The 72,089-nt window shown below is 35.2% G+C and overlaps 12 non-coding genes across 12 annotated transcripts; 8 read left to right on the top strand and 4 right to left on the bottom strand.

Moving 5' to 3' along the window:
- Positions 1-20,521: 20,521 nt before the first annotated feature.
- LOC131032256 (U6 spliceosomal RNA) lies at positions 20,522-20,624 on the bottom strand. Its single transcript, XR_009103416.1, has one exon. It is a non-coding gene; the product is annotated as a U6 spliceosomal RNA (small nuclear RNA).
- Positions 20,625-21,018: 394 nt separating this feature from the next.
- Positions 21,019-21,091, top strand: TRNAA-UGC (transfer RNA alanine (anticodon UGC)). Its single transcript has one exon. It is a non-coding gene; the product is annotated as a tRNA-Ala (tRNA).
- Positions 21,092-21,173: 82 nt separating this feature from the next.
- TRNAG-GCC (transfer RNA glycine (anticodon GCC)) lies at positions 21,174-21,244 on the top strand. Its single transcript has one exon. It is a non-coding gene; the product is annotated as a tRNA-Gly (tRNA).
- Positions 21,245-31,018: 9,774 nt separating this feature from the next.
- Positions 31,019-31,121, bottom strand: LOC131032261 (U6 spliceosomal RNA). The gene has a single exon (XR_009103421.1). It is a non-coding gene; the product is annotated as a U6 spliceosomal RNA (small nuclear RNA).
- Positions 31,122-31,528: 407 nt separating this feature from the next.
- TRNAA-UGC (transfer RNA alanine (anticodon UGC)) lies at positions 31,529-31,601 on the top strand. The gene has a single exon. It is a non-coding gene; the product is annotated as a tRNA-Ala (tRNA).
- Positions 31,602-31,687: 86 nt separating this feature from the next.
- Positions 31,688-31,758, top strand: TRNAG-GCC (transfer RNA glycine (anticodon GCC)). Its single transcript has one exon. It is a non-coding gene; the product is annotated as a tRNA-Gly (tRNA).
- A 2,529-nt stretch (positions 31,759-34,287) lies between these two features.
- TRNAA-UGC (transfer RNA alanine (anticodon UGC)) lies at positions 34,288-34,360 on the top strand. The gene has a single exon. It is a non-coding gene; the product is annotated as a tRNA-Ala (tRNA).
- A 96-nt stretch (positions 34,361-34,456) lies between these two features.
- Positions 34,457-34,527, top strand: TRNAG-GCC (transfer RNA glycine (anticodon GCC)). The gene has a single exon. It is a non-coding gene; the product is annotated as a tRNA-Gly (tRNA).
- A 27,159-nt stretch (positions 34,528-61,686) lies between these two features.
- LOC131032259 (U6 spliceosomal RNA) lies at positions 61,687-61,789 on the bottom strand. The gene has a single exon (XR_009103419.2). It is a non-coding gene; the product is annotated as a U6 spliceosomal RNA (small nuclear RNA).
- Positions 61,790-62,197: 408 nt separating this feature from the next.
- TRNAA-UGC (transfer RNA alanine (anticodon UGC)) lies at positions 62,198-62,270 on the top strand. The gene has a single exon. It is a non-coding gene; the product is annotated as a tRNA-Ala (tRNA).
- Positions 62,271-62,357: 87 nt separating this feature from the next.
- TRNAG-GCC (transfer RNA glycine (anticodon GCC)) lies at positions 62,358-62,428 on the top strand. Its single transcript has one exon. It is a non-coding gene; the product is annotated as a tRNA-Gly (tRNA).
- Positions 62,429-70,701: 8,273 nt separating this feature from the next.
- Positions 70,702-70,806, bottom strand: LOC131032257 (U6 spliceosomal RNA). The gene has a single exon (XR_009103417.2). It is a non-coding gene; the product is annotated as a U6 spliceosomal RNA (small nuclear RNA).
- Positions 70,807-72,089: the final 1,283 nt, after the last annotated feature.

Below are 72,089 nucleotides of genomic sequence, written 5' to 3'. Positions count from 1 at the left end.
GAATAAAACTTAATATGTGAAAATATTATAGAATACTAGTCCACACACACACACAGAACTTCTTGATGCAAGCTATGGAGTAACGTAGTGTTACTCAGCTTCCCAAGGAGGGTCCCATGGTTCTCTATCTCACAATGTCCCTCAAACCAATCTTTTTGCTCTCAGATCACTGAGCAAAATGGTTTAGGGATGGCAAATATGAGAATGAGAGATGCTTTGATAGATTTTAGTATGAGATGTGTTGTAAGCTATGTATGATGCTAAAAATGCAATAAACTAAATGTTAAGATGACAAGATTAGTATGAATACTATCCTAGCATACTATATTTAGTCTATGATTGAACTAAAATGATAAAGAAAGTAATCTAAGCATGCATATTAGTCTAATTTCTGATCTAAAAGAGGCTAAATGATGAGCATATATGAAATGAAAAAGCTTGAAAGTATTTGAGCATAAGTATAATGCTTCAAATTTGAAAGATGATTGTTAAAAATAGAGAAATGAGAGCTCTATTTATAGCACAAACAGGGCAATGGATGGTCAAGATTGAAAGGTTTAATCAAGGGCCAAGCTTGAAAGTTGGGGATCCATGTGCACAATTGGCACCAATGAAATGGTGACAAGTGTCCACACAAGATTGGGTTGAAAGAAGAGGTTGGAGGCATTAAAGGCCTGAGAAGACCTCATGGTTATCTAAAGGCTAAGGGTCAAGTCTAAGTTAGGCTTATCCACTAGTTTAAGAGTTAATCCAAAGATAAACCTTTGTGCAAATGATTAAGAGATAATCATGGTCAAAGCATTAATGGCCTGATGAGACCCTTGGGTTGGATAGAGGTTGAGTCAAAAAAAATGTTTTAACCATGTGGGAAGGTTTGAATTAACCATTAATGGTTATTGGAGACTTTAGGGATTAAGTGGTTGAAGGTTGGAAGCCTTTAATGGTTTTCAAAGACTTTAAGGGTTTTAGTGGTTGAAGGTTGAAAACCTTCAATGGTTATCAAAGACTTTAAGGTTTTTGAGAAGTGACTTCCCTTTGCTTAGGGATGTGACAAAGTTTAGGGGAGGGTTAGGTTAATTAGAAGCGATTAGAAGATTCTAGAAGGGATTAGAAAGGGGTTTGGGATTTTGCAAGTGGATGGGGAGATAATAGGATTTAATTAAATGATTTAATTCATTCAATTTGGTTATAATTAAATAAATTTGATTTATTCAATTTGGGATAACTATTTAATTAAATTTGAATTTAATTAAAAGTGGATAGGAGGATTTATTTGAATAAAATGATTTATTCATTAAATGGTATAGTGAATTTAATTTAAATAAATTGAGTAATTTACTTAATTAAATAGAAGAATGTGGATAATTTAATTAAATTGGATTTAATCAAATAGAGAAATGAACATAAAATATTCATTTAGGAATATGGTCATTTTTATACGTCTACACCTATTATGCATTAAGTGCATTATAGTTTGGAGAGATAAGAATGAAGAGGTAAAGGCAATCACTTGAAGGATCACATCGGATCTACCGGTGAATTGAAGGAATGCCCTAAGTTCTTGAGATCAAGGTTATGCACTAAACCATAAAGAGAAGGCATGATTGAGATGCTAGTACAGAGGAAGTGTGAAGTGTTTGTCACCTTGACAAACCGGTAAAGGAAGGAACAACATTGATCAGGAAGAAAGGCTGAGTAGATGTAAACATAGGAATCTGACCTCACTGAAAGAAGATAGGAGTTTTGTGAAGGTTGATGACATGGTGTCATCAAGAGTGGTAACCGATATATGAGTCCACCAGTTATATAAGTAAGGTGTAGTTGTAGAAGATTTCCCATTTGTGGAAATGAGCATACTTTGGATTTACCTATCTCGAGACCGGTTTGAGAGTTCCATCGATAGTTCAAGATGAGGGTAGATATGATAAGGTAACCGGTAGAATGGTTGAGAACAGAAGGGTTAGCAAACCGACAAAAGTAAGAAATTGGTAGAGTGGTTGTTCGGTGATCCTACTTGGACCGACTCGAAGTGCCAAGCTGGCAGATAGTCAATATGGATGCCATAAGGAGTCAATGTGACAAACCTGCATTTGGATAAAGATGGAATGTGCATCGACATGTTTGTTGCAAGGTTGGTCAGCTTTAATGAAAGGTCACACAAATCACGGGACTTGCTGCAGAGCGATTGCAGGGGTCTGAGGCTTGAGGTCTAGAAGACAACTACGAGTCAACCTAGAGTGATTGAGAAGATTGAGGTGACAGAGAAAACAACACAACAGATCTTTCGTGAGTCACCAAGGGATCAGCTATTAGGGTAAAAAGTAAGTTGCCGGAGATGGAAGGCGTGATCTAGGAGATGCGAATATGGCAGAATTGTGCATTCAGATGTCAGAAAGATTAGATCGTGCAAGATCTGATTGGATTTGGTTTGCCTTGAGGATGGTGAGGAAACCCTAACCGCCTAGTTTTTGAATTGGTTTTTGGAGGGAAAAACAATCTATAAGTATATGGCAGAAGATGAAGAATAGTGTTGCTGAAGGATAGACAATCGAGGCATTGAGAAGTTGAAGGTCTCTGCAAGAAAGAAGAAATTAGCCCAGTGCTCAGCGAGCATCTGTGAGAAGAGTGAGAGAAAGGGAGAATCTGGTTGAAGCTTTGAACCGGTTGGAGTGAAGAACCAATAGTGTTTATACCGGTCAAGAAGAAGAGAATGAGGCTGCAGAGAATGTAAATAGAGAATCGACAGAGAGTAGAGAAGGTAAAGAACAACAAGAAGAGTGAGTTGGTGTAGCAGAGAGGATATCTCACCGACAAAGCAAAATATTTGAAATGGTTGCAAGATTCACTTGTAACATGATAACCACTTATGTATTTGACGTTTACTTTGTGAACACTGAGTTGTAGCTTAGTGCAGGGGTTGTAGCTCCTTGGGTTGGTGCCCTAAAGTCAAGGGTTGGTGCTCCTTTGGGTTGTAGCCCATAAATCAGGTAGGGGTTGGTGCCCTAAACTTTGTAACTTTGATTTACTATGATTGCTCACCGAGGTTTTTCCCATCCTGGGTTTTCATCATATATGTTGGTGTTATGAGATATCTTCTTGTGTGTGTGTGTATTTGACTTAGTGTCATCACTAACCGGTAAGTTTGCATTGTGTTTGATTCATAAACTAGTATGCTCACAAAGAAGAGCTAAAAGGAAAAGTTTAGAGAACCACTGATTCACCCCCTCCCCCTATCAGTGGTGCATTGTGTCTAACATGGGGTTTGATAGAACCCTAGGGAGTTCAATAGAACCCCTTTTGTTAGAACATATGTTCTATCAAACCAACCTACTAGAGATCTACCCCCCAAACTCTCCTAGTTTCTACAAATTTTTGGCCTTTGAAGCTCAAATGGATGAATTTTGACAAACCCAAATGCATGATAGTAGTACTCGAAGCGAGCTTTCCAATGATTATTATTTTAATATATATTGAGTTTATTAAGATTTTTTTTAGGTTAACTAAACATAGGTTTCACACCAAACATCAACTTCTTAGTTCAACAATTATGGAAAAAGAGTAAACAAGTGAAAAAAATTCTGAAAAATATCTACGCACTAGGTATTAAACTCCTCTTTCCAACAAAAAAATTGACATATGTCAAAATTATTGTTAACTCGACTTCAAAACTCAATATATTATGAAATATTGAAGATAATGTTGTGAAACCAATTGAAAACATTAGATATGGATGTTACAAAACTAAATTTGAAAGAATCACATTCATATCTATTTTTAAAAATGGAAGCAAATTGATTCCAAAAAATTTCAAATAAATATTTTTAGAATCTACACACAAAATGATACAAATCACTAGTTTGCGTCATCTACAAATTACTTACTGTTTAGCATTAATAGGTGTCTGAATGTGAAGTTTTTTCTAAAAATAAAATTACAGTGTCAAAGCTGGAAAATAAGTGTAACTCACTATTGTGGGTTCACCCTCCTAGATTGGAATATACCATTTCATGTACATGTTGATGCTTTCAAAATAGCCATACGGATAGCCCTAGTCCAACCCAAGGGAAATAAGGATCATCCAATAGCATTTGCCAATTGGAAGTTATTTGTAGTGGAGAAGAATTATACAACCACATAGAAGGACGCATTGGCTATGGTTTATGCATTATAAAAGTATAGGAACTACCTTTTGTCTACACCATTTGTATTTTTTGCTTATAACAAACCACTAAAGTATTTTCTAAACAAACTAGTCACACACAACAAAATATGCAAATGGCTACTATTGTTTCAGGATTTTGATTTTAAGATCATGGTAATGCCAGGGAAGAACAACAAGGTCTAGACTATTTATTTCAAAGAGAGATAGGGGAGGAAGCAGGAGCCCGAGGAGAAGATTTGTTGAGAGCCCATATTTTCATACTAAGACAATACTTGATGAGCTACAAGACATTGTGCTACTACTTGCTATAGGGGAATTTACCAAAGATGCTTCACTTAAGGATAGACAATTACTTGTGTGAAGGGTGACACCATACACACTAGTTGTAGGAGAATTACACCTCTTGGGGAGAGATGATCTTTTGAGGAGAGTTGTTTACAAGCATGAAAAGCAATCCATCTTGCAGGAGGCTCATGTAGGCATTGTCAGAGGACATAATGGCAGCGAAACAACAACTAGGAGAATATTACTTGGAACCAATTGTTTATGGATTAAATTGTGTTAAAAAAAATTCATCGATGTTTTAGTTCACACTTTGTGATTCATCTTTAGGATGTTAGAAAGCAAGGATGAAAAATGGTTAAGTAGCAGACCTGAAGAATTAATAAGAGGGAGGGAGGAGGAACAAGGAATGGAGATGGAAGGATGACAAGATAAGGAAATAAGCAATTAAAAAAGGAGGAAAAATGTTCAAAATAAAACAAGAAAAAGAAACAAAAAACCTAAGAGATGAAAAAGAAATTAGCAAGCAAAAAAAATTTGAAGGAAAGAAAAAGAACAAAAAAATGATAATAATAATAAATGAACATATATATTTAACAATATGTCATTTTCATAGTGTTAAATATATATTTATATAAATATCTATTTAACACTATATATATAGTTTAACAAATATAACTAACAAAGGGTTAAAAAACAATAAGAGAAAAAATAACATAGATAAAATAACAAAAAAATAGATAATAATTAGGAAATAAAGCGAGCATAAGCAAATAATGACAAACTAGAAAGAGTAAGCACTATCTAAATATATATTTAACAATATGCCAGTTTCATATTGTTAAGTGTGTGTATAACAAAGGGTAAAAAAGCACTAAGAGAAAAATCAAATAGAAAAAAATTAAAAAAAAAGAAATTAATAAGGAAATAAAATGAGCACAAGAAAATGATAATAAACTTGAAAGAGAAATCTGTGTGTGTGTGTGTGTGTGTGTGTGTACACACACACACACACACACACACACACACACACACATACATATATATACACATACATACATACATACATACACATATATACACATACATACATACATGCATACACATACATATGTACATACATACATACATATGTATGTATGTACATACATACATACATACATATGTATGTATGTACATACATACATACATATGTGTATGTATGTATGTATGTGTATGTGTATGTATGTATGTATGTATGTATGTGTATAGATATGTATGTTTGTATGTATGTATGTATATATGCACACACATATAATGCAAGAATGAAAATAGATCCACCAGAGCAAAGAAAAGAAGAATAATCAGAGAGGATAGAAAAGGAAAGAAAATGAAAAAACACCAATGACAAAGGAAGGGAGGAGAACAAATAACAAGGAACAAGAGAAGACCCCACCCTCCCTTCCTTTGTTGTTGGTGTTTTTTTATTTTCTTTCCTTTTGTATCCTCTCTAGTTCTTCTTCTTTTCTATTGTTTGGTGGTTTTATTTTCATTCGTGCATTCGCTTTCTTTTTTTGTTCTTGTTTTGATCTTTGTGTGTGTGTGTGTTTTACTTGATGTTCTTTATTTTGTTCTTATTCCTTTGTCATATATATATATAGCTTTCTCTTTCAAGTTTATTATTATTTGTTTGTGCTCATTTTATTTTCTTATTATTTTTCATTGTTTTGGTTATTTTTTTTTATTTTTTTTTTTAATTAATGTTTTTTCTCATACGTACATATACATATACATATATATATGAAATTGATATATTGTTAAATATGTATTTAGATAGTGCTTTCTCTTTCTAGTTTATTATTATTTGCTTGTGCTCATTTTATTTCCTAATTATTATCCAGTTTTTGGTTATTTTATCCATTTTATCTTATCATCCTTCAATCATCATTCCTTGTGTCTCCTCCCTCCCTCTTTTTAACCTTTAAGGTCTTCTACTTGACCATTTTTCATCCTTGCTTTCTCTCTAACATTTTCATGATAAATCACAAAGTGTGATTTGAAATTTTGATGGAATTTTTTTTTACACAATATAATCTAGAAACAATTGGTTCCAATCATATAGATTGCAGAAACTTAATGTGTATTATAGAATATTACTTGTTAGATTATGGTGGTCAACATTGAACAAGGATGCTAAGGAGTATGCAAAGGGAGGTGACATTTGTCAAAGAGCCAGAAGACCTATAGCAAGGAAAGGAATGCCATTAAGGCCAGTATTAGCACAAAACCCATTTGAGAAACGGACAATAGATTTCGTCAAACCAATTGATCCACCGACAAGATGTTCAAATGCTAGATTTATCATTATCGAAGTAGAGTATCTGACAAAGTGGGTAGAAGCAAAACCAACAAGGGATTGCACAACAAATACTATTAGATTCCTATATGAAAACATCATCACAAGGTATACTTGTCCCTTAAGTATTGTCAATGATCAAGAGAAGAAGCATTTCATTAACAACATGATAAAGGAGTTACCTTAAGAATTTCATGATTATACCATTCTATACGATTCCATTCCACTCATAACCACACTCCACCATGGCCACCCCTAGAGTCAGTCATGTTGCAAACAAATCCCAACCCATTTATTAGAAATATCCCTTCAAAGATATGTTGTGGGATAAAAGTGCAACATTTTCATTTGTTTTGATCATATATTGTGTACCTAGATGATATTTGAAAATATATCTATGAGCAAATAACAAAAACTGATCATATGAGACTTGAGAAGCTAAGCTAAGGCAAGATATCCTCAAAGAAGATGTACTTTGATACAAGCCAAAATACCACAACATCCCAGCCGATAAACTTGATTGTTGGAAGGACATGTTGGACTTGGAGGATAAACATGAATGGATAAGGATAGCTCTCAATAGGATACATAACGAATTCATCTATTTGGATCAGCCCTACTGAATAACAAAGAGGCAATTCACATAATAATGGGTCTACCAATGATGGGAGTTATATCAACAAAGAAGGTCATCACAAATAATAAGGTCAAGGAGCTGATGGGAGCTACTAAAACAAAACAAAAAATTGACCATTAATATATTTGAAAAAAATTGACTATTAATATGTTCAATTTTTTTTAATTTTCTAACTACTTGTTTCATAGCTTTCATCTAAGTTGTGGGTCCTACTCTAGATACAAAAAGAGAAATATTAATAGCGGGTTGAATTCTTGCATTGAATAGATCAATTGATCTGAATCTATTTGTCTGTCGGTAATGAAAATTACGTTAGTGGATAAAAAAAAGCTAAGACATCTCTAGTATTAGTCTCTACTATTGGTAAAGAAGTCAAACTCCCTCCACCTAGCTAACAAATTAATTTAGCTACTCTTTCTAATAAATGAGAATGTAAATAGAAAACATGTCCTATATAAGCTTCCCGACTAAGTGGTCTTCTTAATAGAAGAGAAATTTGTCGATAAGCTTATGCTTGTTTGAAAAGATCATCATAAATGATTAATGTATGTTTTTGCAGGAGAATCCACATATATCTGTAGCTATGTAGCTACTACTGTCTTATTGATCTGTGTGTCCCCAATAATCAATTCTCTAATTGCGTTCGATTGGAATTTAGAATCATAGAATCAATAACAATAAGAGTTGTTTGAAGAGGTTCATATACATAATGAATAGTTCTCTGATTTGTTTATCCCCAATAATCAATTCTCTGACTGTGTCCTATAATGATCATAGAATCAATAGTAATAAAATACGTTTGAAGAGGTTCATATAGAATGTAAGGCACGTTTGAAGAGGTTCATATAGAACGTATACCTAGCCTATAGATGAGGATCAAAATATTTGATCTGTCTCTCCCCGATAGATTGATCAAAATCATGATCGGATGATGAAATCTTACCCTAACAAGGTAAAAAAATTTTTTTTGAAGACGTTCATATAGAACGTATACCTGACCTATAGGGGAAGAGTACCAATAGCTGAAATAGTTCCAATAACCATCACCTTAATACCATGTTGACCCCCCAAAACATTAAAAAAAATTGTCAGTACATAAATAAAAAAATACCAGTAAATATTTATTTTAACACCAATACATGTTCACAAATGAATTAGTAGTTGAAAACCAAAAAGTAAAAAAAATAAACAACCACTGGTACATTTCCTATTTTAATACAAAACATCTTGCACAAATAATAAACACTTTTTATTTTTTAAAAAACTTAATGTTTACATTTGCCACTTTATGCAAGTGGCTTAAGAGTACAAATGTACTCCAATTACAAATACATATGCACAACTATTGGTGCATTACATCACATAAAAACAATCAATTGTAAACTTCTTAGACACTCAAGTGTACATCCTTCCAAATATCACTTCACAGTGTCATGCATTAAATGGATCTGCATTTGGTACCTACATTTGCAACAACTAGTGTAAGGCTCCCCAATATCCAAGAATTTGCATAAAATCCAATTTAAAAAACTAAGTTTCATTCAAAGCAGGGAAGAAAATTGAACATTTCGAAGCAATGGAGGACTGCATATTTAATATGACATGACCGGCTGTTTCCCACAAAAATTCAAATTTGAAAATAGCTAGCTACCACAATCGAATGCATTGCACATTCGAATTATATTATAAGACAGAATTTTCCATGTCACTTTCACTACAATCCAATTCATTGCATATTCCTGAGCTCTGCAAATACCCTTTGCACATTCCTTACTGGAGGGCACACATTCAGGTTGGTACACAGAAATTAACTAAATTCCCTACGTTCTAAATGCTATAAATCTTTCAATTCAAATTATATTGTTTTCAATACACCAACATTTCTTTCAATATAGTCACTGTAAATAATATAAACTAGCATTTCTTTCAATATCGTCACTGTAAATAATATTAACAGACATATTGGATGTCCAATGATGGTTTACCTCCTTCGTAGCTGCATTATGCTTTGTCTATTGATGATTTCTTTGTATGCGGTTTACAATTTCATTTCAAACCAACTGAATAGCTTTTCGTTTTCTTCGAAACCCCTTCATTATTTATCATTACAACAATGTGTATGCCTGATACTATTACTTACAATGACTATATACTGGCTATATATATATATATATATATATATATATACCCATAACATCCTTCCCATGGACACATTATGGGCCCATGTTGCACAAACTCCTGCTATCTTTTTTGCACTCAAAACATAGGGAAATGAAGATTTTTTGTGGCATTTTCATTGTTTGCTCTGCCTTCAATTTGTTAATATACTCACTGTAAATAATATTGTCAGGCATATCATGTAGTTCTTCCATTAAATTTCATATGAGAAATACAACAACATCATTGAACCATTTACTCATTTGAGAAATGAATCTGCATCTTCGTACTATATCAACAATAACCACTTTTTAATCACATCACAGTTACATCTTCCACTCATGCATCTCGTGCGTGTGGTTTTTCTCCTTGTTATATAAGGTTTCAAGTTCTGTACCTATGTCTGTGTGTGTCTATATATATACACAGACACATCACAGTTACATACTGAACTCCTACATGGCTTTTTTGAGTTCTCTGGCTATATGGTTATTGTGTATATTTTCATGCATACAGAAATAGAGACACAATACCATTTTTTTTTTGTTTCCCTTGATGTTCAATGATGAGTTATAGAAATAGATTTGTTTTCTATCATTTATCTCAATGGTATTGAGGGTTTCATTTCAATGATCTGTCTCTCTATATATATTTATACGGTAGCATTTTTTTTGTTGTTGAAAGATGTTCAATGATGAGTTAAAGAAATAGATTTTTTTTCCATCATTTATTTCAATGGCATTGAGGGTTTCATTTCAATGATCTGTCTCTCTATATATATTTATACGGTAGCATTTTTTTTGTTGTTGAAAGATGTTCAATGATGAGTTACAGAAATAGATTTTTTTTTCATCATTTATCTCAATGGCATTGATGGTTTCATTTCAATGATATGTCTATCTATATGGTAGCATTTTTTTTGTTGTTGAAGATGTTCAATGATGAGTTACAGAAATAGATTTGTTTTTCATCATTTATCTCAATGGCATTGAGGCTTTCGTTTCAATGATCTCTCTATGTATATATATTTATACTGTACCATTTTATTTTGTTGAAAGATGTTCAATGATGAGTTACAGAAATAGATTTGTTTTTCATCATTTATCTCAATGGCATTGAGGGTTTCATTTCAATGTTCTGTCTCTCTCTATATATTTATGCGGTAGCATTTTTTTGTTGTTGTTGAAAGATGTTCAATGATGAGTTATAGAAATAGATTTGTTTTTCATAATTTATCTCAATGGCATTGATGGTTTCATTTCAATGTTCTGTCTCTCCATATATATTTATACGGTAGCATTTTTTTTGTTGTTGAAAGATGTTCAATGATGAGTTACAGAAATAGATTTGTTTTTCATCATTTATCTCAATGGCATTGAGGGTTTCATTTTAATGATCTCTCTCTGTATATATATTTATACTGTACCATTTTTCTTTTGTTGAAATATGTTCAATGATGTAATTGTTCACTATCTAATACAATATCAACAATATCCAATTTTCAATCACATCGCAGTTACATACTGAACTCTTGCATGGATTTTTTGAGTTATCTGGCTATATGGTTATTGTCTATATTTTCATGCATACAGAAATAGAGATAGTACCATTTTATTTTGTTCAATGATGAGTTACACAAATAGATTTGTTTTTCATCATTTATTTCAATGGCATTAAGGGTTTCATGGAAATGATCTGTTGCAGGTTCACTGAACATAATGGCATGAGGTAGAAAGGGAAACAGGTCTGTTAGACATCGAATAGTTAGAGTCACTCGTGGGGTGCACTTCCCTACTGAAGATAATTTTGTCCAAAATGAAGACCCACTTACTCCTGCTGTAGATGACCACTCACCTAACAATGCAACTGATGTGGATACTACTGCTGTACATGACCATCCTACTGCAGATTCTAATTGTATTCCATAAACACCACAAGTAGAGGTGGCCTCAAAGGATCCTTAACCAAAATGGAGCATATCTGACATGAAAGAGGCAATTTCATGCATAGAAGACAGGTACATACCTCTTAGAGGCACATCAATCAAATATGGTATCCCCATTGCTTCTTTGAGGGCATGGCTGATGGGAACCACAACTACGACTGTGAGGGGTCCACGCACCATTTTATCAGCAGAGGAGGAGGATGCAGTTGTTCAATGGTGCAAAGACATGGTTGAAATTGGTCACGGTCTCCAAATCAGTCAATTTCAATCAACTGTTGTACAAATTACCGAGAATAGGCCTACTCCATTCAAAAACGAGATGCCAGGGAGGTCATGGTGGGCAGGTTTTAGACGAAGGCACCCTGATCTGACGATGAGAACAACAGAAGGAGTGGATTCTGATAGGGCTATTATGCTTCAACCGTCTATTGTTGCCTCTTTCTATGACAACTTGGAGTTAATGTACAACCTCAATCACTATGGTAGTAGTCAGATTTGGACTTGTGATGAGACTGGTGTGCAAGCTGGGAGGAATTGTGGAATGAGAGTGATAGCCAAATTGGGGCAGAGGTGTGTACCGCACCTAATTTCAAAGAGTAGAGAGTGGATCACTATTTTGGCATGTATTAGTGCATGTGGTTTCAGGATTCCTGGATTTTATTTATTCAAATCTAAGAGGCATATCCGAAACTACATAGCAAACTGTGAGCCAGGAGCATGCATGGCAGTCCAAGAACATGCATGGATGACGAAGGAGTTGTTCTTAAATTGGTTGGAACATTTTGCACGTTCAGCCCCTGGTGGAGTTTCACCCTCACATAGGGCCTTCGGTCATGGCAGCCATGTAGCCTTCAAGACAATTGAAGAAGCAAGGCAAATAGGTATTGATTTGGTGACCCTTCTGGCTCATATAAGCCACAAACTGCAGCCACTTGATGTCTCTGTATTCTCACCTTTCAAAAATTATTTCAAACAACAAAGGAGCATATGGATGTCTAAGTTCCCACAAATTGAAATTGGAAGGGAAGAGTTGGCAACTCTTGCGAGCAAGGCCTTTGCCCAAGCATTGACACCAGCCAATATAATCAGTGGCTTCCGTAGGACAGGGATTTGACCACTTAACCGAAATGCATTACAGAATGATATGAGACCAAGTGAAGCATTTGAGGTTAGAACAGAACATGATGTTGCTTCAAGGGATGAAGAACCAGAGTATATGGTAGTGGAAGCGTGCTTGCGATTGGCAGGTTTTAATGAGGAACAGATTCAAGATTTTGTAGAGCTCCATAGCGGAACACAAGCAACGGTTGAGGGTACAAGTTTGACACTAGAAACTGTCGAAGCAGGTCTGCCCCCACAAACCAGCCAGCCAAATGAGGGTTTCAAAAATACATCAACAGGCATGTCTTTGCCAACACAAGCTGACATACCAGAGTGGACCCAAGATGCAGCCAACTGTGATGATGAAACGCTTTCCATGCCTAGTCAGCCAGAAATTGATCCAGTAGATGTCATTCATTACTTCACCAATGCAGTCAATTGGGAGCAGCAAGATGGTGCTGATGGTGAAGACGAAGTTCACATAAGTGAAGACGAACCTGAGTTTGTACCATGCACATAAGAGGATGGGCAGCAACAGCCAAGGCAAATCAGCCAATTCTTAAGACTTCCAGTGCAGAGAATGAACCAATCTTCACGTGGAGGTAAGAAAGGGGTTCTACGTCTTAGTAGCCAATCACAGATCTTGACATCTGATGAGTACATTCAAAGGGAAAAAGATAAAGAGGTTGAAAGGAAAAGAGAAGAGGAATTGGCAGAGCGAAAGAAAGAGCAGATGAGACAGAGGAAGGCACAACGTGAAGCAGAAGCGATAGAAAAGGAGGCTATGAGGGTGGAAAAACAAGCCAAAAAATTGCAAGATTCCCAAGACAAGTTCATTCGAAGACAAGATAAGGCAAAGAAAGATGCAGAAGCAAAGCTTGAGAAGGAGAGGATGAAATCTGAAAAGGCAGTCAAGTGTGCGATGAGGACAAAAGATGTTGCCACAGTTGCAGAACCTCTACCCATCCGACACCCAATTCTCATGGAAATGATGAACCTCTTGTCTCCAGCCTTTGCAGCTATTAATACTATGTAGGTTGGGACTGCACCTGGAACCTCAGACACCGTGCAACTTACTTCAAGTGTAAACCAGGCATTACTTGCTCAAATAGCAAGTTGCTTACAAACCCCTCACAGCGAAGAAAACAATTTTGGTGGGCCAGACCCTAGTAGGCCACAGTCCGTTGGGGTTGGATTTGTAACACCTCCTCCATTTAATACTCAAATGGAGAATTGATATAATCGTGATGTGATTAATACCCAAATGGAGAGCAGATTTTGAGATTCGATATAACTGTGATGTGATTATAGAATGACATACTACCATATTTTGTAATGTGTTCAGAACTTCGTTGTTTTCAGATATATCAAATGGATATTCCAATGAATTGATGGTGTTGTTGTAAATCTGATATGTTTGTTTTTTGTGATGTGATATTTCTCATATATCAGTTGATTTGATCTCATATATTTCTCACTATTAAAAAAGGCCACATAAGTGTTCAAATTACTCACTATCAAAAAGGCCATATCAATGGCATTTGATCATTCACATGCCACTGATACGTCCTCTTTTGATAGTGAGAAATTTGAACACTTATAAATATTCAAGTTGAAGTCATCATATTATAAGTATTCAAATTGCGTCATCATATATAAATTGCAGTGTAATATGTCTACTAGGTCATTGCCTCGAAATGATAAAAGGAAGTGTCCTAACTGCAAAAAGGCACCAGTCAAAGAACTATTTTCTATTGCCTTAAAAGATATCTTGTTATCTGCCAAGTTATCATTCTTGGCAGTATCTAACAAGACATCTTTTAAGGCAATATAAGACAATTCTTTGTTTGGTTCTTTTCCTCAAATAGGGCACTTCCATTTGATCATTGAAACACAAACAATTCAGAAATTAAAACACAAACAATTCAAAAATTGAAACACAAACAATTCAGAAAGTGAGGAATTTAAACAAATTGAAACACAAACAATAGGGCACTTCCTTTTTCTACTGCACTAAGTGAGGAATTTAAACAAATTGAAACACAAACAATTCAGAAATTGAAACATAAACAAATAAGAAATTGCATTGTCTACTAGATCATTGTCAAAGTACAGATCAAAAAAGAGAAGATTGAAACATATGAATTAAGTGAGGAATTTAAACAAATTAGAAAAAAAAAAATTATGAATTTGAAACATAAACAAATCAGAAATTGCATTGTCTACTAGATCATTGCGAAAGTACAATTCCAACAAAGAGAAGATTGAAACATGTGAACTAAGTGAGAAATTAAAACAAATTGAAACACAAACAATTCTGAAATTGAAACATAAACAATTCACAAATTGCGTTGTCTACTAGATCACTGCCAAAGTAAAGTCATATGGACTTTACCTAAGAGGCATGCTTGTTGTCTTTGACATAGTGAGTCCTAGATCATTGCTTGCCATAACAATCACAACAAAATGCAAAACAAACTAAGGTGTGTTAAGAAACAAATTTAATAAGAAATGCATAACTACCTAAGATATCTACACAAATTAATATAAAATGTAAGCATTAAAGGCATAATCTCCAAAGAATTGAAATGTGTTAATAAACACATTTACATTGATATGATGATCTTCCACAAGTATGGTTCTTCCCTCGATGCTCTAGCACGCCTGCAAAAAACAACAATAATCGAGGGCAGCGTAACGTTGTAACAACAAATCATCCATACATTATTGAATGCATAACTACATACATATATATATCCAACTACATACATGTGCACATGTACATAGAATTGCACATATACATACATATGCATATGCATATGTATAACATACATACATATTGCAAAGAAATAGTTACCTAAGGAATGTGCAAAGGGAATTTGCAGAACTCAGAAATATGCAATGAATTGGATTGTAATCAAAGTGACATGGAAAATTTTGTCTTATAATATAATTCGAATGTGCAATGCATTCAATTGTGGTAGCTACCAATTTTCAAATTTGAATTTTTGTGGAAAACATTCGTTCATGTCATATTGAATATGCAAACCTCAATTGCTTCGAATTGTTCAGTTTTATTCTACACACACACACATGTATATGTGTGTGTATGTGTGTGTATGGACAATAACCATACATGTATGTGTGTGTGTGGATGACAAACATATAGGCACACTAAGCTGTAAGAGAGCATTGAAATGAAACTATAAACCGCATACAAAGAAATTGTCAATATACAAAGCATAGTGCAGCTATGAAAGAGCATAAACCATCATTGGACACCCACCATGGTTGCTAATATTATTTACAATGACTATATTGAAATAAATGTTGGTTTACTGAAAACAGTATAATTTAAATTGAAATATTTATAACATTTAACATTGACTGTAGAAGGAATTTACTTATTCAATGTGTACCAATCTGAATGACCGCCCTTGAATAAGGAAACTGTTGTTGATTACAGCAAGTTCTGTGGCTATATGGTTATTGTCCATATACATATAAAAATATATATAGACAATAACCATATAGCCAGAGAATTTGCATCAACCATCGTTATAGAATATATTATGCTATTGTGTGTTTCTTCATACATATATATATATATATATATATATATATATATATATATATATATATACATGTACATGCACACGTATATATATATATACATGTACACATGTATATATATACATATACATATATATGTATATGTGTGTATATATATGTAATAGTTACATATATATGGACAATAACCATTTAGGCAGAGAACTTGAAAGTGTATATAACAAGGAGACAAACTAAAAGCATGAGATGCAAGAACAAAATATGTAACTGTGATGTGATTGAAAACTGGATATTGCTGATGTTCTATTAGATAGTGAACAATTCCATCATTAAACATGATTTTCAAGAAATAAATGGTACCGTATAAATATATAAAGAGAGACAGATCATTGAAATGAAACCCTCAATGCCATTGAGAGAAATGATGAAAAACAAATCTATTTTTGTAACTCATCATTGAACATCTTTCAACAAAATAAAATGGTATTGTGTCTCTATTTGTGTATGCATGATAATATAAACAATAACCATATAGCCAGAGAACTAAAAAAAGCCATGCAGGAGTTGTAAGTATGTAACTGTGATGTGTACACACACACACACACACACACACACACACACACACACACATAGGTACAAAACTTGAAACATTATATAACATTAACTATATAGCCAGAGAACTCAAAAGAGCCATGCAGGAGTTATAAGTATGTAACTGTGTTGTGCGTGTGTGTGTGTGTATGTGTGTGTGTATATATATATATATATATATATATATATATATATATATATATATATATATATATATATATATAGACACAGACATAGGTACAAAACTTGAAACATTATATAACAAGGAGAGAAACTAGAAGCATGAGATAGTGAACTGTGATGTGATTAAAAATTGGATATTGTTGATATTCTACTAGATAGAGAACAATTACATCATTGAACATCTTTCAACAAAAAAAAAATGCTACCATATAAATATATATACAGACAGAGATCATTGAAATTAACCCCTCAATGCCATTGAGATAAATGATGAAAAACAAATCTATTTCCGTAACTCATCATTGAACAAAATAAAATGGTATTGTGTCTCTATTTTTGTATGCATGATAATATAGACAATAACCATATAGCTGAAAACAAAATGAGTAAATGGCTGAATGATGTTATTGTATTTCTCATATGAAATTTAATGGAAGTACTACATGGTATGCCTGATAATATTATTTACAGTGAATATATTAACAAATTGAAGGCAGAGCAAACAATGAAAATGCCACAAAAATCTTCATTTCCCTAAGTTTTTAGGGCAAAAAGGATAGTGGGAGTTCGTGCCACGTGTACACACACACACACATATGTGTGTGTATGTGTATATCTGTATATATGTATTGAAAAATAATGAAGGGGTTTCGAATAATTATGAACAATAATCAATCTTTTTTGCATTTTCTGTAATGATTTCGGCATTATAAACAGAGAGACACCATTTAACAACACACCCATTAACCATTTAACAACACACACACACACACACACACACACACACACACACAATAACCCATTTTTTTCCGCATTCACTGTAATGATTTCGAGAGTATAAACAGAGAGACAACATTTAACAATGCAGCGATAAAAGAAAATGATAAATAATGAAGGGGTTTCGAACAATTATGAACAATAATGAATTATTTTTGCATTCACTGTAATGATTTCGGCATTATAAACAGAGAGACAACGTTTAACAACGCAATGATAAAAGGAAATGATAAATAATGAAGGGGTTTCAAACAATTATGAACAATAGTCAATTATTTTCGCATGCACTGTAATGATTTCGGCATTATAAACAGAGAGACCATTTAACAATGCACCCATACAAGGAAATGATAAATAATGAAGGGGTTTCGAACAATTATGGACTATAATCAATTATTTTCGCATTCACTGTACTGATTTCTGCATTACAAACAAAGACACATCATTTAACAACGCACACATAAAAAGAAATGATAAAAAATGAAGGGGTTTCAAACAATTATAAACAACAATCAATTATTTTCACAGTCACTGTAATGATTTCAACATTATAAACAGAGAGACAACATTTAACAGCCCACCCATAAAAGGAAACGATAAATAATGAAGGGGTTTCGAATTATTATGAACAATAATCAATAATTTTCGCAGGCACTGTAATGATTTCGACATTATAAACAGAGAGACACCATTTAACAGCCCACCCATAAAAGGAAACGATAAATAATGAAGGGGTTTCGAACTATCATGAACAATAATCAATTATTTTCGCATGCACTGTAGTGATTTTGGTATTATAAACAAAAAAACCATTTAACAACGCACCCATACAAGGAAATGATAAATAATGAAGGGGTTTCGAACAATTATGAAATATAATCAATTATTTTCGCATTCATTGTACTAATTTCTGCATTACAAACAAAGACACATCATTTAACAACGCACCCATAAAGAGAAATGATAAAAAATAAGGGGTTTCAAACAACTATAAACAACAATCAATTATTTTCACAGTCACTGTAATGATTTCGGCATTATAAACAGAGAGACACCATTTAACAGCCCACCCATAAAAGGAAACGATAAATAATGAAGGGGTTTCGAATGGTTTCGAATTATTATGAACAATAATCAATAATTTTCGCAGGCACTATAATGATTTCAGCATTATAAACAGAGAGACACCATTTAACAGCCCACCCATAAAAGGAAACGATAAATAATGAAGGGGTTTCGAACTATTATGAATAATAATCAATTTTTTTTCCATTCACTGTAATGATTTCGGCATTATCAACAGAGAGAGACCATTTAACAGCCCACCCATAAAAGGAAACGATAATTAATGAAGGGATTTCAAACTATTATGAACAATAATCAATTTTTTTCGCATTCACTGTAATGATTTCGACATTATAAACAGAGAGACGACGTTTAACAACACAGCCATAATAGAAAATGATAAATAATGAAGGGGTTTTGAACAATTATGAACAATAATAATTTTTTTCCGCATTCACTATAATGATTTCAGCATTATAAACAAAGAGACACCATTTAACAGCGTACCCATAAAAGAAAATGATAAATAAGGAAGGGGTTTCGAACAATTATAAACAATAATCAATTTTATTCGTATTCACTATAATGATTTCAGCATTATATACAGAGAGACACCATTTAACAGCGTACCCATAAAAGAAAAAGATAAATAATGAAGGGGTTTCGAACAGTTATAAACAATAATCAAACTTTTTCGCATTCACTGTAATGATTTCGGCATTATAAATAGAGAGACACCATTTAACAACGCACCCATAAAAGGAAATGATAAATAATGAAGGGGTTTCAAACTGTTATGAACAATAATCAATTTTTTCGCATTAACTGTAGTGATTTCGGTAATATAAACAGATAAACACCATTTAACAGAGTATACAAAGCATAATGCAGCTGCGAAGGAGCAAAACCATCATTGGACATCCAATATGCAATAGACAAAGCATAATGCAACTGCGAAAGAGCAAAACCGTCATTGGACATCCAATATGCAATATGGACGAGCTATCGTTACCTGGGAGCCGAGGTTGCGGAGGAGGCTGTCGACGGAGGAGGTTGCCGAAGGCCGAGGTTGCAAAGGACACTGCCGACGGAGGTAAAAAAATTTCCTAACTTGCAAGTGCAAATGTTAGGGAAACATTTTATTTCCCTAAGTTTTTAGGGCAAAAAAGATAGCGGGAGTTTGTGCCACGTGGGGCCACCATACCTCCGCGGGAAGGGGGTTATGGGTGGTCAACATGTTTTTTGACCACCCATTTTAAACTTGCTTACATTTATCATTATTTTTAATTATATGCATGTCATAATTTTTTTAGGTTAATTATCTTTTATAAAAAAGGTGAAAAATATATTAGCTTTTAAGTATTTTACAAATGGATAATGGTGTTTTGGTGTGCGGGTATTGGTGCAAATACCTTCTAGTATCGGTCGACACTTTGAAATGACCACTTTTTGACCTTTCGATGCATAACAACCCATAGAGATCGGATCATTACTACCCAAAAGCTAGATCAATAGGTTTAAGAAGTTAAGTCGCATACGAAGACAACCACAAAAAAAAATTCAAAATTCAATATATTGTTGAGGATCTGTGGGTGCGCGAAGTTAGCTATGACGACTACTAGTGCTCTTCCCCTACCTACGGATTGAAATATTCGATCTCTGTCCCCAAAAGGTTCATATGCTAAGATGAAAATCAAGATCGGATGATGAAATCAAAAAAATTTGGACCATTTCTCGATTTATGCGTGTCATCCTTGCGCAGGGGCCATGCTAATCTTCTCTGTATCGTTCCAATTTTATCGGATGTCTCCGAAGAGACACTTAAGTGTCCGTACAAAACGGTATATGTAGTGCTCACATCATTTACGCTTAGTGAATGTGGGAGTAAAGCCACGCGTGTCTGTCCTTCCGTCGCCTCGGGAGTAGAGACTACAGGCACGGCTATCCAAGTTATTGAAAAATGTCACCGATAAACCTTAACTCCTGCTCCAACTAAAACCGATAAGTACACTTTAAGCGTGCGCAGTTGCTAACCCAGCCAGCAAACCACTCTGCGTCCACGCAGGATCGAACCCCATTGTTCCCAATTTCTTGCCAATGACGATAAGCCAGGGAACCTTGGATCAGGAAACCAATCCTACATATCGACGACCACAATGCTGCGCTTCCTTTCTCTACATTGATTACAGACAGCGAAAACTGTTTCATTGTTTGGGGATGTAGCTCACATGGTAGAGCGCTCGCTTTGCATGCGAGAGGTACGGGGTTCGATACCCCGCATCTCCATATGCTTATTAGTCTTTTTGTAAGATTCGTTTTATGTTTACAATATCAGTTAAATTCATCTCACTGGCTCCACTTTATCTCCGCACCAGTGGTCTAGTGGTAGAATAGTACCCTGCCACGGTACAGACCCGGGTTCGATTCCCGGCTGGTGCATTTGCGTTTTGTGTTTTTCAAATACACTCTACTGTTTTAATCTAATTAGAGCAACATTTAGTACTAGATGAAACAACACTGCAACCAAGCTTAATGTCATTGGTCGATTGTTTACTTTCTACCTCACATAATAGGAAACATCAAACTTAAAATAATCTACAGTTAGTTGATTCACCACATTGCTTTGATGTCCGGATCAAATCCGAAGACGGAGTACAACAGCACGGGTCTACAGGGGTTTCAGATATTCCACGCAGTAGGTTAACCGGGTCAGGGCTTACAGTTCCTCTCCCGGATAGGCTTTTTGTGAACTATCGAAGGAAACTTAAAAGGGTTTCACAGATTATCCGTTTGCTTAGTTTGCCAGATCCGTGGTGGAACCCTCCAACAGCATGCTCTCGATTCATTTGCTGTGAGATACAGAGGCCATTTATGAAATTGGGAACCCTAATTACCCTGACAATTAACAGGGTTGTTTATCAGGTCAGATACTGTCTCTCATATTTCGTGCAATTAAAGACAAGAATATTTATGGTTACTGCAGGTCTTTAATTGTTTCAGTTAGGGTTGTAATCCCCGCCATTGAAAGTTCATGGTCTGCTGTCTCTTGTACAAAGAAGATGTTGTCACCAAGGGTTTGAATGCCGATTGGTGCCCTACTGGGTTCAAGTGTACCAATGATGAGCTCCCAACCTTGGTTCCTGGTTTGCCATCTTCCTAAAGCTGCAGAGAGATGTTCGCATGAATTCTACCCCGACAAGTGGTGTTGTGGTGTGTTGTTTTTGGATTTTGATTGTATGCAAATAAAAACACACAATCGAAATTCAGAAACAGCACACAGCAACATTATGAATTGTGGAAAACTGATATGTTAATCAATACTTTTCACAAGGGAATTATGTTGGAAATCCAAGCAATTATAGCAGCTGAGGATCAAGCTTGGCAAGAAGATTACAGTCCTAGCTTTTCTCAAAAGATGCAGAGACTTAGATGCAAATAAAAACACACAATCCAAAACCAAAAACAGCACAGAGTTAATGTAAAAAATTTATATATCCCTAATCAACAAATGTTGCTGAAGTGTTATCTCATATTGATCACAAGTTCTGTATGGACAGGTACGTCATTCCTTGGGTGACATTGGATGGTACCTCCTATCTGTTGTAAAGACTCTGCTCAGGATTTGCTACCATGGCCATTTCGTGATTTTCTATTTCTTAGACATTTATCCAGGGATTTGCAGGGTGGTTAAGCAGCAACATTTAGCCAGAATTGAATTTGATATTCAAGCAGTTATTAAGTTTCAAAGCTGCATTTTACTGCTAAAGTATATGCAGTTGTTGTCTATTGCTATGCCTAATGCCGTTTTTGTCAGGCTTATTGTTCAGACCATTTGATATCATCAACAATATGCATCAAAATTATGTCAAAAATCTAAACTGTATTTTTAGCTGTTGGTGTGTTGTTTTTAGATTAGGATTGTGTGTTTTCCAGTGTTTATTATTATTTGCTTGTGCATATTTTATTTCTTAATTATTATTCATTTTTTGGTTATTTTATCTTGTCATCCTTCAATCTTCATTTCTTGTGTCTCCTCCCTCCCTCTTTTTAATTTTAAGGTCTTCTACTCGATCATTTTTCATCCTTGCTTGCTTTCTAACATTTTGATGATAAATCACAAAGTGTGATTTGAAATGTTGATGGAAATTTTTTTTACACAATATAATCTAGAAACAGTTGGTTCCAATCATATGGATTGCGGAAACTTAATGTGTATTATAGAATATTACTTGTTAGATTATGGTGGTCAACATTGAACAAGGATGCTAAGGAGTATGCAAAGGAAGGTGACATTTGTCAAAGAGTTGGAAGACCTATAGCAAGGGATGAAATGCCATTAAGGCCAATAATAGCACAAAACCAATTTAAGAAATGGGCAATAGATTTCGTCAAACCAATTGATCCACCGACAAGACGTTCAAAGGCTAGATTTATCATTATTGAAGTAGAGTATCTGACAAAGTGGGTAGAAGCATAACCAACAAGGGATTGCACAACAAATACTATAAGATTCCTCTATGAAAACATCATCACAAGGTATAGTTGTCCCTTAAGTATTGTCAATGATCAAGACAAGCATTTCATTAATAACATTATAAAGGAGTTACTTAAGAATTTCATGATTATACCCTTCTATACTATTCCATTCCACTCATACCCACACTCCACCATGGCCACCCCTAGAGTCAGTCATGTTGCAAACAAATCCTAAACCATTTATTAGAAACATCCCTTCAAAGTTATGTTGTGGGATAAAAGTGCAACATTTTCATTTGTTTCGATCATATATTGTGTACCTAGATTATATTAGAAAATATATCTATGAGTGTTGGTAAACGGATTTGTTGCTTTAAGAAACTTTCTTGAAAAACTCTGTTTTGCCCTGTAATTAGCAACAAAGCGTTCACAACAGTTGAAGAATCACAAAAACAAAAGAATGGTAATTCTTCTCTGCGTTTGAGAGGGGCAGCTCCCTCGTATAATGGGGGTATTTGGATTTTTCAAAAATTTAAAGAACGAACAATAAAGAAGGATTGAATGCCATATAAGGTATGAATCTAGATTAAAATAAATTCCATATAATCAAGTTTGAGATACCACAACTTGAAATAAACTTCTTCACATTCAATGTTAAAGGGAAAGCATTAGGTAATCATCAATCAAACATAAGAACATTGATAATAACCCATGAGAACAAGTTGAACACACATCCAAATTGATCTCTATTGCTTAATTGCTTGAATAATACTATCCAAGTCTCTTATACAAAGCTTGTGAAAAAGTGGAATCCCCCTTTACATCGAATAATAATGAGGCATATATAGGTGAAGTCATAACCACCTGTGGTAACTACCCTAACCACCTGAGGTAACTACTTTATAACTTCCTCAACTACTTGAAATAACTTCCTCAACTTTGGAAGAAATAACTACTTAGAAAAACTACCCAAAAATGAGAACTTAGGATAACTACCTCATATGAAAAGAGCTAAGATTATCCTTTATTACAATACAGAAATAGAGATGAGAGAAAAGGAAACTCGATCATGAGAGTTATTTACAAGAAAGACAAAAACATGATGCGAGTAACACAACAAAAATAAGGGCTATACAAAATGCAACTCTGCACTTATTCTAAGCTAACTCCTTGCATTGCCGATGAGGTTGTCGCTTCTGTAGGCACATTATGTTGTCCAGGTCCTTTGTCTCTGAAGATTCTGAAAAGTCTGATGGCTGAAGTGACGGATTTTCCTTTGGGAATTAGGATGTTAGCTATCCTCATTTTCCATGTCTTCAAGTTTCTATAAATGCCACTTAGTTCTGTCACCATGCTGAGTGTCTGAGGCATAGAAATTCTCAAGGAAGAGTAAATATCAATCAATCTTTCCATGGTATTTTCATTGAAGTTTGTCTTGTTAAAAAGCTGCTGATCTACCATGTTCTGGAAGCTATTCTGTAACACCTGCAAATCTTCCATCAATGTCACATGTGGGAGAAGAGTAGTGAGTTGTCCTTGGAGTTTGGTACACACTTGATCACACGAAAGTATGAGCTTTCCTAATTCTGATGAAACTTGATCTATGATCACTAGTTTCCAGTTAATGCTTTCTATCCATATCTCTGGATAATCTTTTTCATTACTAGGCAAGATTTTCTCGGTTGCAAGGGTGTCCATTCCAATTTCTATCATTTGTTTAAAATCATTCACAATTTCTTTCCAGGCTGCCTCCTCTTTCTTGACATTCTTCAAGTCTTTCTCAATAGTATTTTTCTTTATTAAGGCCTCATCATGGATAGATTTTGCTTGGACTAGGAATTCACATGCGAGAGTTTTGACCTTTTCTACCCATCCTTCAATTACCTTTCCATAGGCTTAGTACTTTTGAAGATTATCCATAACATTCTTTTCAATTACTCCTTCTGGTGTAAACATAATTGGCTGGCGATCTACACTTAGTGGCATAGTGGAGCTATCAACTACGGATCTCAAGTAAGAAGACAAAGTGTGCACTTGTTGTTTCAATTGATCCTTGGATTGCTTATCCTTTTCACTTCTCTCCACCATTCTGGCTGCCATCACATTGAAGTTCTGAATATCAGACTCATGAGAAGAAGGTCCCATATCAATCTTTGTCACAACAAAGTCCGCGGAGGTGGCCTCATTCGTATCCTTCTCAGATATGGGTTGAGCAATCTCTAAGCACATATTCCTTGAATTTGGATCAGTCTTTATTCTTGAGGATACTTTGAGTTTCTTCGGTTTTTCAGCTCTTTCAAAAAGATCAGATATGCTACTAAATTCAGGTACCACTAGCTTTTCTACCCTCCTCTTCTTCAATAGACTTTGTTCTAACCATGGGAATGAAGAATTTTCTATGGACTCTTGGATGTTTTCCTGTCTTGCTACCAGTGTTGTAGTCACCTCTCTGATTTCTTCAAATTGATCGCTTGGATTGCTTGGAAATGATGAATCCATGACTAAAGTATTTTGTTGTGCTTCTTGTCGTAGGGATTCAACAGGAGCTGAGGGAGATATGGAATGTATTCCATCATCAAATCTTGTGTCATCCAGAATTTCCACTGGAACTTGATCCTTTATTTGACTTGCAATAGAATTTTCTTCTATGTCTTTTGCTCTAGATTTCTTCTTCTTTTGTCGGGGTTCATCACCACATGTGTTTTGAAGATTGTTCCTCCTTGGAGGGTCTTCATCTCCATCACTTCCTTGAGTATTCTGGTAAGAAGGAGTATCCCTAGCTAGAGTATGGGAAGAATGCAGTGACGTGGAGCTCTCAAGCTGACTTCCTTTCTTTCTTGGAGTTTCCTTTGTTGGTCTGGTAGCAGTCATTTGAGTAATCTTCTTCTTAATCCAGGCTTCGGAATTCTTGATTACAAAACTTGTTCTTTCTCTGATGTCTCTCATTTCTAGATCTGCCCAATTCAAACTGGGAAGTGGCTGAGACTGGACTTGCTCAAAATAGATAGGATCAATCAAATCAGATCCATCATCTTCAATGCCTTCTATGGTCCAATCCATCTTGAAATCTTTCATTTGCTTCAAAGTTAACCTGGTCCAATCTCTTCTTCTAACCTCGAACTCATCTTCGCAATCCTCCCAAAAGTCTTCGAGATTAGGAAAATGAAAATAGTCAGGGCCTAACTTTAAGCTGCTCTTGACATAATCCTTACTATCAAAAGGAAACCTCATCTAATATGGATACAAGTTGACCTTGGATAAAGCTTTTTCTGTCTCATCTGCTCTTGAACTTGACTCACATCTATAGTGCCCGAGACAAATGGGAAAGGCTACCCCTTTATTCTTTCTATCTCTGCATTTCTTTTGAACTGAAACCAATTGCCGACAAAGCTCAACTAAAATGAGCTTATCATCAACATATCTGGGTAGCTTGTGTGGATAACCTTCAAATCCTCCTACTCGGAGATAGGTAAATCTCGAAAACTGGATGAAGAAACTTCCATATTTCTTTATCAATTTAGCGGCTTCCTTTGATATCCTGGTGGCAATGTCTCCTTGTAATAACCTTACTGCCCACATTGTGAAAGCATCATTCACCTGCCTGAAATACACAAAGCTTTCCTCAAGTTGCAATTGCTTGTAATAATGATAAACTTGAGTTTCTTGATTCAGGACACCATTCGTACTCAACCCTAGCCATGACCTCAAATTAGCAATAGCATATATCAAGTAAGAGATCATATGGAAACGCTAACTTGTTTTGAAGTGCACTAACTGGTCATGTATGCAGTTGCTGATGAGATGGCCCCAGTCAATGAATTGTTTACCGGCAGAGATGACTGTTATGAAGAGATACATCCACATTTCAAACTCAGTGGAGTCAGGACTTCCTGTCACTCTATGGAGTAACAAAATCAAGTAACAAATCTCTTTGATGAAAAGAGAACGATGGAGTGTTTTTGGAAGTTGAGACTGTCCTCCCTGTGGTGCAACCATCCATTCTTTAGCCAGATTGTTGAGGCATTTGCTTCTATTGTCGCTGAAGTATTTATAAGCTTTTTGCTTATCGATGTGAGTGAACTTTTCCTTATATGGCAAACGAAGAATAATAGCTATTGAAATTCCGTCTAGTTTGGCCATTAAGGATCCATCTGCAACTCTTATCTCTCTCGCATCGGGATTATATCTTTTTGAGCATTCTAGTACCAAATCTGCACATTGAATTGATATGGGAAAACATGCTGCTTCAATCAAGCCACTTCCCGCCACTCTGCAAGACAATTTTGATCTGTCACCTTCCATGAAGAACCTTTTGATCTCCTGCAAATTTATGTGCCCAATCTTGGTATCATGAACCTCTAGAATCATGGTGGTGATCATCGGAGCGTACTCGTACTCCTGAGCCTTGTACTTCATGATGGTATTTGCGCAAACCCTTTGTATTGAAGTCCTCTATGTCAATGTTACTGAAACTTTGAGACTTTGAAGATTTGTGACTGACTTGATTAAGTGACTATGTCTCGCCCATAAGTAAGATCTACCCACTGTCTTTATCATGGATGATCCATTTGTTCCTCCTTGAATGGCTGCTCATGATTATCTTGACAATCAATGACACAATGTTACCTTCTTCAAACTGAGGTTTGTGATTGACCTCTCTGTCACTTCTTTGAATGGAAAAATGACTTTTCTTTTGGTGTTTTGGGGCTGATTATGACAAAGACTCGGACCATTATCTTCTCACAATTTATTGAACTATGCATTAGATCTATTGGGGTTGTTGTGATAGCTGTGACCATGCCTGATAGATTCTCCGCTCATTGATGATTTCTATCAACCATCCATGTTGTCAATGTCTTCAGTATTGTGAGTCAATTGTCCAATAGCTTGGACTGCACTACCACTGTGTCTTGGTTTTGTTTTCTTTTTGGTCTAAGCCTCTTATCACTGTCTTTGCAACTTTATCGGGCTATTCCAAACTATCTTCTGTCTCTCACATGGTGCCTATCGATGTGTCTCTGGGTCACTGCACTTTGCTACCTGTAGATTGCTCACACAAACCCTTGTTCTTTCTCGTGGCGATGAAGTGCTATCTTCTAAAGACCCTAGGCATTCACACCAAGATCTTCCTACATTCCGGTGGGCACCATTGCAACTATATTCATTATGCAAAACGTGCAGGAAACTCTACAGCGCGAGAATTCTGCATGAACTATTATCGCAGTTGTTTTGGCTGCAGATAACATGTAAATAGTCACGCACAGCATACACTCCCTGATCTTTCATCGATAACTTGCAGAATACACCACGAAAAGCAATACTTCATCTTTAAAATTTGAAAGTGCGAGTAGAGTTAAGGGAAACGATAGCATGCAGGTCGACCAGAGCATTTGTAACTGTGATATTTGATATACATCTTCCTCCCATCGATGGTTTGGTGGATGTTTGCAACCTATTCCATGTTTGCAGAGCCTGGCGCTATGTTTGCAATTCCATTCACTTGGAAATGAATACCTCTACACCCGCGTGAAAGGAGCCATGCAGAAATAAGGCGTTTAAACACTTCTTATCCAACCTCTGCGAGTGGTCTTCAACTTGCGAGTGGAGTCTAGAGAGCACGATAGCAGGCATATATATCGGTAAAACAAACAGTGAAGGTAGTTATAAAACCAGTTTTCCCTTCTTTTCTGGCCACGCGGTAGGTTTCTTCTGCCAAATGGACGTTCAAATGAGTTTGGTGGAGCGATTTCCCAGTTGGAGAAGGATCGACATGTTAGCCAACTTAGCCAAGCTGTCGATAGCAATCCAAAACATAACTGAAAACAGTTAGTTGGCTATCGATATTGGCTTGTTTACCCTTTGGTCAACTCGCCGATATCTTTCATGCATAAGTGAGTTCGATGCAAAACGCTTGGTAACTTGATAAAGTTAGCCAACTCACCGATGAAGAAGATGTCAATGTTAAAACCTTGCGTAAAGAAACATATCAGTCACTTGATGATTTTTACCAACTTGATGATAATTTCTCATTCGCAACTCGAAGTTGGTGTTCATTGGTCCCTTTAACCATTTTACCATGTTGCCGCTAACACTTGGTCAACTATCAACGTAGACCATTGATGATCATGTTTACTTTAAACTCTTCGGAAATGCCAATAACAATCATAGACAATACAATATTATCATTCATTTATTGGCGATTCGAGGGATCATTTAACTTGGAGTTTAGAAGTCAACATGTTATTTTGAATCATATCCTTTACTTTGAAAACGTTCATAGGATTACAAATACAAATACAAAGAGTTTCTCGATTTTCTCAAAAACATGATTTGCGACCCTTCACCATCATGATGTGAAGTACAATTATAACTTGGGCAAACTTTGGGAATTCACATATGGTCCTCTTTTTTTTTTACGAATACATCCAAATATTTGACGAACCATTCACACTAAAACGACCCGTTATTACATGGAAACGAAGAAGAATCATAGTTGTCAAATTTTCAATTAGGATCAACAATGAGCAAATAACAAAAAATGATCATATGAGACTTGAGAAGCTAAGCTAAGGCAAGAGATCCTCAAAGAAGATGGACTTTGATACAAGCCAAAATACCACAATATCCCAACCAATAAACTTGATTGTTGGAAGGACGTGTTGGACTTTGAGGATAATCATGAATGGATAAGGATAGCTCTCAACAAGATACATGACGAGTTCATCTATTTGGATCAGCCCTATTGAATAACAAAGAGGCAATTCACATAATAATGGGTCTACCAATGATGGGAGTTATATCGACAAAGAAGGTCATCACAAATAATGAGGTCAAGGAGTTAATGGGAGCTACTAAAACAAAACCAAAATTTGACCATTAATATATTTGAAAAAAATTGACTATTAATATGTTCAATTTTTTTTAATTTTTTAACTACTTGTTTCATAGCTTTCATCTGAGTTGTGGGTCCTACTCTAGATACAAAAAGACCAACATCAATGGCAGGTTGAATTCTTGCATTAAATAGATCAATTGATCTGAATCTATTTGTCTGTCGGTAATGAAAATTACGTTAGTGGGAATATAAGCTAAGACGTCTCTAGTTTTAGTCTCTACTATTGGTAAAGTAGTCAAACTCTCTCCACCTAACTAAAAAATTAATTTAGCTTCTCATTTATTAATGAGAATGTAAATAGAAAACATGTCCTAGATAAGCTATCATCATAAATGATTAGTGTATGTTTTTGCAGGAGAATCCACATAGATGTATAGCTATGTAGCTACTACTGTCTTACTGATCTGTGTGTCCCCAATAATCAATTCTCCAATCGCGTCCTATTGAAATTTGGAATCATAGAATCAATAACATTAAGAGTTGTTTGAAGAGGTTCACATACATAATGAATAGATCTCTGATTTGTTTGTCCCCAATTGTCAATTCTCTGACCGCATCCTATAATGATCATAGAATCAATAATAATAAGTCACGTTGGAAGAGGTTCATATAAAACATAATACCCATTAGAAGATGTTCATATAGAATGTATACCTAACTTATAGCTGGGGATCGAAATATTCGATCTATCTGCCCCAATAGGTTCATATACTAGGGATCAAAATCAAGATCAGATGATGAAATCTTAGCCTAACGAGGTAAAAAAAAATTCGGATGATGAAATCTTACCCTTATGCCGTAAAAAAATTTGGGAAAAAAATAGATAAGTGCAATAGTATTAAAAAAATTTGGACCATTTCTCGATTTATGCGTGTCATCCTTGCGCAGGGGCCATGCTAATCTTCTCTGTATCGTTCCAATTTTATCGGATGTCTCCGAAGAGACACTCCACTGTCAGTACAAAACGGTATATGTAGTGCTCATATCATTTACGCTTAGTGAATGTGGGAGTAAAGCCACGCGTCTGTCCTTCCATCGCCTCGAGAATAGAGACTACAGGCACGGTTATCCGAGTTATTGAACTAGGTATACGAAAAATGTCACAGAGAAACCTTAACTCCTGCTCCAATGAAAACAGATAAATACACTTTAAGCGTGCGCAGGTGCTAACCAAGCAAACAATTTGACTCTGACTCCACGCAGGATCGAACCCCATTGTTCCCAATTTCTTGCCAATGACGATAAGCCAGGGAACCTTGGATCAGGAAACCTATCTTACATATCGACGACCACAATGCTCCGCTTCATTTCTCACCAACCATTACAAAAAGAGAAGACTGTTATCGCAGTTCGGGGATGTAGCTCACATGGTAGAGCGCTCGCTTTGCATGCGAGAGGTACGGGGTTCGATACCCCGCATCTCCAATTGTTCAGTTTATCAGAATTTTTGTTAAATTCGTTTTATGTTTACAACATCAGGCCAATTCAGCTCCCTGACGCCGCTGTATTTCGCACCAGTGGTCTGGTGGTAGAATAGTACCCTGCCACGGTACAGACCCGGGTTCGATTCCCGGCTGGTGCATTTCCATTTTGTGTCAAATACACTCTACTGTTTTAATCTAATTAGAGCAACATTTAGTATTAGATGAAACAACACTGCAACCAAGCTTAATGTTAAAATTTTGTTGTTTACTTTCTACCATACATAATAGGAAACATCAAACTTAAAATAATCTAGAGTTAGTTGATTCACCACATTGCTTTGATGTCCGGATCAAATCCGAAGACGGAGCGCAACAACACGAGTCTACAGGGGTTTCATATATTCCACGCAGTAGGTTAACCGGGTCAGGGCTTACAGTTCTCCTCCTGGAGAGGCTTTTTGTGAACTATCGAAGGAAACTTAAAAGGGTTTCACAGATTATCCGTTTTCTTAGTTTACCAGATCCGTGGTGGAACCCTCCAACAGCATGCTCTCGATTCATTTGTTGTTAGATACAGAGGCCATTTATGAAATTGGGAACCCTAATTACCCTGACCTTAACACGCTTGTTTATCAGGTCAGTTACTGTCTCTCATATTTCCTGCAATTAAAGACAAGAATATTTATGGTTACTGCAGGTCTTTAATTGTTTCAGTTAGGGTTGTAATCCCCGCCATTGAAAGTTCATGGTCTGTTGTCTCATGTACAGAGAAGACGTTGTCACCAAGGGTTTGAATGCCGACTGGTGCCCTACTGGGTTCAAGTGTACTAATGATGAGCTCCCAACCTTGGTTCCTGGTTTGCCATCTTGCTCTTGCTAAAGCTGCAGAGGGATGTTTGCATGATTTCTACTTCGACAAATGTTGCTGTGTGCTGTTTTTGGATTTCGATTGGATGCAAATAAAAACACACAGTCGAAATTCAGAAACAGCACACAGCAACATTATGAGTTGTAGAAAACTGATATGTTAATCTATACTTTTCATGAGAGGGAATTATGTTCGAAATCCAAGCGACTATAGCAGCTGAGGATCAAGCTTGTCAAGAAGATTACAGTCTTAGCTTTCCTCAAAAGATACAGATGTATTGTTATGTTGAATTGTTGAATAATATATGGTTGATGGAAGTTTTTGGAGGATAGGTTTTACCCTCATGAGGGTTTTCCCAGGTTATATCTTTTATCATATTTGATGATTATGTTTTATATTCTTTTTCATATATGGATTATGAGTACTTGTTTGGATAGATTCCTCATTAACGATATTTGGAAATTGTCATTGTATGGCTACATATTTTCCAACATTTGGTATTAGAGTTATTGTTGTAGTTGTTTAACCCTAGGTTGACAAAATAATGTGTTAAGTTGAATCTATGACATGTATGGAAATAATGGAGACATGGCAAGGTATGAGGGTTTTGTGCAAGTTGTTCACTATATATTTAACTTTTTAGGGTTATAGATTTGTGACATTTTTTTTCAGTTCTAGGTATATGGAAATTTCTTTTGAAAAGGGATTCTTTTGGATGTTCATAATGAGGGTTTTGGGGGGGAAGAGGGGCAGAGGTTGGGAGAGGATCTTTTACATATAATTAAGTGATTTTCAAATATATATAAAAAAATTGATATATGTTAAAATCACTAAGTTATATATTATGTATATTGTAATATAATGATTATTAAAATAAATAAGAACAAAATTTTTAAAATATTTAAACATATAATTTACTATTAAAAATTTAAAAATATAATTTAAAAAAACAAAAACTTTTTTTACTTATATGTATCTTGAAATCACTTAATTATTTATTATAATATAATTATTTTAAATATAAATAAAAATAAAAAATTATAAAAAAAATTATTACGTATAACTTATTTTTAAAATTTATTTTAAAAGTTCAATATGTAATATAAAAATTAATATATATTTATAAAAAATAAACTATTATCTACATATATATTTTAAAAGTTAACATTATTATTATTAAAATAAATTATTAAAAAAATATTAACATTTTCGTTATTTTTATAATAAATAAAAATTATAAAAAAATACTATAAATAAAAATATTATAAAAAAAAATATTTAACTTTACCGTATGGTCGGGAGCCTCCAGACAAATGAAGGCTGTAGGAGAGTACGAATTTTGCAGGAATTCTGACTGCATCCGTACGGAAGGAGGACGAGCACGGGGATCGGGGGTGCAAATTTTCCCCTGCATAGCCAGTTTCTCAAAATGACGCCCTTCCACCGCCTCGGGACTCGAAACGGTTATCTACGGAGGTATTAAAAAAGTATATAGATAATACTGGTACAGAGAACCTAAAGTAAAACAGATAATTACACTACAAACGAGCACAAGTGCCAATCAAACAAGTAAACCACCGTTGCCTACACGCAGGATCGAACTACGGACCTTTATGTTTTTTTAGGAACCTTCAGTTTCCAAGGCCGACGCTCTACCACTGAGATATAGAGGCAATTGTGAATAGTATTTCTCATTGTTTCTACTTTCTAGCTAATGACGATAATCTAGGTTTCCTTAAACGCTGTGTACCGATGCCCACAACACTACACTTTTCTTCTCCTCCAATGATAGCAGAAAGAGAAAACCAATTTCCAGTTTGGGGATGTAGCTCACATGGTAGAGCGCTCGCTTTGCATGCGAGAGGTACGGGGTTCGATACCCCGCATCTCCATTTTCAATTCATTTTTCTGTTTATATGTTCTTTGTAAGATTCGTTTTCTGTTTACAGACATCTTCCTGACTCATCTCTCTCAACTGCATTATCTGTGCACCAGTGGTCTAGTGGTAGAATAGTACCCTGCCACGGTACAGACCCGGGTTCGATTCCCGGCTGGTGCATTTGCATTTTGTGTTTTTCAAGTATGGTACACAACCCTACTACACTTATATTAGGAAACATCAAACATCAAATAATATAGAGTTAGTTGATTCACCAAATTGCTTTGATGTCCGGATCAAATCCGAAGATGGAGTATACAGCACGGGTCTACAGGGGTTTCATGTATTCCACACGGTAGGTGTAACCTGGTCAGGGCTTACAGTTCTTCTCCCGGAGAGGCTTTTTTGAGGTACCGAAGGAAACTTAAAAGGGTTTCAGTGTATCCGTTAACTTAGTTTGCCAGATCCGTGGTGGAACCCTCCAACAGCATGCTTTCGCTGTAAGATAGAGAGGCCATTTATGAAATTGGGAACCCTAATTACCCTAACCTTAACAGGCTTGTTTCCCAGGTAAGTAACTGTCTCTCATATTTCCTGCACTTAAAGACAAGAATATTTATGGTTACTGTAGGTCTTTAATTGTTTCATTTAGGGTTGTAATCTCCGCCATTGAAAGTTCATGGTCTGCCATCTCATGTACAGAGAAGATGTTGTAACCAAGGGTTTGAATGCCGACTGGTGCCCTACTGGGTTCAACTGGTACCAATAATGAGTCCCCAACCTTGTTCCTGATGCCATCTTGCTAAAGCTGCAGAGGGATGTTTCCATGATTTCTAATTCGACAAGTGTTGCTGTGTGCTGTTTTTGGATTTCGTTTGGATGGGAATAAAAACACATCAATATTATGGACTGTTGAAAACTGATATAGCTAATCAATACCTTTCATGAAGGGAATTATGATGGAAATCCAAACATTTAGAGCAGCTGAGGATCAAAGCTTACCAAGAAGGTTGCGGACCTAGCCTTCCCCAAAAGATGCAGAGACTTAGATTCAAATAGAAACATACAATCGAAATCCAATAACAGCACACAACAATATTATAGATTGTGAAAAATTGATATCCCTAATCGACAAATGTGGCTAAAGTGTTCTCTCGTATTGATCACAAGTTATGTATATGGGCAGGTAGGTCATTCCTTAGGTAAAATTGGATGGTACCTCCTATCTGTTCTAATTTCTCTGCTCAGGGTTTGCTACCATGGCCATTTCGTGATTTTCTATTTCTTATACATTTATTTTGGAATTTGCAGGGTTGTTAAGCAGCAACGTTTAGGCAAAATTGAATATGATATTCAGGCAGTTATGAAGTTTCAAAGCTGCATTTTAGTGCTAAACTATATGCAGTTGTTGCATTAGAGGACATGAAGACGCTCTTACTTTGATGCTGTCCATATTGTCCATTGCTATGTCTAATACTGTTTTTGTCAGGTTTATCAATGAGCCCCTTTGATAGCATCAACAATATCAATGTTTTTCATATGCAGTGAAATATGTCAAAAAATATTAACTAGAAGTTTATCTACCAAGTGCAGAGCATTTCTTTGGTGTTGCTGATGATTGAAAAATACTTTGCACTTCACAGTTGAGAAAGCAAAGATTTTTGATAAAAATTTGGTGCATATAAAAATATTGACATTGTTGATGATATCAAAGGAACTGATAAACCAAGTCAAAATGATATTAGATATAGCAATAAACATGTGCAATGATGAATGAATGCCTTTCAATGGGGTAAGCGATTTATTTTTTCTGATAATTAAAAGGGGTAAAAATTTATTCAATCACAAAAGGAATACAAAGCAAGGAGGGCCAACTGCGCAATGGAAAATAGCATTACACACTCCTATCTATGTACACTAAGTGATCCAATATGTGGAGATAATTGTCTCCTATCTAAAACATTCCAACTCTGCATTTGATCAGAAGCTCATTTGGCCAAACAATCTGTTACTCCATTCCACTAAAAGTTGCCTGTGGAAGAATGCATTTGTTCTATTTGTGAGGCCTCTCAAATGTCCAAACTCTCAAGAAATTGAGACCAAGAAGCACGATTTTCTGGACATTTGAAGTCTATAATTCTATTTATTTTTTTGGGTAAAGGTGGCGAGCCACCATAATATATTAATATAAATAATAGAGATTACAAAAACTGGTTCAAAGAGCAAACCGAAGGAAAGAGCCAGTAAGAAAACCTCCAATTATGGCTCAAAATATTAAAGAAAATAATAGAGCAATCTAAACTAAAAATCGAAATAAGCCTAATGCAAGCTACGATAGGCTCAGCCCGAGCAATCCCGAAGGAGAGATACAATAAGGACCTCAAAAACCAATCAAATAATGATTGGAATGTCGATGTGGACTGAAGAGTCCGAAAAACTTCCAAAAAAGATAGGGGGAGGTCATCCTCGGAAAATGGATCCCATTAGCAGCAGTCAAGAAGATTCATACACTCCTTGAGTGTTCAACTGAGAGACCGTCGAGTCGAGCACAGAGGAGAGACAAAGACCCCAAGGAGAAAATGAACAGAGACCCATCTCTAAGAGGTCTGGAGGCTGCGGGCCCGAGCACAAAAGCCCAACTTGAACAAAATTGCTTGGTAGAGACCCATATGAAACCATGACCCCATTGCTAGAAGGGGCTAAGCGAGATCAGGAAGACAAAATTCTCCACTATACCAAACTGGGGAGTTGACAATTCTAGACTTGGAGCACGTTAGCTGCTCAAGGGGCTGAAATAATACTACATAATAACAAATATGGGCTATGGCTGAGATGTCCATACCAACACAAGACCCTGGGGAAATTCTGCATAATTATACTACAAGGGTAAGAAATTGATGCGAAAATTTCAATATTGGAAGTCAGGTACTTCCGCTACTTCCCATTTGAAGAGCCTGCTGAGAATTCAATATCCATCGAAGTGGGGAAGGAGCTTGCATAGCCATGCGGATCTATGGCAACATGTTTGAAAATAACTCCAATCCCATGAAATATGTTGTATACTTGGGAAACTATATCTTCCCCCAAAATCTCTGCATGATGTTTCAGCCAGTGGCGAAAAGGGGCAGAGGAGTCATAAACGAGACCATTCATAAAGGAAATGTAGACTGCCCTGGCTAAAGACTCTTGCAAAATCTCCTCTCTGTCAAATAAACCGCCAACCCATGGGTCCCCCACCAAAAGATTATAGTTTGCAATTTGGAAGTTTAATTCCTCCCAGGTGAAGAAAGTAGGTTGGACAACAGAGCCAACAAGGAATCTTGTATACTCTACTGACCATGAGAGATCCAAAATAAAAGAAGCAAACCTGGAGATCACCCACGACGGAGGACTCAATTGATTTGCTTCCAACCATTCTGCACCAAGGATTTGAATAATCGCTTTTTCCACCTTCGAACATGGAATGATGAACAAGGTCGAGAGATTGATTCGATTGACACCCTGTGGGAAAAGATTTTGAAGAGGGTCGTGAAGGACTATTCTTGAAGCCATGAACATAGCAAATTGTATATCCCACCTCAAAACTTCGGAGGAAAGCAAAGCATTTAATGGCAACTTCAATGTGTCTCCACATAATGAAATGAAGAGACAAGCACATGTGAAAAAAAATCCGCATGATGCATAGTAAATGCCCTTGAAAAGTGTTAACTGAGTGTCGTCGAAGGACTCCAATGCATTGGAAAAGAATGGGATGTGTCTGATCTACACACATGCTGCTAGGCGAATAATCTAGACAAGTTGATATGGTACGTGCCAAGGCAGTCCGACCTTATAAATGCTTAATGTGGAATTGAAATGAGGAAAATCTTTCCGCACAAGAGGAAAAAGGTGCATTGATTATTGAACAACGCTCAATTACATGACCTCTAGATTTGCTCTGAGCTCGAGCCCTTCAACATTTTTTAGGAATTAGAGCTCGAGTCTATAATTCTATTTGATTTCTTTATAATCAGGATATTGAAAACCAATTCACAGTTAAAAAATCTTTCTGAGAATAAACTGGTTTTTTTAATTCACCATGTATAGTTCTATGTAAAAAGGATAATAAATTGTTTTTTTATTATATTTATGCAGTTATGTGTAGTATTACGATTATACCAAAGAGATACACCTAAATTATTTTTTATTGAACAAAGCAAGAAATAATACAAAAGGAATAAATAACAGTCCTAAAAAGAGGAGTGCACATAATGGAAAAAGAATAACCTGTAGTCACAGCTGATCAAACCAGCTCAACATACAACTCATCATATTGGAACAAAAAACAACCTTGTTAGATTGTAGATACACCTAAATTATGGATCCAACATACAAATGCAAGATATACCCAAAGCAAAAACTGAATAATAAATCAGCATAAGTTTGGTAAGAACAAAATCAGAGGCAAATGAATAATGCATTTTGCGGAATGTGATACCCCTGAACTTAACATCAAAGCGAAAACAAAGCAATTATCAATTGGAAGTTAAAATACATTTATAAATTGTGTTCTACTCAACCTTCATCATTGATCCCATAAATTACGACAAAATGGATCAGATCAATTTTAGTTCATTTAGAAACAAGAGAGTAATAAATTATTGTTATTGGAATATCGTGTTATTTTAACTAATGTAAATTAATATTTTTTAATACTTATTATGTGAAAATAATCTTAGAATCTAATGAGTAATGAGATCACACTATACTTAAAGTAGACATGTAAGAAATCATGGTGTCAATTTTTAAGATATATCAAGTATAGTAAAATCATTTTGTCAAAAGTAATACAAAATCAAATGAAATTTATTTGACATGATATTATTTTTTATTATGAAGACAAACTCCATTTTGTCAAAAGTAATACAAAATCAAGTGAAATTTATTTGACATGATATTATTTTTTATTATGAAGACAAACTCCTTGTTTGGGAGGGTGCAAGGTAAATAGAAGATTGAATTCAATACTATTAAAACTATTTTGGAGTTTATTTGAGATCTCATGATGTATAAATTGCTATTCCTACCTAGCTTCATCAACCATCCAATGATTGAACTTATGTGAGTGAATTATCAATGTTACTAATTTCATAAGAAAGTAAAAGCTAAGATTGAATTCTAAAATTATGATGCTCCTTGATTCATACTTTGAATTCCTATGACAACCTAAATTAAGTGTTGGAATAAAATCATTTATACTATTGATTTTGATTTTCAATTTATAACATGTCATGGATATATTTACACTTAAATAATTTATAATAATACAGTTGAAAAGATATATTATTTTTATTTTGTTAAATTAGTTTTTGTCTTGTTCTTGCCCCCTTCTGATTCCCATTGTCCAAGGATTATTTGTTGTCATCTAGAAACGAGTCTCCACATTTCCTCGTCCCAAAAACTCAAAGAAGCATAGGTTGTATGGTACCAAGGGTTAACGTCAAGATATTATGTATTTTAGCTCAAACTTCATAAGAATATTGAAGGGATCTATGTAGAATTCTTATAGTGAATGCCAAGGAGAGGCATTTGTATGTACATTTTTGTTGCCGATGAAAGGAATTTAGAATTAGTGTGCATAATGATGTGTTGCACATGTGAAGTGGTCATGCATTAACAACTAGTTTGTTCCTAGCTAGACATATAATTGTCACAAAACTTCAAAATAATACAATTTTTCATCACTTAACATGTCAACTAAAAAATACTTATTGAATCGTGCATTGAGGAGTGCATACAAAATACACTAGATGTAATGCCCGCCAAAATACCCTAGAGAAATACAACCTAATCTAACTACAAATAGAGATAATTTTTTTTAATAGCTCATATACTAAAAAACACATACATTTATAGCATCCATCTAATGCATATCAAATACATCATCTACTAAATGCCGATAAGTGGGATCATGCCCTACCGTTGAGGAGTTTCCTTATGCAAAAGTTGCTCCAACAAGAGGTTCTTGCCTTGCTGTTTGAGGATTGCTTCTATGGCTCCAGTGGGATGTTTTGTACCTCATTGTTGAGGATTTGCAGTAAGTTTATGATGTGCTTATGTTTCATGTTCTTGCATTGGTACTATGCCTATGAGGCATTGGTGAAGGCTCTATGCTTGTAATGGTTCATATGTATGCTCTATGTGCAGTATGTTCTCAGTGATGTTACGTGATCTTGAAGTCTTTTGTGAGCATTTTTTATATGTTGTGATGTCATTTTATGTGTTACCCTATGGCTTGGCATATGATCAAGGGGAGTGGGCTTCCTTGTGATGACTGGGGTCACGTGAGTTGCGTTGCTTGGTACCTAGACTGCCAGGGCACAATGGAAGTTTTCCTTTTTGTAATTCAATGATAACATTTAATAATAAATTGTGTTTGGGTTTCACCTAATAAGATAATTCTATTTGGTTGGGCCATATGAGATGGCAAGTCAATCTCCCTTGTACTCACATAGGTTGAGATGGCTCCACATGTCTGTTAAGGGATTGTTTTCACCCTTCTTTGTGAGGGTAGCATGTATGACTATTAGGAGTATGAATTGCTCTTCTTTGTGAGGATAGCATACATGTCTACTATGCGTGCATATTTACCTTCTTTGTGTGGCTAGCACATAGGAGCGTGACTAGTAAAGATGGCCATATTTCCTTCTATATGAGGATAGCATGTGATGACAATCCATTCCTACATGTGACCATGTCCATATGCCATGAGTTATTGTATGCATCTAGAAGAGTTTATTGTTGACTTTTAGCCTATGTTGTCATGTGATTATTGTTATGTTGAGTTCATTATGTGCTATGATGAGTCCCATGGTCGTTAGGTGTCAACCTAGGTCTTGAGTGAGTGTTGGAACCCCATTTCATCTCCTAGCACGGGGGGTGGTTCCTATTTCGTTCCACGTGGTCAAGTGGTTTGATGCCTTCTTCCATTGGGATATGTGCATGGACTTGGATTTCTATTATCTCTTCATGTGGATGTATATTAGAACATAATCTATGTAATTATGATTGTTATCATGCGGTATGTAACTCAAAATGATGTAATTGTAAAGGAAGCCATGTAACCAATATCTTGGAATATGTGTAATGAGACTTGTAAAAGATTGATTTCGAAAAGAGATATATAGGATAAGATTATTGTAAATGGATATTCATGATGAATGTAATTTCTAGCTAGCAGGAATTAAATGATTGTGTATATCTTGTGGATGGTAGTGAATATAATAATGATCATGTATGCCTTGATTTGAAGGATGTTAATCCTTAGTGTCAGTTACTCTTGGGATATGCAAATGAATGAGTAGTCGTAGATTTGTATGGATTCAATGATTCTCTATTATGTGTTTGAGTTATGGAGCTGATTTTTATCCATTAGGCTTAATATTATATCATGATGATTTGCTAAATGTGGATACAAAATATGTGCTCTTGTGATTCGTAATATCGTGTAATATGATGTTGAAAGATTATGACCTTGAAATGTATTAAGATAATGTTATTCCATGTGATCTATATTGTGGAAGTGTTCATTAGGAATGGGTTTGAGTTAGATTATTTATGTGTGAATCTTGGTGGTATCATGTGTTAAGAAGGGTTATTACTTGTTGTTATGATTTGTGTATAAGCATGTGATTAGTAATCTTGATGTGATGATACGAATCTTTAAGAAATGATCTAGTTCCACTTATATAGTTGAATATGTGGTTTCATTGCAAGTTACATGATTCGTGTAAGAATGTGAATGCGAAGCATTCTTAGTGTCATAAATGATCTTAGAGATTGAATTAGAATGGAAATTGTAATAGTGTGTTGTTGACATTTCATATGGTATGTGTTAAGAGATGCTATTATGTATGGATTGGATGGAAATGGTATAGGTATCTTAGGTGGCATCATGTACCTAGAATAGTTAAGCATTGATGTTATGCTTCATGTACTTGTATATGTTAGTAATCCTATTATTAAGCATTGTGAATCTTAGATTATGATCCAGTACTATCTTATGAAGGGATATGCGTTTGGATTCATAATGAATAGAATGGATGTGTAATGATGGGGGATTAGGAACATTTGAATTAGTGCTCTAAAATGGACTTAGTCTATAGGATGTTACTCTTAAAATTGTGACGTTGAGATACCCTAGGGGAAAGAATGATATGATTTGTTATTTCACTTGCGTAGTTGTGTTATGATGTTCTATGGTTTGTTGTAATTAGCAGAAGATGTAGTTTGTAATGATGCATTTAGAAGATGATGTATTTGATATGCATTAGATGGATGTTATAAATGTATGTGTTGTTTAGTATATGAGCTTTAAAAAAAAAATCTTTATTTGTAGTTAGATTAGGTGTATTTCTCTAGGGTATTTTGGTGGGCATTGCACTAGTAAAACCAAGTAATTGCTTAGAATGGAAGATGGAGTTTTATCCATTCCATTCCATTCCATTCATTGAGGTTGATTTTCTTATGGGTTCTTTTGCATTGTGCATCCAATACAATTTATGCACAAGTATGTTCACTAGACTATGGAAATTCCATTGAAAGGGAATTCAATGGTAGCAAATCTTCATCTAGAATCAATATTGGAAGTTTTATGTTCATATAAATTAATTGTGAAAGTTTTGAAGTTGGTATTCATCCTAGCAAATAAATGCCTATAATAACGCCTATATATCCTTGTTTGAATTCAAGTTATATCCTTGGCATCCTTAAATGAAAGATCGTTGAAGCACCTATACTGACGTTCCCAAATTAGAGATATGCCATTTCATGTACATATTTATGCTTCCAGAATAGCCATAGAGGTAGTCTAGTCCAACCTAAGGGGAACAAGGATCATCCAATAACATTTTCCAGTTGGAAGTTATTTGTGGTGGAGAAGAATTATACAACCACGAAGAGGGAAGCACTAGCTGTGGTTTATGCACTGCAAAAGTATAACCACCACATTTTGTCTACACCATTTATATTTTTCATTAATCACGAACCACTAAACTCTTTTCTGAAAAACTAGTCACACACGACTGGACATGCAAATGGCTACTACTATTTTAGGAATTTGATTTACGATCATGGTAAAGGTAGGGAAGAACAACCAAGGTCTAGACAATTGTCATGTATAGAGATAGGGGAGGAAGCAGGAAACCAAGGAGAACACTTAATGAGAGCCTGTTTGTTTCAAGCTAAAACAATACCTAAGGAATTACAAGGCATTGCACTATAGACAATCACTTGTGCAAAGGGAGACACCATACACACTGGTTGCGGGAGAATTACACCTCTTGGGGAGAGATGATGTTTTGAGGAGAGTAGTTTACAAGCATGAAGGCATTGTCGGAAGACATAGTACCGAAGAAACTACGGCTAGGAAAATATTACTTGCTAGATTATGGTGGTCAACATTGAACAAGGATGCTAAGGAGTATACAAAGGGATGTGACATCTGCCAAAGGGTTGGAATGTTATGGGACTTTTTCCCATGAAAGAATTTGTAATAAAGGAATATATAAATTTCAAAGTAATTAAGAAATATTATTATAATGAAAGGGTGTGACTTTTGTAACCACCATTGGGGTATTATTAAAAACCCGTAAATTAATAGAGAATGGGGGAGGAGGCACAAAGAAGAATAGAGAGAAGGATAAATTGAAAGGAGCACAAGAGAGGGGATAGTTAAGGTATGGTGGTTGGGCATTAGGCATTGGAGAAGGGGCATATAGTGTGTGTCCAACTCGGGGTACAACGTACACTCAAGAGTGTCCTAGCTAGGGCTGTGTTTATTTCATGTCGTGAAGGCATGTGGGATTCTCTGTAAGAACCGTGTCCTCCTGTAGTGCTTCCTTGCCTGAAAATCCTAGGCCTGTAACTAATCCTTTGCATGCCAGAAAGCAGTCTCTCCTTGATTTACAGATATGCATTTATCAATTTTATTTATAGTCATTGCCCTAATGTTTCACTGTTGCATATTATTATTAATGTTTTACTATTTGATTATTGATGTACATTAATGTTTACAAAAGTTCCTTCTTGAATATATTTTCAGCATAAATATATTGTTATGTTTTTAATGTTTATTTAATATAGTTTGTGAGTAACTTATCTATTATTACATTAAGAAAATTACTTTTTCTAAATACATTAAATATTGCACAAAAACCTTATAATAAATGATTAATAAATTACTTTACTTTTAAAACTAGTGAAAATGTGAATTACATCTCCTGAAAATCTGAATTACATTTGGTATCAGAGCCAAGTTGCATAGATTGGATACACTTTTCTAACTACATCTTTTCAAAGCAAATTCAATCTGTGAACTATGATAATAAATTTTATTGTGGACCTTTAGGGTTCCTCTCAAAGTTTTGGATATTGTCCATTCCCAGTTATGCGTACCAAATTTGCATGGAAGTTCTGAAAGCATTTTCAACACAACAATAGTAACAATAATTAACAAGAGCCTCGTATCTAATAGAAGCGGCTAATTATTTTCTCCACGTTCAAGAGCAACCACTCGATTTACTCTCCAAGCTGAAAACAACTGGAGGACTTTTGTAGGATAATTTGCAGCACTGTAGAGCAGCTATAGAAACTATTACACTATGCTTCGAATATTTCTGATGCTAATACAAAATATTGTGACATATACAAAATTTCCCTACAAAATTAGAACGATGCCAAATTGTCTTAGAAAAATAATGATGTTGCATTCTTAAAGTTCAGCAAAAGGTATCCTCCTTTGTTGATCCCCAAAATAGAAAGTTGGTGTGCGCATGCTTGAAAAGTTTACCAAGTTAAATTTGTTCAGTGATCTTAAAGTCTAATTTGCATTTTTTAGACAAGGCTTTTAGAATCGAATAAGAATCAAGACTTTGAAACATCACCTCGAGAACAAGGAATTGCGATTACCTATAGAACATAAGTCCTTAGTGTACTTTTTTCCAAATTGACTGACAACGGAGAGTATAGATGGTTCTTAGTATTCAATGGATTCAAGCATAAACATGGCCGTGAAGGAAAAATACTATAAATTGATGCCTTATCCTTGGTTATTCAATTTTAATTTTTAAAGAAAACCTTAAGTACAAAATATTAAGAGAACAAACAAATAAACAAGAATGGCCATAATGCTATCATCTTCTCATGGACAACTTTGGTCTTTGCTACACATTAGAACAAGTCATTTTGAACAATTAGGAAATAATAAAAAGTTGATAAAGCATATAGGCTAGGATCTAAATGGAGAAAAGAGGAATTTTCATTAATAATAATTAATATTCCACTAATATTTTCTTTTGTGTTGCAATGTCAATTATTTCACCAATTTATCGAGACATTTTGCAAAACTATGTCATCTAATTATGGATAGTTCGTTTGGCTAAGGTAGTGGTTAGTCCACATTGGGTGATTACACCTGATTTGAAATTGTAAATTAATCTTTACATCATCAGCATTAATACAAAAAGATTCATAATATTGCCCTTCCTAATAGGCTACACTACTTAAATACTCATCAGTAATTATAAAATAAGAGCAAAATTTGTCGTTTATCGAAAATTAAAGTACACAGTATCATTCATGAACAGTAATTTAAATTACCCTTTCCCTACCTTCTTTCCATTACAATTGTGGTATGATCTAAAGTCTTTTAGAATGATAGAAACAATTTGGTATTTGTGTCTGATCTTTCATGGAATTTATATAGGAATCTTCCTTGTGAAAAGTGAAGGAAAGGATAAATTTTCTAAGAATTTTATTTTTTACAATAATGCATAGAAAGTGATGGCTTCCTTATATCATGCCACTCACTCAATGACCCTAAGTTACTCTTTGTTTGTGTAGTGTGTATATATATATATATATATATATAACAAATGGATGCAAGACACACACACATATATATATATATAAAACAAATGGATGCAGTCTTCCAATCACTTGTCCTTATTAACCCCCTTATTTAAGAACTTCCAAATTAAAAGTTGTGTATCTTGGCTGTTGAAAATGGATTCTTTTTAAGTTGGAAAATATAAGTGCATTCTTTTTTATTTGGATTCTTGTGGTATGTATGAGGGATCATTTGTATTTCTTCCCCTCTTTTGTGATAAATACAAAGGTAGAAAGACTCTCCTTCACTCTCATTATCTTTTCCCCTAAATGGTAAGATTATGGATTTAACTTAAGAATCGAATGGTATATATAAAAGGTAAGAGAACAAACTAAGGAAAAGTAATGGGAGTAGTTTTCAAGCTGTCAGATTGGAAAAGCATGATTTTTTTTACACACAAGTCAAGAATGGTCTATGCATTGTTGATATCCTTCAAATTTACCTACAATATGTTAGGCTATCAGTTAAACTAAAACCTTGTTGCTCAAATCTTAACTATGTTTCTTACTAATGTTCTTTCAATCATATTCCACTTAGAACTCTTCTAAGGGTGATGTTAATACTCTATATGCAATGTCTTGTGTGATTAGTTTCAATTATACTGCACTGAGATGATTGGTATGGCAAGATTGATAACGATAAAATGACATGTATAGAAGCACCAGTTATAGCTTATTAACTATAAGTAGATGATTTGATTGATTCAAAAGTTTGGCCTCATTAGGGATTGATATCAACTTTCAATTATGGAAGAGGGGATGCATGAGCATCAATGGGATGAGAACTATATATATGAGGATTTAGAATTAATAATTGTTCTTTACTATGGTTTTGAATTTTGTACATACAAAGTTATGACATGAAAATTAGAATTGGAACACGACTTTTAAGTCAATAGATGACCATAACAAATGTGTCTTTCTCTAATTTGAAAATTTATTAGGCACAAATTTATTCACATTAGTACACATTTACCAAACTCCTCAACAAACTAATTCAATGACATTTGACTAATGATTGCAACAATAGATAAGCATATAAAAATGCATAAAATGATGAAGGCTTAGGTAATACTATTATTGCTCAATGATGCCACTATGATATGATATTGTGCAAATAGAATAGGGAATGCCCTTAAGGACAATAACATAAATGAAAGGTTTGTAGAAGTATTTAATTTGAGTTTAAAAATATATTTTCAAGTTTTCATGTAGAGACAACTAGGTATAAGTTCACATATAGGTTAGCAAATGAAAAATTTGAGGATCTAAATCAATTGTTATGGAGAGTGATGATGACCATAATAATAATAAAGTGTACAAGTATGAAATTTTCACTAGTATATATTTTCCCTCCATATTGATGTACATGTGAATTATTATTAAGTTATACATTATAGTAAAACTAGCAATCAACATGGAGAATATTTTATCAAATACTCAAGAATACAAATAAGGAAAAGTGTTGTACCCTCTAAAATGATTGCTTCGTTAGAAACTTGTAAATGATAAAATAATGTTATAAAGAGAATTTGTCACACAATAAAAGTATAAAATAACTATAACTTGCTTGAAGAATACCTTTAATAAAATATAATTAAAAATAAAGGTAAGAGATTGTGTCCAAGATAAAAATGATAGGGATTTTCAACCATATGAAAATATGAAAGGAGAGTCCATTGAAGTGTAAGGTTCTTACTATTCCAAATGGTTGATTAAACTCTCTTTAGTATAGAAGTAACAATGAAACTATCATGCCAAAACATAACCCATAAATAGAACATTCATGGCATATGTATTCCCCTTTAATTGATTGTATATAAAGGGTGCATGAAGTTGTAGTGATAGATAATCTAAACATGGTAACATTTTTGAAAATATAAATCACTAGGCAAAGTAAGGAAAATAATCCTACCCATTTTGAAATTAGAAATTGTATCTTCTTATAGGTTACATAATGGGCTCATAACCCATAGGTCCTAGAATCACTTTTCTCCTAAAATTAGTAAAATGTTACATGCTAGATTCAGAACTAAAATGTTTTTTTTCTAGTCTTAAACATGAGGACATGTATAATTTTTATAGGGGGAAAACCACCTCTAAAGTTTCAAATACTCAATGATCTTTCATAGTGAAAAAAATGATTATGTTTAGCTATGTCATATATGTGGGATAGTAGTTAAGCATATTTTAAACTTTATTTAATGATATATATTTTGAAGATTCTATGGTTGCAACAAAATAAATTAAAAGAAAATGTAAGCAAGGCCTTGGCTTATCTTCACAAGTTATAATCCATCTCAAGGTTAATAATATTTTGGTAGATAATAGTTATATACTCAAATTAAAAAATATTATACTACATTTTGAAAGAAATGGGAAAAACAACAAATAAAGTGTATATGGTCTATTTGAATCATAAATCTTTCTAGGGATCACTACTATATAGTTTTCTTGTAAATTTTATCATGAATTTCCTATAAAACAACAATCTCTAACCATCATCAGAAGGTACCAATATCCTTGTCAAGTGTCATCTCATCAAACATGGGTGTATATAAATCATCATTGTTCTGGATAAATTAACATTTTAAACCAACCTTCATCCTTGGATTAAAATAAAGGAATGATTAAACCCAATATTATGTTTTAATAATTTGATATTTTTAAAATATTTTTAAGATGCTTGGCAAGATTACCATATTTTAATTTATTTTGTACTTTGTTATTAGACTTGATCAACCTAATAACTTTGTACATGTTTTCCATTTGTATATGAAGGATATTCATGTAGGCTAGAATGCATGAATCTTGGAATGTATGTTGAGTATATACATTGTATTGTTATAAATTATGTGTGACCATATATATAAGACATGCATGGTAAGCTTTGTGTGCTCACAAAAGGAGCTACATGAACGAGTAAAATGATTAAACACATAAACTATAGTAAGCTCTTCAAGTGCATGATATATTTTGAAAACATCTATATAATTGTTATAAAAAAAATCATTAGAAAAATGATTATGGAATGTCTATTTAAAGATGGAACAAAAATAATATTTAAAAGACGCTCTATGAATTAAATGGTGGAAAGAAGGTATGCAAATTAAAATAGAAATAGAAAAATAATCAAGTATGCAAATTTTCAGTTAATGACTACATGTTTCTCTTTGAATTGTGATGCATATGCATCTCTTTCTATTGAGGACAATAGCTAAATTACAAGGGGAGAAATGTTATGGGACTTTTTCCCGTGAAAGAATTTGTAATAAAGGAATATATAAATTTCAAAGTAATTAAGAAATATTATTATAATGAAAGGGTGTGACTTTTGTAACCACCCTTGGGGTATTATTAAATACCCGTAAATTAATAGAGAATGGGGGAGGAGGCACAAAGAAGAATACATAGAAGGATAAATTGAAAGGAGCACAAGAGAGGGGATAGTTAAGGTCTGGTGGTTGGGCATTGGGCATTGGAGAAGGGGCATATAGTGTTGTGTCCAACTCGGGGTACAACGTAAACTCGGGAGTGTGCTGGCCAAGGCTATGTTTATTTCATGTCGTGAAGGCATGTGGGGTTCTCTGTAAGAACCGTGTCCTCCTAGAGTGCTTCCTTACTTGAAAACCCTAGGCCTGTAACTAATCCTTTGCATGCCAGAAAGCAACCTCCCCTTGATTTACGGATATGTATTTATCAATTTTATTTATAGTCATTGCCCTAATGTTTCACTGATGCATATTATTATTAATGTTTTACTATTTGATTATTGATGTACATTAATGCTTATAAAAGTTCCTTCTTGAATATATTTTCTGCATAAATATATTGTTATGTTTTTAACGTTTATTTAATATAATTTGTGAGTAACTTATCTATTATTACAGTAAGTAAATTACTTTTTCTAAATGCATTAAATATTGCACAAAAACCTTATAATAAATGATTAATAAATTACCTTACTTTTAAAACTATTTACATTGGGTGAAAATGTCAATTAAATGGAAGACCTACAACAAGCGATGAAATGCCATTAAGGCTAGTACTAGCACAAAATCCATTTGAGATTTGGGCAATACATTTCATCAAACCATTTGATCCGCTAGCAAGACATTCTAAGTTTAGATTCATCATTATTGGAGAAGTGTATCTAACAAAGTGGGCATAAGTAGAACCAACAAGGGATTGCACAACAAAGACTGTCAAATTCCTATATGAAAACATCGTCACAAGGTATGGTTGTCCCTTAAGTATTGTCAGTGATCAAGGCAAGCAATTCATTAACAACATGATAAAGGAGATACTTCAAAATTTCATGATTATACACAATAAAAGTTCACCATATCATCCCCAAGCTAGAGAAGCAAGTTGTCACAACCCATTTTAGACAAATAAGTTATAGATTTATTTCTTTTACTAGACACTAATATTATTGAAGACATTATTTTTTTTTGACATTATGATGTTTGTCGACATTATTTTGATGTTTTTGATTAAAAAAGCAGCATTAACTAGGGCATTGACCCTTAACAAAAAGCAACATCAAGAGAGATGATGTTGGAAGAGAACCACAACCCAAAGGCAGAAAGGAACAAACACAAAACCTAACCAACCAGGGAACGAACCCCACTCAAGGGGGGGACGGGCCACCCAAACCCGCACGAGGGGGGGTATGGGGCAGGGGAGAAGATTTCCCCTTATGCATGTGAGCAACCATAGACTAGGCAATGCTAAGATCCACCACAAGGGCCCCCACAGGGTCAACAACAACGGTGACAACATAAGGCTAGAGGAGGGTCGTAGGGGGCTACAAAATAGCAACAACAACAGGTTGTGACAGAACAACAGTAGTAGAAGAAGATCCAACAGCAGGGGAGGACTGCAGGATAAGAGAAGCGGAAGTGGGGGTCTCCGCGGGCGAGGCCATAAAAACATTAGTAGGAGCAACATGAGTCATGGGGGGCACGACATCATCATCATGGTAGGAGCCATCAGACGCATAATCAGTAGTATTAATTGTTAAGTGGTCAGTAGTAGCATTCTTCCACCAGGTAGAAACCCCTTTGTGTTGTGGAGAAGAGTAACCTGAAGCAAGATGGCCAATAGAGAAGCATTTTCCTGTAGCGAAAGAGGAGGCCTTCAAAATCCAGTAGTTGTGACCAAGGCCTATCCCCACCATAAGAACAACATCACCCAGGAAAGGAGCAAAGATGTCGATATCAACAAGAATGTGGGCAAAGGTAGTGTGTTCCATTGAGGATGTAGCATCATCAACCTTCAGGAAATGAACAATAGAGTTACCTATCGCCTCATAGCAAGAGTGCTCCCAGAAATGAAGGGAGAGATTGATGAGTCGAACCCAAACTGGATGCACATTAAGTGGTTCAGTGAGACGCTTGAAAGAGGTTGTCCAAGGCTTGATTAAGAGGGAGTACACTCCCCAAGCCCATAGCTTTCTCAAAATCAAATCCCTATCAACGGAAGAAGTGAAGGAAGCAACAAAAAATCCTTTAGCACAGGGGAAAAGCTCGATATTGAGAGCAACCAAAGGCCGCCAGGAGTCACTTACCCACCAGTGAAGGTCCGGTAGGGAAGGCCAGAGCGCAAAGAATCTACACACCAAAGCACATCGTTGGTAAAACCCAATGTTGTCCACAACATCCTATCCGCAAACCACCATAGGGGAGGATTTCGTAGAAGGGAGAGGACGAACCCCCTTAGAGGGTTGAACAAAAGATTTGGCCACATGAGAAAAGCTATGCATACTAGTAAGTTTCAACAAAGGACCAAAAACATCAACGACAGGTGGCAAGGACGTTTCCGCAGAAGCCAAAGAGCCGACAAGAACAAGATCCACAAACGGGGAACTGAGGGCAGTGGATGCAGCACCAGGTGCATCAGCAACCACCAAAGGGGTCACCGACCAAACAACAATAGCATTGATTGTAGGAGCCGAGGACCCCACGCAAGGAAGGGGGGGAAGCAGAGCCCCAAACATCCGCAACAGAACCAGGGGCGTTTAAAAAGAGGGAGTTGCTGGAGGGAGGCGGGAGAGCCATTATAGCGTCTTTTATTTTGATGTTAATTATCATGCTAATCGATAATATTGATGACATTTTTAATTTAATTATGTGATGACGCTAATGAATTTTTTTATGTGATGATCTGAACGTTTCCAATGAGTGTGAGGTTGATGCAAGGTCTACCATTGAAGGCAGACATATAAACGAGGAGGGGTCTCCTAGCTCGTCGACAGTAACTTACAAATTATAACTTGTGCACAGACACACACATAAACAAATTAATCAATTTAGGAAGTTGATATAATTGAAACATAAGATTTTTCAATAATAAAATATTAAATTAAAATTAAAATGTTAAATATAGAAAGTAAAGAGATTATAAATAAACAAATTAAAATATTAATTTAAGTTCAAATTTAATGACTTATGAGAATTAATTTATTAAAAGTTAAATTCAAGCATGTTTTAAAATTTATGCTTGAGTTATAAATTTGAAGAGAGTGTTAATCTATCTTTAACTTAGTCTTCTCCTTGATTTGTCTCTGTAACTGGCTAATCAAATCTAATCCTTTCCACTTGAACTCTCCAATCAACCTTAATTTTTGACAGTTTAGATCCATAATTTTTGGATCAATTTTCTCTGTCAAAGGAATTATAATCCTCACCCAGTCATTCTTTTTGGGGGCGTCCAAAAAACTCCAGAGTTTGTCAGCAAGTAGACATATTTTCTTTCTACTGCCCACATACTGCAAATCGACCTGCCATGGAAAGGTTGGAGGGCGAGTGAGAATGTTCGTACAACAAGGAGTCCACGCCTCTCTTTTCTCCCTTGCATCGATTTTGGTAACTTATTTCCTCATTTGGGGTCTAAATCGTTGTTATTTAGATTACTGTTTTCATTACTGAAGCTTCCCAAGTTTTTATTTTGTCTGGACAGGAAAGGATTGTGCTCTGTGTGGACTCTTGTGGGGCTCCAATAATACTCATCACCCCCTTACTCTACTCCCTCTGTGTTATTTTTAGCTGCAGCTGAATGACTTCCTATATATCGATTTTGCCTTCCTTACTTATTGCCAAGATCTCACTCTGTTTCATGTGGCATCGATTCTGATTTTCCTTATTAAACGGTGTGGCTGACAATTTGTTTTGATCAGTATTATCCAGTCGACTTGTGTGGTACAGATCGAACCATGGTGTGGTTTAGTCGAGAGAAGTTTGATGACTTTTATGGCCCAGTTTCCAAATTGCTAAGAGGAAAACCATCGATTCATGTAGACAAGATAAGTTGGTTTTTTCCCCAGCTAACTTAAAACTATTCTCTATGACTGGATATTTAATCGGAAGTTGATTTGATCTTTTGTAGTTCTTGAGGCTAGAATAGAATTGGATGATTGATTATGAATAAGAAAGAAATATTAAATATGAAAAAATGTCTTAATAATAATTACATTTACTCGAGAGGGGTAATTATATTTTCTATCTATGATGGATGTTTGATTATGAAGAGCAAGTAAATGAAAAATGAAAGTGCAGAAAAACAGAAAGGAAGAAAGAATGAATAAAGACACAACACAGAATTTTATGGTGGTTCACCCATATTGGCTACGTCCACATTAACAGGGGAATTCCCTATTAATCTCTGTTCTCTTGTTACATTCAATAATACATAGCAGCAAACATATATAATGGCTCCAATACATAAGGCTCAAGAAGCTGAACAGCCAAGTGAATTGGAGGGAAGAAGACTATTGGTGTTTCATATTCCACAATCTCCCACTTGAAACCCAATCGCTGCTGCAGAGATTCCCCTACTTGCCCTGCTATCAGAGTTTAAGGCCGAGAGAAGTCCGACAGAACTCGAACTTCACCCTTGTCACAGCCTTCGTGAGTGCATCAGCTGGATTCACCTTTGTATCAATTTTAGCAACCTGTAGCTTGCCTTCTTCAACTACATGGCGAATGAAATGTTCCTGTATATCAATGTGTTTAGAACGACGATGAGATGAATGATTATGAGCCATAAAAATGGCACTGCTACTGTCACAAAAAAGAACATAATCATTCTGTTTACATCCCAGCTCACTCAATAAGCGCTGCAACCAAATCATTTCTTTGACCCCTTCGGATAGAGCCATATACTCGGCCTCAGCAGAAGAAAGAGCAACTGACTTTTGTAATCTAGAGGCCCAATTGATCGCTGCTCCGGCAAATTTGAAAACATATGCTGATGTAGATCGGCGTGTGTCCAGATCACCACCCAAATCAGAATCAACATAACCCTGTAGCTGCAGTTTACCTCCACCAAAACATAAAGAATAACTGGAAGTCCCTTTCAAGTACCTCATAATCCACTTAACAGCATCCCAATGAGCTTTGCCGGGATTGCTCATAAATCTGCTAACAACTCCCACTGCATGAGAGATATCTGATCGGGTGCAAATCATGGCATACATAAGGCTACCAACTGCAGATGAATAAGGAATACATTTCATAAAGTCTTGATCTTCTTGTGTCTTAGGACACATATCGGAAGATAGACGAAAATGATCAGGTAGAGGAGTGACAACAGGCTTAAGATCCTTTATACCAAATCTATCCAAAACTTGATTGATATATTTTTCTTGAGACAACCTGATTTCTTTGTTCTTCCTATCCCTGATTATATTCATTCCAAGTATACGTTTCGCAGCCCCAAGATCTTTCATGGCAAAATTGCGAGCTAATAGTTGTTTCAAATCACAAATAGTTTTCATGCTAGAACCTGTAACCAGCATATCATCAACATAAAGTAGTAATAAAATAAATTCACCGGAATCAAGCTTCTTGTAGTAGACACAAGGATCAGCCTCACAACGAGTGAATTGATGCTCAGCCATGAAACGATCGAACTTACGATACCACTGTCGTGGGGCTTGTTTGAGCCCATACAAACTTCGTTTCAGTTTACAGTATAAGTGTTCCTGACCCTTTTTGATGAAACCTTCGGGCTGTTCCATATAGAGTTCTTCTTCGATATCGCCATGAAGAAAGGCGGTTTTAACATCCAACTGTTCAAGCTCAAGATCATTAGCTGTGACTAAACCCAACACAGCACGAATGGAAGTCATTCTCACAACTGGAGAGAAAATTTCATTGAAGTCTATCCCTTTTTTCTGATCATAACCCTTTACAACTAGCCTGGCCCTGTAACGTTTCTTACCGCCTTCTTCTTCCTTCAATCGATACACCCATCGATTTTTCAAAGCTCGTTTATGAGGAGGAAGTGACACCAAATCCCAAGTTAAATTGGTCTGCAGGGAATCCATTTCATCTCGCATTGCCTCTATCCATTTTTCACTATAAGGATCATGACAGGCTTGTTTAAAGGTAACTGGCTTTGTCTGATCAGTGAATAATAATTCTGGACATTCAGTTAGCAATAATTCATAATCTTTAAATTTTTCTGGAAGTCTCCTCTGCCTGGTGGATCTTCTTAACCCAGTAGTTGAATTTAAATTTTGAGACAAATTATCATTTCCCTGTCCATTGTCAACATTGTTTGACAAAGAATTCTTTCCATTAGTGCAGGTATGTTTCTGGTTCAAATCCACAGAACCCTCCTGCATTATCTCTGACAAACCATGATTTGGGACTGTCTGTTCAAAACCGCCCCCTGTGTTTGAAGACAAATCTGTAGACTGGGGCAAATATGCTGACGAGGATGGAGGCAGAGGACGTTGCACTTTATTACATCCCACGCTAATGTCCTCAGAACCTGCGCTGCGTGAGTCTGGTGACCTGCGCGATGATGAAGATGGAGGCAGAGGACGTTGCACTGTATTACATCCCACGCTAATGTCCTCAGAACCTGCGCTGCGTGAGACTGGTGACCTGCGCGATGGGAGAGATAAAGAATCCTCGCCAAAATTCCTTGGTAAACCTGCATGGGAGGAGTCAAAGTCATTATCTGCATTTGGCTGTGATGTTTCAAACCCCACGGTGCCAGAGACTTGGCGAGAAGAGCATGGCAAAGATTGTGAGTTTGCAACTGGGCACCGTGAAAAATTTCCAGTCTCAGGTAAAACTTCATAATCTCCTTGTAAAGGGTGTATAACTGTTCTGAAAAATTGAGATTTTTCTTGTGAAGTGACTTCACTAGGCTGGGAATTATCAATCCCAAAGGAATCAGATTCATTCTGACTGGAGACATGTGATGAAGAAACAGGTCCAGACCCCAAAACAGAGGTTGGAGAAGTAATCAAGGTAGGAGACGATCTCAAGGGCTCCTGTGAAACATTGTTATCAAAAACAGAGAGGGGAACATATTCTGTGGTATCAATGGGTTGTGCTAGCATTGCTGGAAAACAGTGTTCATTAAACACCACATCTCGACTTCGAATTATCTTTCTTTCAAGTGGATCCCATAACCGAAAACCATATTGGTTTTCACCATAACCAACAAAGATACATCGTCTTGATTTGGAATCAAGCTTGGAACGCTTTTCCTTAGGAATGAGAGCAAACGCTTCACAACCAAAAATTCTGAGATAATGATAACTAATTTTCTTACCCAACCAAGTCTCCTCTGGAATGTCAAAGTTCAAACGAGATGAAGGCGCTCAATTAATCAAATATACTGCTGTATTACAGGCTTCAGCCCAAAATTCCTTACCCAATCCAGCATTCGAGAGCATGCAACGAGCTCTCTCAAGAATTGTACGATTGAGTCTTTCAGCTGCACCGTTCTCTTGAGGAGTAAAGGGAACAACTTTAATCCGACGAATACCATTGTCAGCACAAAAACTATCGAACTCCGAGGAGCAAAATTCTCCTCCATTATTTGTTTGCAAACACTTAATTTTGCGGCCACTTTGATTTTCAGCGAAAGCTTTAAATAGCTTAAATTTTGAAAATACTTCAGATTTTCTTGATAACATGTAAATCCAAACTTTCCTTGTGCAGTCATCAAGGAAAGTTACAAAATAATTAGCACCTCCAATTGATGTTACCTCCGTGGGACCGAAGACATCGGAATGAATCAGCTCCAAGGGCACGCTCTTCTTCTCATGACCAGTCCTTAAGAAGCTAACCCGCTTCTGCTTGCCATAGAGACAATGTTGGCAAAAATCCAAGTCAATTGATCTTAGACCTGGTAGTTGTTCTCTCTTAAGCATAATGGAGAGTCCCTTTTTACTCATGTGACCGAGTCTTTTGTGCCAAAGTGCAGTCCCGCTGTCTTCAATTGTCATAGCAGCTCCCACTTGATCATGATTATTAAAGACATATAAACTGCCAACTTTATTTCCCTTTGCTACCACAAAGGCCCCTTTAGTTATTTTCCAAGAATTAGAAGTAAAAAATACATGACAGCCTTGATCATAAAGTTGACTTACAGAAATTAAGTTCCTCTTGAGTTTAGGAACATGACGAACATCCTTCAAGAGCCATTTGCTTCCATCTGTCAACTGCAACAAAATATTACCTTTCCCAATAATTTCACATGCTTTATTGTCGCCTAAGTACACTCTTCCAAACTGCCCTTCTTCATAATTAGTGAAGGCTTCTATGCAAAAAGTGGCATGAAAAGAGGCTCCGGAATCAAGTACCCATGAGTTTGATGTAGTGTCAGTTGTAGAAAGAATTAAAATAATATCATCTTTATCATAAACTGCATTAACTTCGCTGTCCCGCACTTTTTCTTGTGCTTTCTTGTAAGACCGGCAATTCCTTTTTGTGTGTCCAGTCTTACCACAAAACCAACATTTGCCATCACGACCTCTAGATTTCGATCTCTTTGCAGATTTAGATCTATTTCTGTTATTATACTTGCCTCTTTCTTGAGGCCTTCCTCTTTCTTGATGCCTTTTAGTGCTTACTACCGTCAAAGCTTCTCCGGAAGAAGGCTCTTGATTCTTTCTTCTCATATCTTCACTGAGAAGAGTACCTGCAACATCATCAGAATTCAACTTGTTTTGGGCTGCCACCGAAGTGCTGACAGCCATTACAACGCCTTCCCAGCTATTAGGTAGCGAACATAATAACAAAATTGCCTTAATTTCATCATCTAAAGTGATGCCAACTGAATTTAATTGATTCACTAAGGTGTTGAATTCATTCAAATGGTTTGACATAATTCCACCTTCCTTCATTTTCAGATTATAAAGTTTTTTCATAATATATACCTTATTAGATGCTGAAGCCATCTCATACATTGATGAAAGTTTATCCCACAAATCTTTAGAGGTTTTCTGCGATGAGACATTAAACAACACATTGCTGGACAATGAAAGAAAGATCGTGGCTCTTGCCTTTTTGTCCATTTTTTCCCATTCTGGGTCAGATAGAGTGCCTTGTCCTTTGGCCTTTCCTTCCAACGCTAATGCAAGATCCTGCTTAATCAGTAGTGACTCCATCTGCACCTTCCAAAGTCCGAAATTCTGGCCTGCAAATTTCTCAATTTTCCACTTGTCCGCTTCTTCCATAATTCTGGAAATTTACACCGAATTTCCCAACCAGCTTCACCACCGAGCTCTGATACCAATTGTTTGATTATGAAGAGCGAGTAAATGAAAAATGAAAGTGCAGAAAAACAGAAAGGAAGAAAGAATGAATAAAGACACAACACAGAATTTTATGGTGGTTCACCCAAATTGGCTACGTCCACATTAACAGGGGAATTCTTTATTAATCTCTGTTCTCTTGTTACATTCAATAATACACAACAGCAAACATATATAATGGCTCCAATACATAAGGCTCAAGAAGCTGAACAGCCAAGTGAATTGGAGGGAAGAAGACTATTGGTGTTTCATATTCCACAATGGATGCATTGGAAAGATGTGCTTGATTATGGGATAAATTAGGGAAGGGTGTCTTCACCTACCCCAAAAGGGCTAAAAATTGACCAAGTATTTTTCTTCCTGTCATAACACATGTAGCTAAGTTCAACAGTTTGGTGTTTAGATACTACATGCACGCACATGTTCCATACCTGAAAGTTGATATTGGTTTGCTAGGAAACTTCGTCATGAGGGATGGGAGCTTGTTAGGAGCATCGGGAAGCGTAAGCTTTTTTTGGATGGGCAGATTAAATCCTTGGGTTATATGTCCATCTTCTAGATTGTAGATGGAGGTGAGTCTGATGGCAATGAAGACGCTACATCTGAAAACAAAGATTCATATTTATGGCTTTGTAAATCCTATGTACTAATGTATATTGTATTATATCATTATTGTATATAACCTATGTAGTATCATGATATAAACTATGCAAACGACCTATGATGTCTAATGATGTAAATGTGACAAGAAGTTGTCATGTGAAAATGTAACTAACTGGAAAGTAAGAAAAACCACTAACCCACAACCTACTAACAAGTGTCAATCATGTGTGTGAATCGTTGCTTATGTGTTTCTTTGATGAGTTTTCTTTGATTTCCTTTATGAATGATTAATGCTTGGGATGGATGTAGGTAATATTGATGCTAATTCAAGTTTGAAGAGTTATCTTTATTTGTATGCACATTAATTAGTGTTTGTAATAGTTGTTGGATTGACATAGCATTTTGTAGTTTTGCATGCACATTAACTTTTGCTTATCTTTAAAATTACCTTATTAATTGGTTGAAATGTTTATCCATTTTGTCATGATATTTCCTATTCCTTCATACTTGTTAACTTATAGTTCTTACTTTATGTTGAATGTTAAATTTTGCAATGGCAATTTGTTATTCATTAGTGATAAATGTATGTATACTTTAATAAATGTATGTTAGATTTAATTAGGATTTAAAAATGTTAGTTGTTCTAAGGTTAGGACAAGCGATTCCTTACACAAGCAAAACACTAAGCAAGATAATAGGGAATGCATTGCCAAAGATGTGTGATAGGAACATAAAAGATTGGGACCTAAAATTATTGGCAGTACTTTGGGCTTATCACACTGCATATAGGAGAACTAGTAAATACACCGCATTTTGGTTGGTTTATGGCTTGGATGATGCAGTTTTGATGAGCTTCATCATTCCCAATATGTAGACTCCATTGACCTTGTAGATGGAAGATGATCAGTCTTTGGCACAAAGCTTGGAAGATTTGTGCAAATTGGATGAATTTCGATAGATTGCAATATACAATCACTAGTTAGAATGATAGAGATAAAATACATGGCATGATCAGAACCTGAGATTGAAAACATTTAGAGCAAGGGACCTAGTGTTGATGTATGATAGCAAATTCAAGAAGCAATGAAAGCTGAAAGTGAGGTGGATGGGACCTTATCACATCCATGGGATCAATAATTTCAGAGCAGTCATATTGAAATAGCTAGATGACAATTTTATACCGAGACACATTAATGTTGCGAGACTCGAGCATTACCAATTGCTACCAACTCAAAAGTAAGCCAGAAAATAAATCAAATCTTGTACCATATGTATCATACAATATTTAAGAACCACATATTAAAAAACCCCAAAAAAATACACAGGGGCTTCACTAGCTAGGCAATATTATATCACGTGCATTCATATTGGGGGGTTTAATATCCCCAAAAATGAGCTCAATATATTTTCCATCTGGTGAAAATAGGGGGGTTTTTAATTTGGGCTACAAAAAAATGTAATACTTGGTGAAAATAGGGTTTTTTGTAATATCAGTTGTGTATTGGGAAGGGGTGACAAAAAAAGGAGTTTAGGGCAATATTTTTTGAAAATAGAGGGATTCTTTGGTATGCCATGAATGCACGTGATATAACCTAGGGTCACTAAGTGAAGCCCCTGTGAAAAAATAGTAAAACCATAAAAAGAAAAATTAGGAAGAAAATTAAGGGCTAGTATTACTCGCCAATGGATACTGCATTTGATACCCACCCATACACTCGCCTATTTACCAACTCAATCCATTCTCTCCACTTCACTTGTCTTCTCGTGCATTCTGCATTCTTGGTTGATTTCCGAGCTTTGAGCCCTATCATGCAATTGCATACCATCGTGAACCCTAGCAAGCCTTAGTAGTTTTACAATCTACAAAGCAACAATACCTCAACATCCCAACCAAATAACTTGACTATTGGAAGGACATGTCAAACTTTGAAGATAAACATGAACTAATAAGAATAGCTCTCAACAAGACACTAATGAATAACAAAGGAGGCAATTCAGACAATAAGAGATCTCTACCAATAATGTGAGATATATTGACAAAGAAGGTCCTCACAAAAAATAAGGTTGAGGAGTTCAGTGGAGCTACTTAAACAAAACCAAAATCAAAATTTGACCATTTTTTTAAATTGATTTGACCTTTAATATAATTAAAAAAAATAGATAAATGTAGTATTAGAAAAAGGAGCTGACGGGAGATGTTAAAACAAAACCAAAATCGAAAAAATAATAGATAATTGTAGTATTAAAAAAATTTGGACCATTTCTCGATTTATGCGTGTCATCCTTGCGCAGGGGCCATGCTAATCTTCTCTGTATCGTTCCAATTTTATCGGATGTCTCCGAAGAGACATTAATATTAGAGTACATAACGTTGTATGTAGTGCCCATATAATTTATGCGTAGTGAATGTGGGAGTAAAGCAACGCGTGTCCGTCCTTCCATCGCCTCGGGAGTAGAGACTACAGACACGTATATTCGTTTTATTGAAGTAGGTATACGAAAAATGTCACAGAGAAACCTTAACTCCTGCTCCAACTAAAACAGATAAATACACTTTAAGCGTGCACAGGTGTTAACCGAGCAAACAATTTCACTCTGCCTCCATGCAGGATCGAAACCCATTGTTCCCAATTTCTTGCCAATGACGGTAAGCCAGGGAACCTTGGATCAGGAAACCTATCCTACATATCGACGACCACAATGCTGCGCTTCCTTTCTCTACAATGATTACAGACAGCGAAAACTGTTTCATTGATCGGGGATGTAGCTCACATGGTAGAGCGCTCGCTTTGCATGCGAGAGGTACGGGGTTCGATACCCCGCATCTCCAAATGTTTTGTTTATCAGTCATTTTGTAAGATTCGTTGTCAGTTTACAACATTTGGGCAATTCAGGTCCCTAAACATGCTTCATCTCTGCACCAGTGGTCTAGTGGTAGAATAGTACCCTGCCACGGTACAGACCCGGGTTCGATTCCCGGCTGGTGCATGGTGTATTTGTATTTTGTGTTTTCCAAATATACTGTACTATTTTACTCTAATCAGATCAACATCTAGTATTATAAAAAATAACATTGTAACCAAGCTTATCAGATCAACATCTAGTATTATATAAAATAACATTGTAACCAAGCTTAACGTCATTGGTCTGTTGTTTCCTTTCTACCACAAACATCAAATAATCTCGAGTTAGTTGATTCACCAAACCGCTTTCATGTCCGGATAAAATCCGAAGATGGAGCACAACAGCATGGGTTTACAGGGGTTTCATGTATTCCACGCAGTAGGTGTAACCGGATCAGGGCTTAGAGTTCTTTTCCAGGAGAGGCTTTTTGTGAACTACCGAAGGAAACTTAAAAGTGTTTCACAGTGTGTCCGTTTCCTTAGTATAAAGAGGCCATTTATGAAATTGGGAACCCTAATTACCCTAACCTTAACAGGCTTGTTTCCCAGATTAGTAATTGTCTCTCATATTTCCTGCTCTTAAAAGACAAGAATACTCATGGTTACTGTAGGTCTTTACTTGTTTCATTTAGGGTTGTAATCCCTGCCATTGAAAGGACATAGTTTGTTGTTTTTAGATTAAGATTAATATTTCAGATCACATTCTATGATCTTGTTAATATATTTTTAGCTGTCAAATGTAGAACATTTCTTTGATGTTGATGATTAAAAAATACTTTGCACTTAATGATGAATGTCTTTCCAGTGGGATAAGTCATTTTTTTTCTTCGTTCTGCTTTATATTTATAATTATTGGTGGTAAAACAAATTATTTTTATGAGTTAAGCTATCACAGGGTATGGCTTGGAAATTGCTCGACTAGAAGTTACCTGTGGGAGAATGCATTTGGTTTCTATTTGGAAGGCCTCTGAAATGTCCAAACACTCAAAGAAATTGGGATCAAAAAGCTTGTTTTTCTGGGCTTTTTAAGTCTAATTCTTTTTTATTTCTTTATAAACAAGTAAGATATTGAAAACCAATTCACAGGTAAAAAATCTTTCTGAGAATATATTGGATTTTTTAATTTACTATGTATAGTTCTATATAAAAAGGATATCTTATAATACAAGAGAATCATTGTAAAATAAATGTTCTTCTAAAATACTAAACACCAAGAATACAAATCCATTAAAGTTCTGCATGCAAAAAAATTGTGAATCTAAATGGAGACAAGTGGCAAGGGTTCTATTTTATTTAAAGTAATAAAATAACACCTCCACAAAACTAAAACATGACATATCTCATGCATTTACCTGTCATTTGCATGTCAAATTGTTTTATTACTATTATACCAAAGATATACACCTACATTATGGATCTAAGATACACATAAAAGTATACCCAAAACAAACACTGAATAATAAATCAACATAAGTTCGATAAGAACAAAGTCAGAAGCAAATGGATTAATGTGTTTTGGGAAAGTGATACCCTTGAACTTAACATCTAAGCGAAAACAGAGAATTTATCAATTGAAAGTAAAAATATATTTATATAATCGCTTGCTACTCAATTTTCATCACTAATCTCATAGACTAAGGCAAAATAGATCAGATCGATTTTAGTTAATTTAGAAAAAAAAAAGTAACAAATTATTGTTATCACAATATTGTGTTACTTTAACTAATGTAAGATTATAATATTTTTAAAAATTTATTATGTAAAAGTAATCTTAGAATCTATGGGTAATGAGATCACAATATATTTAAGTAGACATATGTAAGAAATCACGATGTCAATTTTAAAGACATATCAAGTATAGTAAAATCATTTTGTCAAAACTAACACAAAATCAAATGAAATTTAGTTGACATGATATTATCTTGATTATGAAGACAACCTCCTTGTTTGAGAGGGTTCTAGCTAAATAGAATATTGAATTCAATACTCTTAAAATCATTTTGGAGTTCATTTTGGATTTTATTTGAGATCTCATGATGTATAAATTTCTATTCCTACCTAGCTTCATCAACCATTCAATGATTGAACTTATGTGAGTGAATTATCAATGTTACCTTTATAAGAAAGTAAAAGCTAAGATTGAATTGTAAAATTATGATGCTCCTTGATTCATACTTTGAATTTATATGACACAATCTAAATTAAGGTTGGGATCCTATGGAGGGGGGCTTCCTAAAAAATAGAGTTGGAGCTACGGAGATTTTTTAGGAATATTTTAAAGTTGATAGTCCCATGAATTTTGTATTGCACTTTAGCTTAAAAATTTAAGCTCCTAAATTTAAGGATGTTGGCAACCTCATCTTAAATTTAAACTCTTAAATTTAAGCAAGGTGATTGTAAATAAATTTAGTTTTCTCTCTAAAATTCAGATGATGCACAAGTGGCATAAAATATATAAATTTAGTTTTCCTTCTAAAATTCAGATGATGCACAAGTGGCATAAAATATTCCTAAGCTGGTGGGACAATTTCTAGCCCCACCCCATTTTCACCTGCTTAAATTGCATGCCTAAAAAGTAGGAGCTCCTATTTTTTGGAAAAAGATTCCAAATAATCTCGTAGCAGAAAAATAATTTCCTCATGGGACCACCTCTTCCTTATGAATAGAGCTTAAGCCCCTCCATGGGAACCGTGCCAAAGTGTTGGAATAAAATCATTTATACTATTGATTTTGATTTTCAATGTATAATGTCATGGATATATTTGCACCTAAACAGTTTATAATAGTACAATTGAAAATATATATTATTTTTATTTTGTTTTGTTCATTTTTATCTTGTTCTTGTCCCCTTGTTATCCCTATTGTCCAAGGATTATTTGTTGTCATCTAGAAATGAGTCTCTACATTTCCTCATCCCAAAAACTCAAAGAAGCATAGGTTGTATGGTACCAAGGTTTAAACCCTAAGATATGAAGTATTATAGTGCAAACTTCATAAGAATATTGAAGGGATCTATGAAAAACTCCTATAGTGAATGCCAAGGAGAGGCATTTGTATGTATATTTTTGTTCCCGATGAGAAGAATTTAGAATTGGTGCGCATAATAATGTGTTGCAAATGTGAAGTGGTCATGCATTAACAATTAGTTTGTGCCTAGCTAGACATGTAATTGCTTAACATGTCACCTAAACAATACTTATTGAAGCATGCATTGAGGAGTGCATGCAAAATACACTAGTAAAACCAAGTAATTGCTTAGAATGGAAGATGGAGTTTTAGCCATTCCAATCATTGAGGTTGATTTTCTTATGGGTTCTTTTGCATTATGCAACCAATCCAATTTATGCACAAGTATGTTCACTAGACTATGGAAATTCCATTGAAAGGGAATTCAATGGTAGCAAATCTTCATCTAGAGTCAATATTGGAAATTTAATTTTCATATAAATTAACTGTGAAATTCTTGAAGTTGGTATTCACACTAGCAAATAAATGCCTATACTAACGCCTATATATCCTTGACATCCTTAAACGAAAGATCACTAAAGCACCTATACTGACATTCCTAAATTGGAAATATGTCATTTCATGTACACGTTGATGCTTCCAGAATAGCCATAGAGGCAGTCTAGTCCAACCTAAGGAGAACTGTAACATGCATTCACTATGCAACTTTAACAACAACATTTGAAGAGGAAATTAAGAAGAGATTTACATCAACTAACATCTAAAAAGAATGAAACAATTACTGAAAGCATAATATTTTTTTAAACAAAGAATTAAACTTGATAGATGCAAACTTGTGCTAATATATATATCATCTACAATTTACTTCAACAATAAAGGAAGTAGAGAGGTTTAGAGATTACAGTAATTCTTGGAACACATTCTGAACTTCATTTAGCTTTTTATTGATTGGAAGAGGGAAGATATCATCAGGGTGTTTTTCTGCCCAACCACAGACTTACTAGTCTCCCATATCGTTTCCAACTGAAAAGGCCTGACCTTTTGCAAGAAAGTAACATGAAGTTGAACTCATGTCATTTGAGACCGGTGTTTATCCCAACACAATCTCTAGTCGGTCATACACCATAGGCTACTCCTAATTAGTATGACCTCTAACCAAGTTGTAAATCTGGATTAATGAACTAATTGTCGCTTACAGTAAGTGGCATTACCTTGGCCAAAAGATTTAATGTAATTGCAATTACGCTAATGCATGAAGTCAATGTTCACCACCTACTTGGCTGCAACTTGAACTTTAAGAACATAAGATTGTTTCTAAGAAACTTATTAAATGGATGACCACTTGTCTACTTGGTGACCAAACACAAATACATAATACGAGTTTAAGCACTATTTCTCCACTGAGTATCACAGCTTATTTGAAATTAAAGATTCAGCCTTACTATTTTTAAGGGTATCTTAATCTCCCTCTGGTTTCATTACTCTAAGGTCTCAGTCTGAAAAATACTACCGTAGAAAGGTAAAGGTAAGATAGGTAATAGAGCTGCTAGCTCTCATGTTCACTCTAAGTTTCTAGTACAACATGCATTTATGAGAATTTGCTATCTCTGAACTATCTGAGTGTTCATATTGTTTTTATATATGTCAATCTGAATTAAATGTGCACTATAAGGCTACTATTGTTTGTCTAAGTTTCTTCATACAATGGTTAATTTGACTATCACCTCAAGAGGAGTGTTCTCTAAATTGATTCGAGCAGCTATAAACAGTTTTAGTAACTTTCATATTAATACAATTCCGGAACAAAATGACAGTCAAGAGGTCGTCACTGTGAATCGTGACTCTTGGGGTATAATTCCTAAATTAAGTTTTCTCCTCGAACCAGCTCACTAGTTAAGGACATAATGCATTTCCCTATTATCATTAATGGAGTTGCTTTCAAGAATCTTTCTTAGTTCATGCACGGTGAGGAGTAATTTTCTTAGCTCATGCATAGACAAAAATAAACTTTTCTACTTCTTGCTTAGAATGATATAAACTATCTTCCTTCAGATAGAGAATTATTCCTATCGAATATAGCAGCTAATGAGTCAAGCAAAGAATGTCACAGTCTTTCAAAGATTGAAGACATGACCTGCTATATGGTGAAGATTATTTCGATGTGGCTAATGTGAAGACTTCCTAGCACCCACAGCTCCTTTCCAAGCTTCTATGGTGGAATTTCATAAGAGCGCTTCTAACCCCAGCACTCCAGCTACCGTTGCATTCAAAAACAAGTTCGGATATTTTTATTTTTATCAGAGCCATAAGTTATTTGCAAACATAAAAAGTTGTAATGGTTTTGTCGTGCAAATAAACTTTGAGTCTTATATATATATATATATCTCTGAAGTCTCTAGTATGTACATATATTTATGTATATATACATATATGTATATAAAATATATTCAAACATATATTTATATATACGCATGAATGAGTTTTCTTTTTAATAATAATAAATATTTAACACCAAGGAGTTTCATAACTATAGAAACGTAAGGAGTAAGGAGTAGGTTCTCACCAAGGTTTAGTTGCAAGAGAAGATTATCAACTCCATTATTAGGATGATTAAACCTTAATCATTCATACTGGCCAAAATAGGGTTACCTAACTCTCATTGGCTGACGATAACAAGGTTACATAATAGGTCTTACTTACAGATAGCATGAGTTCTTCTTTCGTTATCTCCCAACCTGATTATACTTCCCCTCCTTTTTCAAAGGACAATGATCTCCTGCACACACTTGACCAAATTCAAGTAGTTAGTCTAAAATCCTGACATATTTCTGTCATTGCATCATATAATAACAAAAGTAAAATGTATCTCATATTCCATCATAATTAATACTAAATCATCAACATATATGTTACAAGTGGTATGTAACAGGAACAAGGACCATCCAATAGCATTTGTCAATCGAAAGTTATTTGTGATGGAGAAGAATTATACAACCACAAATAGGGAAACACTAGCTATGGTTTATGCACTACAAAAGTATAACCACTACCTTTTGTCTACACCATTCATTATTTTTGTTGATCACAAACCACTAAACTATTTTTTGAACAAACTAGTCACACATGATCAGATATGCACAAATGGCTACTACTGTTTTAGGAATTTGATTTTAAGATCATGCTAAAGCGAAGGAAGAACAACCAAGGTCTAGACTATTTGTCTTGTATAGAGAGAGGGGAGGAAGCAGGAGCCCACAAAGAATGCTTACTGAGAGCCCATTTGTTTCATATTAAAACAATACCTAAGGAATTAAAAGACATTGCACTACTCTTGGCTATAGGGGAATTTCCCAAGATGTTTCACTTTAGGATAGACAATCACTTGTGCAAAGGGTGACACCATACACATTGGTTTCGAGAGAAGTACACCTCTTGGGGAGAGATAATGTTTTGAGGAGAGTGGTTTATAAGCATGAAGGCATTGTCAGAAGACATAAAATCGAAGAAACAACGGCTAGGAGAATATTACTTGCCAGATTATGGTGGTCAACATTGAAAAAAGATGCTAAGGAGTATACAAAGTGATCTGCCATTTGTCAAAGGGTTGGAAAGCCTACAACAAGAGATGAAATGCCATTAAGGCCAGTACTAGCACAAAATCCATTTGAGATTTGGGCAAATAGATTTCATCAAACCAATTGATCAACTAGCGAGACATTCCAAGGCCAGATTCATCATTATTGGAGAAGAGTATCTATCAAAGTGGGCAAAAGAAGAACCAACAAGGGATTGCACAACAAAGACTACCAAATTCCTATATGAAAACATCATCACAAGGTATGGTTGTCCCTTAAGTATTGTCAATGATCAAGGCAAGCATATCTTTAACAACATCATAAATGAGATACTTTAAAATTTCATGATTATACACAATAAAAGTTCACCATATCATCCCCAAGCTAGCGAAGCAAGCAAAACACTAAACAATATAATAGGGAAGGCATTAACAAAGATGTGTGATAGGAACATAAAAGATTGGGACCTAAAAATACTGACAGTACTCTAGGCCTACCACACTACATATAAGAGAACCAGTAAATACACCCCATTTGGTTGGTTTATGGTTTCGATGTTGTAGTTTTGATGAACTTCATCATCCCTAATATGTGAACTTCACTGGCCTTGCCGATGGAAGACGATCAATCTTTGACACAAAGGTTTGAAGATTTGAGCAAATTGGATGAATTTCGATAGATTGCAATATACAATCACTAGTTAGAATGATAGAGATAAAAGGCATGGCATGACCAGAACCTGAGATTGAAAAGATTTAGAGTAGGGGACCTAGTGTTGATGTATGATAGAAAATTCAAGAAGCAATGAAAGCTGAAAGTGTGATGGCTGGACCTTATCACATCCATGAGATCAATAATTCCAGAGTGGTCAAATTGAAATAGTTGGATGATAATTTTATACCGAGACACATTAATGGTGCAAGAATCAAGCATTATCAGTTGTTGCCAACTTGCCAACTCAAAAGTAAGTCAGAAAACAAATCAAATCTTGTACCATATGTATCATAGGAGATTTAAGAACCACATATTAAAAAACGCAAAAAAAATAGTAAAACCACAAAAAGAAAAATTAGGAAGAAAATTAACGACTAGTATTACCCACCAATGGATATCGCATTTGATGCTCACCCATACACTTGCCTATTTAACATCTCAATTCATTCTCTCCACTTCACTTGTCTTCTTGTGAATTCTACATTCTTGGTTGATTTATGAGCTCTGAGCCCTAGCATGCAATTGCATACCATTGTGAATCCTAGCAAGCCCTACTAGTTTTACAATCTACAGAGCATACCATTCTATACTATTCAATTGCATTCCACTCCACTCAAACCCACACTCCACCGTGACCACCCCTAAAGTCATCCATGTTACAGACAAACCCTGACCCATTTACGAGAGACACCCCTTCAAAGCTACATTGCATGCTGAAAGTGGAGCATTTTCATTTGTTTTGATCAATTTTGTATACCTAGATGATGTTCAAAAATATATCCGTGACCAAATATAAAAAATTGATCACATGAGGCAAGGGCTGCACGAAAAAGATGGACTTTGATACAAGCAAGAATACCACATCATCCCAACCAAATAACTTGACTATTGGAAGGAGATGTCAGACTTTGAGGATAAACATGAACTGATAAGAATAGCTCTCAACAAGACAGTACCAAAACCAAAATCAAAATTTGATCATTAATATAATTAAAAAATAACAGATAAATGTAGTAGCTGACCGGAGATGTTAAAACAAAACCAAAATCAAAATTTGACTATTAATATATTTAAAAATAATAGATAATTGCAGTAGCATTAAAAAAATTTGGACCATTTCTCGATTTATGCGTGTCATCCTTGCGCAGGGGCCATGCTAATCTTCTCCGTATCGTTCCAATTTTATCGGATGTCTCCGAATAAAAACCATTACGATTGTACAAAACAGTATATGTGGTGTTTATATCATTGACGTGTAGCGATTGTACAAAACCCTAATTACCCTGACCTTAACAGGCTTGTTTCCCAGTTTAATAACTGTCTCTCATATTTCCTGCTCTTAAAGACAATAATATTTATGTTCACTGTAGGTCTTTAATTGTTTCATTTAGGGTTGTAATCTCCGGCATAGAAAGTAAATGGTTTTCTCTCATGTACAGAGATGTTGTGACCAAGGGTTTGAATGCCGACTGGTGCTCTACTGGGTTCAAGTGGTACCAATAATGAGTCCCCAACCTTGGTTCCTGGTTTGCTATCTGGCTAAAGCTGCAGAGGGTTGTTTTCATGATTTCTAATTTGACAAGTGTTGCCGTGTGTTGTTTCTGGATTTTGATTAGATTCAAATAAAAATACACAATCCAAATCTAGAAACATCACACATCAATATTATTTATATTATTATGAATTGTGGAAAACTGATACCACTAATCAATATCTTTCCTGATAGAGAATTTTGGAAATTGGGATCAAACTTGTCAAGAAGGTTGCAGACCTAGCCTTCCTCAAAAGATGCAAAAACTTAGATGCAAATAAAAACACAATTAAAATCCAAAAACAACATACAACAACATTATGAATTGTTTAAAAAACTGATATCACTAATCAATAAATATTACTGAAGTATTCTCTCACAAATACTGTATGTCATTCCTCAGATAACGTTGGATGGTACCTCCTATCTGTTGTAAAGACTATGCTCAGGGTTTGCTACCATAGCCATTTCGTGATTTTCTATTTCTTATACATTTATTCTGGGATTTGCAGGGTTGCTAAGCAGCAACATTTAGGCAAAATTGAAATTGATATTCAAAGCTGCAATTTACTGCTAAACTATATGCAGGGGACATGAAGCTGCTCTTAATTTGATGCTGTCCATATTGTCCATTGCTATGTCTAATGCTGTTTTTGTAAAGGTTTATCAATGAGCCCCTTGGATATCATCAACAATATCAATGTTTTTGATATGCATTGAAATTATATCAAAAATCTTAACTGCAGTTTTAGCTGCCAAGGGTAGAGCATTTCTTTGGTGGTGATAATACTGAAAAATATTTTGTACTTAACAGTTGAGAAAGTAAAGATTTTTGATAAAAATTTGTCGTATATAAAAATAGTGATATTGTTGATGATATCAAAAAGATTAATAAACTAAAGCAAAACATATTAGATGTAGCAATGGACAACATGTGCAGTGATTTTTTCTTCTATTCA

The sequence above is a fragment of the Cryptomeria japonica genome, chromosome 10, assembly GCF_030272615.1.
Source record: "Cryptomeria japonica chromosome 10, Sugi_1.0, whole genome shotgun sequence".
NCBI lineage: Eukaryota > Viridiplantae > Streptophyta > Pinopsida > Cupressales > Cupressaceae > Cryptomeria > Cryptomeria japonica.
Note: the sequence above shows the minus strand (reverse complement) of the source record. Positions and strands in the feature narration are given on the sequence as shown.